Source organism: Schistocerca serialis, chromosome 9 (assembly GCF_023864345.2).
Source record: "Schistocerca serialis cubense isolate TAMUIC-IGC-003099 chromosome 9, iqSchSeri2.2, whole genome shotgun sequence".
Taxonomy (NCBI): Eukaryota; Metazoa; Arthropoda; class Insecta; order Orthoptera; family Acrididae; genus Schistocerca; species Schistocerca serialis.
Genome location: NC_064646.1, coordinates 102,557,079 through 102,629,167, shown reverse-complemented (window position 1 = coordinate 102,629,167; position 72,089 = coordinate 102,557,079). Strand labels below are relative to the sequence as shown.

General features: G+C 45.9%; 1 protein-coding gene and 1 pseudogene across 1 annotated transcript; one reads left to right on the top strand and one right to left on the bottom strand.

Annotated features, from left to right (window-relative positions):
• Window positions 1-17,096: 17,096 nt before the first annotated feature.
• LOC126419070 (cuticle protein 19) lies at window positions 17,097-48,063 on the bottom strand. Its single transcript, XM_050086151.1, has 3 exons — window positions 47,924-48,063; window positions 31,637-31,840; window positions 17,097-18,837 (listed from the first exon to the last, which is right to left on the bottom strand). The coding sequence occupies exons 1-3, from the start codon at window positions 47,939-47,941 to the stop codon at window positions 18,532-18,534; spliced, it is 528 nt and encodes a 175-aa protein (XP_049942108.1). The 5' UTR covers window positions 47,942-48,063; the 3' UTR covers window positions 17,097-18,531.
• A 4,168-nt stretch (window positions 48,064-52,231) lies between these two features.
• Window positions 52,232-52,349, top strand: LOC126420018 (5S ribosomal RNA; annotated as a pseudogene).
• The last annotated feature ends 19,740 nt before the right edge of the window (window positions 52,350-72,089 follow it).

Below are 72,089 nucleotides of genomic sequence, written 5' to 3'. Positions count from 1 at the left end.
TGCGACCATCGCTCCGTAGTCACATCAAGATCGCTTTCCGCCCGCTCTCGTAATGGCACCGGCCGTTTCTTCTCCTCTGGTTTTGGGATCAGCCACCCATTGGCTGTATCGCAACTGTCTTATGCCGACTGTTGTAATGACACCGGCGGTTACACCCACGCCACGCCTGCCTCCTGGCCTGCAGTTGTGACACATTGCTCATTATGTGCTGCTTGCAGACCTCGGGTGGACGCATCGCCCACTACTACTGCACTCCCAGCATTGGGGGCTCCCTCAACTGCCAACACAGATCTTCGCCTGTCTGTGCTACATCAACATGTATTACCCGGCAGAATTCCTAAGCTGCCTGCATTGCAAAAGGATAACCCTAAGGGTTAGTTCGCCCTTTTGGACCATCTACTGGATATCCACAGGATCTCAGACGATGACGCACATTTCATCTGCCTGGTGAGTCACCTCCACGACCATCCTGACCTAATCAGCGATCTGCTACGCTCGCCGCCCATTTCGCCCAAGTATGTGATGGTGAAAACTTTGCTTATCAAACGCTTTTCTCACCCTCTGGCTGAGACCATCCACCACATTATCCATGATGAACACCTCGACGACCGCACACTGCAGCTCGGGTGGTGCCTTTGTACATTAATTGATGACCAACTATTACCTAACACCGCACTGTGGACCTACAGCTACACCTGCTACCGCACGTCGCCGACCCTCTCGAGGTCCGCCTATGCATTGCCGATCAGGACTATGCAATCATTCGTCACTGACACTGCCTGTCATGGACGACATCACCTTTGCCTTCAGTTGGTACCGCTGCTTTCGCCGAAACTACAGGCTGCTATGCTCCACCATGCATCTGGTTCTACCGTTTCATGCTCAAACAAGTGCAAGACGTCTCTGCTCTCCCATCCTTGGCCATGCTTTCCACATGTGCTTCTCTGCTCGAAGATATTATGGCTCTCCTTTCTGATTCATCAGACGTCCACAAGCAGGTCGATGGACTACGTACTCATAACACGGAGTTACTCTCCCACATTGCTACCACCTCCTCTGAATTGGGTCATGAATGGATTGCCTTATGCTACCTCCCTGCAAAGCCACTGCTGTCAGCGCAGCCTCCCTCTCCTACTGTGTGTTTGCTCTGCTTCACTCCTGTGTCGAGCTGCACCTTTCCTGCTGCCAGTTCCTTGTGGATGCAGTTGGACCTCCAGAACACTCCCACCACTGCTTCATGGCGTCCTTAGCATTGCATGGCTGTCACGCCACACCCACCATCAATATGTCCCACAGAGGCCCCGCCCATGTCACTCCAGCCTGGCTCAGATGCTCACGTTCTCGCTTCACGGGGTCTCTCGCTTTCTGTGGCTAATGCGCCACATGCTCAGCTATCGCCAACTGCCGACGATTTGTAAACGCCGTCATGGCACACCAAGGTCAGTCAACCACCACCGCTCATGCTCCTCCTGTCGCCCCACCACGCGTGCCTCCCTTCATGGGTCTCAGCAATCAGCAACGGCACCTGCCATAGAATCCACACCACGGACGGCCTGCCTGTACGTCACAAAGCTCGACAGCTTAACGCTTCCAAATTGTTGTGAGCAAAAGAGATAGTTCAGGATTTACTGGCTTTGGGTGTGCCCCAACCATCTGACAGCAACTGCTCCTCTCTCATCCGCCTGGTACCTAAGAAAGACGGTTCGCTCCGCATGTGCGGGGACTACAGGTCCCTTAATGCTAGGACTATTACAGACAACTATCTGATTCCTCATATCCAGGATTTGACACTGTTACTGCATGACTCGAAGTTCTTTTCTGTCTTTGACTGTTTGAAGGCATATCATCAAATTCTAATGCACCCACTGGACATTCCGAAAACGGCGATCATTACGCCTTTCGGCCTTTTCAACTGCTTCATGCCCCATGGTTTAGAAAACGCTATGCACACGTGGCAACGTTTCATTGATTCGATTTTGCTACCACTTCCTTTCGCTTTTGCCTATTTGGATGACATTCTTATCTTTTCCTTGTCTATGGAGGAACACCTTGATGCAGTTCGTGTGGCTCTTGTGGCCAATGGCGTGGTTATCAATCACGACAAATCGCAGCTCTGTTCCACATCTGTTACTTTCCTTGGCCATATGGTCTCGGCCGACGGCCTCCACCCTACTGACTCACGAATAGCGAACATCCTTGTTCTGCCTCTCCCCAAGGATTAAGCACAACTGTGCCGTTTCCTAGAGATGGTGAACTTTTGTCAGCGACATACTCCTCAGGATGTCTCCGTCAAGTCGTCTCTAACCGACGATCTCTCCGGTAAAAATACAACAGGAAAGTGTTAACTGGACTGGACTAGGCCGATGCTGGACATTTTCGACAATTTGAAATCGGCCATTGTGCACCCTCGCGCACCCCGACAGTGAGGCGTGGATTTCTATCACTACCGATGCTAGCGAGTCGGCGGTAGGTGCTGTCCTCCAACAGCACACTGCAGACTCAACACAGCCACTCCGTTTCTTCTCAAAAAAGCTTACAAGGAGTCAGCGTAAATGGTCGACCTTCGACTGCAAGCTCCTCACGGCTTATGAAGCAGTCAAATATTTCAGGAGCGACATCGAAGGACGCGCTTTCACCATCTATTCAGATCATAAACCTCTCGTTGACGCGATTTGCAACTAGGCAAAAGATCTCCCACCACAGCGCTTCTGGCGCATGGACTTTATTTGCCAACATTCTTTGGATGCTTGTTACATCCACGGTGGGGAAAACATGGTTGCCGACTACCTCTCCCACATTTTGATGATCTCCGCTCCGTTGACCTGGCGTGGCTTCAGGCTGAAGATACAGACATACAATGTCTGCTCTCGGTCGACGGATCTTCGCTCATCATCAGACCTACTGCCCTGCACACGTCGTCAACTCCTATCATCTGTGACGTTCCTACTGGTTCGCCCCCCCCCCACCCCCCTTGGTGCCTTCCCCCCTTCGGCGCGGGATTTTCGATGGGTTACATAATCTTGCGAACCCCAGAACGCAGGCAACGACACGACTCGTAACCGAACATTTCGTCTGGCCGGACGTGTGGCACGATTGCTGCTCGTTATCACACGTGTGCATTCCTTGTCAACTGAGCAAGGTGAGCAGACATGTGCAACTGCCTTTAGGACAGTTCGACGTCGCCATGGGCCACCGGCACCACGTGCACGTTGACGTGGTCAGTCCTCTTCCCCCATCCGAGGGATACAAATACATCCATTCCATGATCAACTGCTTCATCCGTTGGGTTGAGGCGATACCCCTGGTGGACATTACAGCCGAGACAATCGCTCGCGCGTTCATTTCGGCGTGGTTGGCTAGATTTGGTTGCCCCCTGTCACTTTCCACGGACCAGGGCCGCCAATTCGTGTCATCGCTTTTCGCTCATCGGTGTGAGTTGTGTGAGGTGGCAAAATTTCGCATGACTGCATATCATCTGCAGGCCAATGGACTACTGGAGCGATAGCACAGAACACAAAAAAAGCTGCTCTCATGTGCCACGGCGGGCTTTGGTCTGAGGCTCTGCAGTGGGTATTGCTGGGAATCCGCTCCTCACAAAAGGAGGACCTCAATGTTTCATTGTCGGAGGTCCTGTATGGTGAACCGCTGGTCCTGTCTGCCGAATTCGTTGAGGACACTTCTCCAACGGACGCTACCGATCTGCCGGGTCTCATTGAACGAGTGCATGCTCACGTCGCCCGCCTTTACCCGCCTCTTCCTCGCGGTCACACCACGCCACTGGTGTTTATTCATAAGGACCTGAAATAATGCGATTTCGTCATGTTACGAGATGACTCTGTTCGTGTGGCTCTGCAGCCTCCGTACTCCGGCCCCCACCGCGTACTGCACCGCGGGGTCAATACATTCGTGATTCTGCTCAACGCTTAATGCCTTCTTGGTCCCTCCGGGAGCCACTTCTCGCCGCTTCCTGCCGACCTGCCTACGCCGACGCCTCGCTTCCCGCCGCCGTCACCGCGGCCCCCTTCGACTCGCCACTGCAAGCGCAGCTGTCTGATGCGCAGGACCCTGACGACGACGCGCCCGAGCCGCACACTTCGAGCGCTGACGCAGCCTGCGCCCGCCACGCTGGCACGAAGGTTTTGTTGTGGACATGTGCTAGCTCAGCCGTGCCATGCTCCGCGACGAATAAAGCAAGCAGGGAGCTAAACGTACCACAGCCCACGGAAAAGGCTAAAGCAGAAGCCTTACCATTTACAATTGCTACAAGCCCTGACACCCGATGACAAAGTCAAAAGCTTTGAATTTTCGGCGCGGTTGCAACAGCACATGGAAGAGAATGCGTTCAGTGCGAAACTTGTTTTCAGTGATGAAGCAACATTTTTTCTTAATGGTGAAGTGAACAGACACAATGTGCGAACCTGGGCGGTAGAGAATCCTCGCGCATTCGTGCAGCAAATTCGCAATTCACCAAAAGTTAACGTGTTTTGTGCAATCTCACGGTTTAAAGTTTACGGCCCCTTTTTCTTCTGCGAAAAAAGCGTTACAGGACACGTGTATCTGGACATGCTGGAAAATTGGCTCATGCCACAACTGGAGACCGACAGCGCCGACTTCATCTTTCAACAGGATGGTGCTCCACCGCACTTCCATCATGATGTTCGGCATTTCTTAAACAGGAGATTGGAAAACCGATGGATCGGTCGTGGTGGAGATCATGATCAGCAATTCATGTCATGGCCTCCACGCTCTCCCGACTTAATCCCATGCGATTTCTTTCTGTGGGGTTATGTGAAAGATTCAGTGTTTAAACCTCCTCTACCAAGAAACGTGACAGAATTGCGAGCTTGCATCAACGATGCTTTCGAACTCATTGATGGGGACATGCCGCGCCGAGTGTGGGAGGAACTTGATTATCGGCTTGATGTCTGCCGAATCACTAAAGGGGCACATATCGAACATTTGTGAATGCCTAAAAAAACTTTTTGAGTTTTTGTATGTGTGTGCAAAGCATTGTGAAAATATCTCAAATAATAAAGTTATAGTAGAGCTGTGTAATCGCTTCAATCATTTGTAATAACCCTGTACATATTGCGCTAGCAATGGAGCCTCATGCTGATATGACTTAGTTTGATTACTTCAGTTATCAGTTTGCATTGCCATGAATCAAACCGGCAGAACTATCAACTAGCAGCATTTGTGTGCTGTCTCTTAGCCGGTGGAGGACTAATGTTAGTTACGAGAACTAGCAGTTCAGTGAGAAACGCTGCTCATAATATTGCGGGTGTTGCAGGCCTCAGTAAGTTGTGCCCGTAATATTACGGGCATAGCACAGAAAGCCTTACAGCGAGCCTGCGAATTGCCAGAGAGACTAAAAAGTCTTCTTGTTAGGCAACCCGCAGAGCTGATCGGTTTTGCAGATCACTCACTACGCAGGCGTTTCACGGCTTTACATGCAGAAATAGTTCCAACGAAGTCACACAATTTCACCCGTAAAACAAATACAATTAAATTTCTCTTTGTCTGCCTTGCTTTATAAGGTTTAGAAGCCTCAATTTGTGGCTTAATTACTATGATGAAGTTGAATATATTTCAGTATACTGTTTCGGTATAGTGGATGTAGCTAAAGCTACTCATTACGAATTTTGGATTTGTCTTCATTCACAATTCTTTCCTTACAAGACGCCTCCTGCTTAGAAAATATAGTGTTATTCTTAATGCAGTCAAGACGTCGCATAATCTTCATTCACGCCTGAGTGCTCGATACTGTCATTTCGTTCTACACAACTTTCAACATTATTTGAGGTTTGCATTTTCACATGCTTCAACTATTCTATTTTCTATCGTTCTTAGCCTTAACACACGGCTTTCGTAGGAGCTCTTTTTGAATATTCTTATTCTGATTAAAAGCTGTTAGCTATACTTTGTTCTGAGATCAACTGTGACATACAATTTGTCCGTTACGTGTTAGAGCAACTTTACCTCTCCATCGCCGAAACTATGTTTAACGTTCATATCAACAGCACCATTTCCCCCTGAAACTTTTTTCGTTCATTTTCATGTTTCTTTCTCTAGCCACTTTGTGTATTTGCCTGACCAGTTAATTTCAGCGACATACACCACGTACTTCATTTCGGATACTTTACGTTATCGTTTTTGTTTCAGATATCAGAAAGTTGCGGCGTTTCGTGAGTGACCCTTCCTTTACACATCAAAGTGATTAATACCTGGACTCATTTCCTAGTTCTGTCTACTCACAGTGCTCCTTATCGGAGTTATGACTGCCACTTCTGCGAGTTTTAAGTCCATGTTTTCTTTTGACGGTATCCTGATTGCTACTGCATGTCATCTCGTACTGTGTACGTCACATGTGCAGGAAGAAATGAATTGACTCATGTGTACAGATGGCTAACAAGGTCACGGATTTTATTTAGACGAGTCAGCAAATATGAGCCATGAATGTGGTTCTCGGCCCTACTTCTGTATCAGAAGCGAAAGGAAAAATTCAGTACACTTCAGATTTAAGAGCTTGAGACTTCTACTTAGAAAACGTAGAAGATGAAATTTTCACTCTGCAGTGGAGTGTGCGCTGATATCGAACCTCATGGCAGATTAAAGTTGTGTGCGGGACCGAGACTCGAGATCGGGACCTATGCCTTTCGCGGGCAAGTGGTCTACCACCTGAGCTATCCAAGTAAAAGGCACAACCTGTCCTCACAGCTTTACTTCCGCCAGTACCTCGTATCCTACCTTCCCGTATAGTAGTAGGATGATATTCTGCCTTACGGCCGGTCTTGTCATGGGTTAAGCATCTTCCATTTTTGTCTGTCCATAGCCAGTCTTTTCATTTCTGAATATTTGTCTCCTTTGATATTGTCCAGCATTTGATACCTTCTTTTTCCTCTTCCCCTATTTCCCTCCACCATTCCTTCTATTCCTTCCTTCAATAAACAGTCCCTCCTCAAACAATGTCCAGTCCAGTTCCGTTTTCTCTTTCTGATGAATTTCAGCATGTTTCTTTTTTCTCCAGCTCTTCTTCATACTTCTTCATTCCTTACTCGGTCTTCCCATTTGACTTTTTCAATTATTCTCCATATCCACATCTCTAGTGCCTCCAATCTTCTTTCATCTTCCTTCCTCAACGTCCAGGTCTCCGCGCCATATAGTGCAACGCTCCAGATGTAACATTTGGGAAGTCTTTTCCTCAGATCTTTGTTTAGTGGTCCACAAAGTAATTTCTGTTTCCTCTTGAAACCTTCTTTTGCCATTGCAATTCTGCGTATTAAATTTGTTTGAATGGTTATAAATGTGGCTGCAAGGATATTTGAGTCTACTGCTTTATCGCGGAATCTGTCTGTCCTCTTAGCTAAAATAATACAAGTAAAAATTTTATAAAATTTAAAAGGACTTATTTCTCATCTTAGAGAAATTATTGTCCTAATTGTTCTTAGATTTTCGAAATTATAGGGCGTTTGGCATTATGGTTTATAGTTTATGAAGACCATGTATTTGCATTAGACTTATGCTTTACTTAAATGAATGTGAATATTGTTGTTGTGGTCTTCAGTCCTGAGACTGGTTTGATGCAACTCTCCATGCTGCTCTATCCTGTGCAAGCTTCCTCATCTCCCAGTACCTACCACAACCTACATCCTTTTGAATCTGCTTAGTGTATTCATCTCTTGCTCTCCCACTACGATTTTTACCTTCCACGCTGCCCTCCAATACTAAATTGGTGATCCCGTGATGCTGCAGGACATGTCCTACCGACCGATCCCTTCTTCTAGTCAAGTTATGCCACAAACTTCTCTTCTCCCCAATCCTATTCGATACCTCCTCATTAGTTATGTGATCTATCCATCTAATCTTCAGCATTCTTCTGTAGCACCACATTTCGAAAGCTTCTATTGTCTTCTTGTCCAAACTATTTATCGTCCATGTTTCACTTCCACACATGGCGACACTCCATACAAATACTTTCAGAAATGACTTCCTGACACTTAAATCTATATTCGATGTTAACAAATTTCTCTTCTTCAGAAACGCTTTCCTTGCCATTGCCAGTCTACATTTTATATCCTCTCTACTTCGACCATCATCAGTTATTTTGCTCCCCAAATAGCAAAACTCCTTTACTACTTTGTGTCTCATTTCCTAATCTAATTCCCTCAGCATCACCCGACTTAATTCGACTACGTTCCATTATCCTCGTTTTGCTTTTGTTGATGTTCATCTTATATCCTCCTTTCAAAACACTATCCATTCCGTTCAACTGCTCTTCCAAGTCCTTTGCTGTCTCTGACAGAATTACAATGTCATCAGCAAACCTCAAAGTTTTTATTACTTCTCCATGGATTTTAATACCTACTCCGAATTTTTCTTTTGTTTCCTTCACTACTTGCTCAATATAAAGATTGAATAACATCGGGGAGTGGCTACAACCCTGTCTCACTCGCTTCCCAACCACTGCTTCCCTTTCATGTCCTTCGACTCTTATAACTGCCATCTGGTTTCTGTACAAATTGTAAATAGCCTGTCGCTCCCTGTATTTTACCCCTGCCACTTTCAGAATTTGAAAGAGCGTATTCCAGTCAACATTGTCAAACGCTTTCTCTAAGTCTACAAATGCTGGAAACGTAGGTTTGCCTTTCCTTAATCTAGCTTCTAAGATAACTCGTAGGGTCAACATTGCCTCACGTGTTCCAACATTTCTACGGAATCCAAACTGATCTTCCCCGAGGTTGGCTTCTACTAGTTTTTCCATTCGTCTGTAAAGAATTCGCGTTAGTATGTTGCAGCTGTGGCTTATTAAACTGATTGTTCGGTAATGTTCACATCTGTCAACGCCTGCTTTCTTTGGGATTGGAACTATTATATTCTTCTTGAAGTCTGAGGGTATTTCGCCTGTCTCATACATCTTGCTCACCAGATGGTAGAGTTTCGTCAGGACTGACTCTCCCAAGGCCGTCAGTAGTTCTAATGGAATGTTGTCTACTCCCGGGGCCTTGTTTCGACTCATATCTTTCAGTGTTCTGTCAAACTCTTCACGCAGTATCATATCTTCCATTTCATCTTCGTCTACATCCTCTTCCATTTCCATAATATTGTCCTCAAGTACATCGCCTTGTATAGACCCTCTATATACTCCTTCCACCTTTCTGCTTTCCAATATTTGCTTAGAAGTGGGTTTCCATCTGAGCTCTTGATATTCATAAAAGTGGTTCTCTTTTCTCCAAAGGTCTCTTTAATTTTCCTGTAAGCAGTATCTATCTTACCCCTAGCGATATAAGCCTCTACAACCTTACATTTGTCCTCCAGCCATCCCTGCTTAGCCATTTTGCACTTCCTGTCAATCTCATTTTTAAGACGTTTGTATTCCTTTTTGCCTGCTTCATTTACTGCATTTTTATATGTTCTCATTTCATCACTTAAATTCAATATTTCTTCTGTTACCCAAGGAGTTCTACTAGCCCTTGTCCTTTTTAACTACTTGATCCTCTGCTGCCTTCACTACTTCATCCCTCAAAGCTACCCATTCTTCTTCTACTGTATTTCTTTCCCCCATTCCTGTCAATTGTTCCGTTATGCTCTCCCTGAAACTCTGTATAACCTCTGGTTTAGTCAGTTTATCCAGGTCCCATCTCCTTAAATTCCCACCTTTTTGCAGTTTCTTCAGTTTTAATCTACAGTTCATAACCAATAGATTGTGGTCAGAGTCCACATCTGTCCCTGAAAATGTCTTACAATTTAAAACCTGGTTCCTAAATCTCTGTCTTACCATTATATAATCTATCTGAAACCTGTCAGTATCTCCAGGGTTCTTCCATGTATACAACCTTCTTTCATGATTCTTGAACCAAGTGTTAGCTATGATTAAGTTGTGCTCTGTGCAAAATTCTACCAAGCGGCTTCCTCTTATATTTCTTACCCCCAATCCATATTCACCTACTACGTTTCCTTCTCTCCCTTTTCCTACTACCGATTTCCAGTCACCCATGACTAATAAACTTTCGTCTCCCTTCACTATCTGAATAATTTCTTTGACTTCATCATACATTTCTTCAATTTCTTCGTCATCTGCAGAGCTAGTTGGCATATAAATTTGTACTACTGTAGTAGGCGTGGGCTTCGTGTCTATCTTGGCCACAATAATGCATTCACTATGCTGTTTGTAGTAGCTCACCCGCACTCCTATTTTCCTATTCATTATTAAAGCTACTCCTACATTACCCGTATTTGATTTTGTATTTATGATCCCGTATTCGCCTGACCAAAAGTCTTGTTCCTCCTGCCACCGAACTTCACTAATTCCCACTATATCTAACTTTAACCTATCCATTTCCCTTTTTAAATTTTCTAACCTACCTGCCCGATTAAGGGATCTGACATTCCACGCACCGATCCGTAGAACGCCAGTTTTCTTTCTCCTGATAACGACGTCCTCTTGAGTAGTCCCCGCCCGGAGATCCGAATAGGGGACTATTTTACCTCCGGAATATTTTATCCAAGAGGACGCCATCATCATTTAACCATACAGTAAAGCAGGAAGTGAATATTACCCAACATATATTCGTATGTGGTATAATTTTAGAATCAAGTAAATGAGTTAAACATAAGGGTAGGCTTCCGCGGCCGTTGTCACTGTTCCAGGTTGTTGACTATATTGTCAGTATATAAAATTGTCCTACGCTTCGGCCACTATTGCGAGTGGCCTTCCTCAGGACTACGTGCTCAGCTGAGCTGAGTTGAACTGAGATCAGCCCATAGCCCTGAGGAAGGCCACTTGCAATAGTGGCCGAAACGTCGGACATTTTTTGTATTGACAATGCGGTCAACAGCCTAGAAGAATTTAATTGACAGGTAAGAGAGCTGAGTCCTAATTAAAATTATTATCCTAATAAGGCTTTTAGTTGCTATCGCTCCTCAGTTCATAGGAGGAAAATATGTGGTGAACTAGTTTCAGCTAGTTACTTGGCAGAATGAGCCCCTTACCAGTACAACATTACACCCCCTGTGTCCTGGGCATATGCGTTGATTCATTTGGGAAGGGTGTCACAAAGCCGTTATATCCTCTCCTGAGGCAGATGGTCCACAACTGCTGTAAATGGTCCTCGACGTCCTCGATATTGGCGCTGGGATGGAAATGATGTGTGAGCTGGTCCCACACGTGTCCTATCGATGACAGATCTGGGGATATGCTGGCCGTGGGAAAATCTCAGTATCGCTCAGATGCGTTCCATGTGTGGGCGAGCGTTGTCCTGTTGAAAAATGTCACCATGATACTGTCGCTTGAGAGGTAACACTTGAAGACGCAGAATGTGCGAGACGTAAGGTTGTGTCGTAGGAGTTCCTTCAATCACTATCTGGCGTGACCTAGAGTTACAGCCGATGGTTTCCCGCACCGTGAGACCAGCAGTAACACCGTTGTGCCTCTCCAAAATCTTGTAAGCATGTGACCTCTTCCCATGTCGCCCCTCACTCGCCGAAGATGGTCGAAAAGGTAGTACACGGCCGCGATTCATCGCTGAAAACTATGCGACATGGTTCGCCAGCAGTCCATGCTCTCGCTCAAGATACCACGCTAGACGCAGCCACTGTCCACTGTGTTGTGGTGTCAATTGCAGCCTACACGTGGGTGGTAATTCCCTCGTCCGGGTACGTTTTTGTCTAGGATCACCGGTGCGGAATGCAGAATGTTGCAGGTGGTCGATTAATTTCCTCGGCGCAGGAAGCGGGTTAAATGGGATAGAAGTAGATGTTGCGGCGTATTTCGTTGTCGGAAAATGGGAGTCTGCTCAAATAAACATGGGAGAAGATATTGAGAGTGATAAGTGTATAGTGATGTGCTGATATAGGTGCGGAAGCGCTCTTGGGTTGCCAGTAAGGGGTTGAGGGGGAAACCATGGGGTTCTGGAGTCGAGTATATGGAAAGTATAATTGTTATGATATAATATGTATCGCAGGAGAGCTTCTGTAAGGTTTGGAAGGTAGGAGACGAGGTACTGGCAGAAGTAAAGCTGTGAGGACGGGGCGGGAGCCGTGCTTGAGTAGCACAGTTGGTAGAGCACTTGCCCGCGAAAGGCAAAGGTCCCGAGTTCGAGTCTCGGCCAGGCACACAGTTTTAATCTGCCAGGAAGTTTCATATCAGCGCACACTCCGCTGCAGAGTGAAAATTTCATTCTACAATATGTAATTAAAAGTATCCGGACACATGGCTGAAAATGACTTAAAGTTCATGGCGCCCTCCATCGGTAATGCTGGAGTTCAGTATGGTGTTGGCCCACCCTTAGCCTTGATGACAGCTTTCACTCTCGTAGGCATACGTTCAATCAGGTACTGGAAGGTTTCTCAGGAAATAACAGCCCATTCTTCACGGAGTGCTGCACTGAGGAGAGGTATCGACGTCGGTCGGTGAGGCCTGGCACCAAGTCGGCGTTCCAAAACATCCCAAAGGTTTTCTATAGGATTCAGGTCAGGACTCTGCGCAAACCAGTTCATTACAGGGATGTTATTGTCGTGTAACCACTCCACCACACGACGTGCATTATGAACAGGTGTTCTATCATGTTGTAAGATGCAATCGCTATCCCCGAATCGCTCTTCAAGAGTGGGAAGTAAGAAGTTGCTTAAAACATTAAGGTAGGCCTTTGATGTGATAGTGCCACTCAAAGCAACAAGGGGTGCAAGCCCCTTCCATGAAAAACACGACCACACCATAACACCACCGTCTTCGAATTTTGCTGTTGGCACTACACACCCTGGCTGATGACGTTCACCGGGCATTCGCCATACCCACACCCCGCCATCGGATCGCCACATTGCGTACCGTGATTCGTCATTTCACACAACGTTTTTCCATTGTTCAATCGTCCAATGTTTACGCTTCTCACACCAAGCGAGGCGTCGTTTGACATTTACCGGCGTGGTGTGTGGCTTATGAGCAGCCGCTGGACCATGAAATCCAACTTTTCTCACCTCCCGCCTAACTGTGATAGTACTTGCAGTAGCTCTCGATGCAGTTTCGAATTCCTGTGTGATGGTCTGGATAGATGTCTGCCTATTACACATTACGACCCTCTTCAACTGTCGGCAGTCTACGTCTGTCAACAGACTAGGTCGGCCTTTACGCTTTTGTGCTGTACGTGTCCCTTCACGTTTCCACTTAACTACCACATCGGAAACAGTGGTCGTAGGGATGTTTAGGAGTGTGGAAATCTCGCGTGCAGACGTATGACACAAGTGACACCCAATCACCTGACCACGTTCGAAGTCCGCGAGTTTTGCGGAGCGCCCCATTCTGCTCTCTCACGATGTCTAATGACTGTTGAGGTCGCTGGTATGGAATACCTGGCGGTAGGTGGCAGCACAATGCACCTAATATGAAAAACGTATGTTTTTGGGGTGTCCGGATACTTTTGATCACATTGTGTATATGGAGGCGTATGGCAGATATTCCGAATCAAACAATTAAATCTTATACTTTTATTGATATTTCACTCGGTAAGTTATTCAAGCAAATTTCCGTCTCTAAGCTATTGGTTACCGTTCCAGATTTTCTAAGGTCGAAATACGTAGAATTATCTGATTCAGTGGGTGGCGGCTGATTGTTCCAGTAGAAATGAAATAAAAAAATTATGTTTATAACATGGTAATTCTGTCTAGTGGCGAGTCTCGGGGTGATAATTCAACTTAGTTTCCGTTAGGCGTCACCTCCGTTGCTTTCATAACCAGCAGAACAGATTTCCATTTTTCAGAATACCGAGAAAGAAGAAAACAAACATGTGCGCACAGTGTCAGCTACTGTACGCGTCGTAAAAATGTCATAATATTGCAATATAATGTGAAAGAGATGCTGATTAAGCTTATCCATTACGGATATCTTAGATCCCTTCACTGTTAACTGAATGGAAATACATAAAACTGCAACCAGTCACTTTTTTTGAATGGTTATTCGTTATTCCACGAACCGGTTTTCTAACTTTTTCAGGTTCACGGATTAATAAATAACCATTAAAAAAAGAGACTGGTCGTAGTTTCATGTGTGCGTCAACACATGAAAAACAAAAAAAAGTTGTGGTGTCACCGCCAGTCACCACACTTGCTAGGTGGTAGCCTTTAAATCGGCCGCGGTCCGTTAGTATACGCCGGACCCGCGTGTCGCCACTATCAGTGATCGCAGACCGAGCACCGCCACACGGCAGGTCTAGAGAGACTTCCTAGCACTCGCCCCAGTTGTACAGCCGACTTTGCTAGCGATGGTTCACTGTCTACATATGCTCTCATATGCCGAGACGACAGTTTAGCATAGCCTTCAGCTACGTCGTTTGCTACGACCCAGCAAGGCGCCATATTCAGTTATAAACACTATCTTCAAGACTGTATTCTGAACAGATAATATTGTGACTCATGTACCGTCAAGAGCGACGTTCATCATTAATGGGTTAAAGTTAAGTATCAAACTAATTACGACAACTTTCTGAATTCTCATTCTTTGTCATGTTCCAGACCTCACGTCAGTATAGTTCTTCCCTCCTCACGCCAGCCTGCGTGAGCTAAAACGCGTGCATTTCGGCCTCCGCTCGTAACACGGTGTTGGCTCTTCTACCAACACAAAAAGTTATAATTTACTGAACCGTGAATGAAACAAGTCTCCCCCATAATTTCCAGTCCAGGTGCATTGGGGCGCTTGCACCGACAGAGTGCACCAACCCTAAACTACGCACACTCCACATCCTCTCCCAACGAAATTTCAACTGTTTTCTTCTCCCAGACAAAGAAGTTCGTCCCGATATTTACCCACCCTACCAACCATAATTAGACCCTAACCATCCCACCTCATCAGGTCTCCCCTTTTTGTTTTCCTTCCCCATCTTGCCCCACCCCCTTTCCCCTTCGAATAATGGCCCTACCCACACCGCAAACTATTCTTCTCTTCCAGTCTTGCTAACTTCTCTTGATTTTCTGTCGATTATGAATTCCTCTAAAGATGGGATAATATTTGCCTTTCTATAGAATCATAAGTCTTTTTGAAGTCGAGAAATGTTACCACAGAATTTCTACCTCTTCTCATTTGCAAAATTATGTTCAGGTTCCGTATCACTTGTACACAAGGTCACCCTTTATGAAGTTCTATCTTATACACTACTGTTAATGGATCTGCCTGTTTTTTTCCAGTCAACTTAACAGGGCTTTTGAATGAATTCTGTACACAACAGGCAGCACTGAAATAGGCGTACTGCGATGTGAACTCAAGAACGTTCTGCTTAGGCCTGTTGAGGCAGCTGGCAATACTAACTACTCCTTCCCAATAGCTCAATGAAATTTGCAATTACTTTTGCACAGGAAGTTGGCCAGTATTCAGGAACACACATTTGCAATAACTTGCCAGAAACAATACAAAGATTAACTGCTAATAAAAGTTCGGTATAAGAGGAGCCTAAATACTTTATTACTGGTCAATTCATTCCATTCTATTGACGAAACTCTTGGAAGAACCGACTGTTTCTATATATTATTAATAATATCAAATCAGGTATATTATTAATAATATCGAATACTGCGAGTGTTACGCACAACCTGACTTCTGTACAACTTCAGTGTAGTAAGTGATCAGTGTAAATATGTGTTGTAACTTTTTATATGGTGACATCTGATTAAAATAACCTAAGGCTTATCATATGTACTTGAGTGATTTGAACATTACATGTTTTGTGACAAATTTGTCGTTACCTTTCAAATATAATTAAAATTTTTTGACTTATTCCACGCCATGGGAAATTGGGATCTGTGGATGGTACATTAGCATTTACTTTTTTTCTTGGTTCAAATGGCTCTGAGCACTATGGGACTTAACATCTGAGGTCATCAGTCCCCTAGAACTTAGAACTGTTTAAACCTAACTAACCTAAGGACATCACACACATCCATGCCCGAGGCAGGATTCGAACCTGCGACCGCAGCGGTCACGCGGTTCCAGACTGAAGCGCCTACAACCGCACGGCCACACCGGCCGGCTTACTTTTTTTTTTCTTTACAAACATTTATTGTGTATTCTTGTTGTACGACATGATCTACATCCAGGGGATCTCCTCCCTATGGACCTACGAAACGAAGAAAACCTCTAATCTAATGACGCCTGTAATTATTTGGCTCAGTTTCTTCTCCTTTTTGTGTTGGAGGATGAATTAACGCACGTTTCCTCTGTGCAGGTATTTGTTCTATTTCTGGAAAGTTTGATGTAAATGTATGATTTCCTTGTGTGAGATTACTGTCATTTAATGTCCGTATTTCTGCTATGATTTATTCTCCTCCGGGGGACTTGCTATTTTCAAAGAACTCATTGTTTCCTTTACTTCCTCAAGAGACAGTAATTTTGAAAACCGGTTGGATGGAGGTTTTTCAGAATCTAGTTTTTCTATCGGGGGCTCGCAGTTGAGAAGTGAGTGAAAGTACTAGGCTCAAAATTTGACTTATTTTTCGCGTTGGTTTCCGCTTAACCGTCGGCCCAGCGGAAGCACGGAGAAGGTGGACGATACTCTGATTTTGACTAAGAATTTTGTAAAAGTTTCTGGTGTTGTTCTTAATAAAGTCTTGCTCAGTTTCTTTAAGCAGGTTTACAGCATGCCTTATTTTTCCTCTTCGTATCGCCTTGGGCAAGATCGCTTGTGTTTAAAAAAATTCCTGCCTTTTTCTGGAGAGTTGTCGCTGCTGAAAGTTTTTCTTGCTTGTACCCCCTGTTGTAATGTCTGGTCACAGACAATGTTCCACCACAGGTTTTTTCTCTTTCTTGGAATTTTTCCTAATCTCATATTGGTTTCCAGGACACCTGCAAATTTCTTCCAGTTCATAGTATTACTCGTAGATTGATACAGTGTGTATTGTTGATATTCTACTCGGACATTAATAGTTTGGGCTAGTTTGTTGAAGACTGCTAGCATATTCTTATTACTTGTATGTTACCTGTTGATAAGTAACTAATAGTGATGAATTAAGACATTCCTCTTTTTATCATATCACAGTCTTTCCCAGGGTATGGAACGCTAAGGAAATTTAAGTAGGATTATGTAGGAAATGGAGATAAAAGTAAAAGTTTGAAACAGTTTTCACGTATAAAAATGTGTTTATTGGCAGGCAGAACAAGCCGATAAAAACATTTGTTCCTACAAAAGGCATCACACATAAGTATAAAAAAATAATAATGCTTGGGTGAGTAATATTTACAAAAGAGAGAGAGATGCACAGACGATTAACTACTTACAATACACTGCGTTAAGTGTAAGGGTGGTAGCAGAGAAGGGACCTGCGGACATGGCGATGTGAAATCACGGAGACGATGTGGCAGGGCCGAGACCTGCGGGTCGACGGGCGAGTGATGGGGACCACCATCCCCAGATGCGGCGGTGTTGTCACTTCTTGATGGCTGGATGGATGGATGGATGGATGGGTGTGAGACGCGGCGCGGATGGTGGTGGCGTCGATGTGTGCCGGCAGAGTTTCCCCGTGCCTTTCGTGATGTCGATGTTTATGGCAGATAAAATGATGTGTCGGTGTAAGATGGGTGACAGATAATGCGAGTACGGTAAGTCAGACAGACGGACGCTCGCTGAAGTCTCTAGACGTTCCCCCTGTCGAGAATTTTCTGGCAGATTGTAACTGTGCGGTGGAGCATGAGTCGAACCCCGAAACCTTGTCTTCCGCGGGCAATGCCGTTACCAGTTGAGGTATCCAGATGCGACTCAAGACCTGACCTCACAGCTTACAGTCTGCCAGTACCTCTCAGCCAGACTTCTCAGAGGTTTCATGTAGGTCTGCAGGTTTTCGTGGCCGTACTATCCAATGACGATGGCCCACCAATGGACACAAGAAGATCCTGAGGTTTTATGTAAGTCTGCAGGCTTTCTTGGCCGTACTGTCCACTTGACGTTGGCCCACCAGGGGTAGTCCAAGATTTTTACCCAGTAATCCCACTTCTACGGCATAAGCGTGGGAAAACTCCCCTTTAAATGAGAAGGTGACGCTGGTCTCTGACAGTATCTACGATGGGTACCACAGGATCCGGAAGACAGTTCCAGCAGAGGGGTCGAAACGTGTATTGTTTGAAGAAATATGATGCGGCCTAGCAACCCAGGCGATTTTGACTTCAGAGGTTAGCGACTCGCGATGTTCGAAGGCTGAGGAATGGTAGATGTGTCGATGTAAACGGGTACAGCTACGGCGATTGAAGAAATAGTGGCAGCGACGGGTGTAAATGGACGCGTTCAGCACTGTTCTGCGAAGAGTGGTTAGTGCGGGTGATGTTGGTGATGCACTGCTGCAGAAGTGTGTGTCGACTAGGATGTAGCAGTTTTACGTGTGGCGATGTCCCGATGGTGATGGTACATCAGCAGCCGTCCACCGACTGGAGGGTTGTGAACGGCGGCCAGCAGCGATGCGGGGGAGAGGCGGTAGGAATAGGGAGGGGAGTTGGGGGGGAGGGGAGGGCCCCGTCAGCCCGACGCCCGGCCTCGACGCGCGGCGGAGGGTGGTTCGTCATCGTCAGTGGTAGCCGTAGCCGCCGTAGCCGACGGACTTGACGATGGCGGGCGCCGCGGCCACGTACTTGGCGACGGCGGGCACGGCGACGGCGGTGGCGGGGTGCGTGCTGGGGCCGGAGCGGTGGACCACGGCGTTGAAGCCGTTGTGCGCGTCGGCCGTGTAGGTGACGGTGCGGGTGGTGCCGTCCGGCTCGAGCAGCGAGTACTCGCCGCGCACCACGTCGCCGTCCCGCTCCTCCCACTGCCGCTTCACGTCGCCGGTGTGCGGGTCGTTCACGCCGTACTCGTAAGCGTACTTGGGGTACGACTGCAACAGCCAAAGAACAGGGCACACCGTGTCAGACAGTGGGGAGTTCCACGATCGCCGATGTATACAAAAATGCTGGGAGTTTAAACATCTGCACTGAAGAGCCAAAGGAACTGGCACATCTGCCCTGCCAGCATGCAGAAGTGCCGCAGCACGACACGGCATGGACTCGACTAATATCACAAGTAGTGCTGGGGGGGGGGGGGGGAGGAGGGGAACTGACACCATGAATGCTGCAGGGCTGTACATAAATCCGTAAGAGTACGAGGGGGTGGTGATCCTTTCTGAACAGCACGTTGCTAGCCGTTCCAGATAAGCTCAATAACGTTCATTTCTGGGAAGTTTGGTGGCCAGGGCAACTGTTTAAACTAAGAAGAGTGTTCCTGAAGCCACTCTGTAGGAATTCTGGACGTGTGGTCTGTCTCATTGTCCTGCTGGAATTGCCCAGGTCCGTCGGAAAGCACAATTGACACAGCTGATCAGACAGGATGCTTAAATACGTGTCACCCATCAGAGTCGCATCTAGACGTGTCAGGGGTCCTGTATCCCTCCAACTGCACACGCCCCATACTATTACAGAGCCGCCACCAGCTTGAACAGTCCCCTGCTGACATGCAGGGTCCATGTATTCACGGTCTCCATACCCGTACACGTCCATTCGCTCGATACAATTTGAAACGAGACTCGTCCGACCAGGCAACATGTTTCCAGTCATCAACAGTCCAATGTCGGTGTTGACGGGCCCTGGTTAGGCGTAAAGCTTGTGCAGTCATCAAGGGTACATGAGTAGGCCTTCGGCTCCGAAAGCCCATATCGATGATGTTTCGTTGAACGATCGCACGCTGACACTTGATAGGTCCCGTTCTTGCAGGATCTTTTTCCAGCTGCAGCGATGTCGGAGATTTGATGTTTTACCGGCTTCCTGATATTCACGCTACACTCGTGAAATGGTCTTACGGCAAAACCCCACTTCATCGCTACCTCGGAGATGCTGTGTTCCATCGCTAGTGCGCCCCTGCCATTGTAGCAGCAGTAACCGATCTAACAACTGCGGGAGACACTTCTTGTCTTATACAGGCGTTGCCGATCGCAGCATCGTATTCCGCCTGTTTACATTCTCTGTATTTGAATACGCATGTCTCTATCAGTTTCTTTGGCGCTTCAGTGTAATACTAATTTCAGAATTCTCGCAGATGATGCACTTATCTATAAAGAAGCGGTGTCTGAAGGAAGCAACAAAAATTTCCCGTCTATTTTTGACAATATTTCAAAACAGTGAAAAGATTGGCAACTTGCATTAAATGTTTGGAAGTGTATTTGGTGTGTTATGATTACAACACCAGTGGGTCACAACTGGAATCAGTCGACTCATAAAAATACCTGTGTATAGCAATTTGTAGGGATATGAAATGAAATGAGTACATAGGCTCAATTGTCGGTAACCCAGGTGACAGTCTTCCGTTCACTTACTGGACATTGCGAAAATGCAGTCTACAAAGATGACTGCTTACAAATAGCTCGTGTGACCCATCCTAGAATATTGCTCAAGTCTGTGGGACTCGTACCCTCTAACGTATGCAGAGAAGGGCAGCACTAACGGACACAGGATTGTCTGACCCACGGTTACGGATAAGGTGAAGAAACTGAACTGGTAGAGCCTTTACGACAGACGCAAATTATCCCGTGAAAACCGGCTTATTTGTTTTGAAGTTTGCCGAGTTTTTATGTAGATACAGAACGTTGGAAGCTCCATGACACAGCTCGATGATGATGCTGTTGCGTGTAGAGAAGTCGCAACGCTAGAAAAATAATAAAACAAAATAAACAGGTAGCAGATGATTCTCTGCCGAAGCATACCTTCGGTACGCTGTGATGTGGCGGCCTATGTATTATTTAGGTTTCTTCGAAGCAGGCGTCACATTTTAAAACCACGGAGCTCTTCCGCCATGGAGGCTATCAAGAAACAGGGTACTGGGTCGGTGGGAGATAAACAAGGCTAAAGTTGCTGCATCCAGCTCCATACAGATGGCACTCAAAACTAACGGCGCTCCAGGAAGTACCACGCCTCCTCATTTACGTCGAGAGGAAGATCACAACAGAACCGGCACGCCGGATGACAGGCACACTGCCGGATGGGCAGAGAGAAGTTTTTCTGCCGACTGGTTACAATGAGTGAAAGTCGTATTTAGCTCAAAGTTCGTTACAGTCGAAGAACAATGCACGCAGAGGCGTAGGAGAAATTCACCATTTCGCTCGCTTCCTCCCAGCCAGATATTAGGAAGCAGTTTAGCTCCTTTACCGTGGAGATCTTCAACGGTTGGTATTTTTAATAAGAATTGCGTTAAATGTACAACGGTAACTTAAATCGAAAGCTACTTGAACCTAATTAGTGCTTCTTTATACTAGAATGGTTTATTTGGTCACTGAATTAGCGTGCATTTTGTAATAACTTTAGCTGCACAGGTGTTTTTCCTCTTTCTCTCTTCTTTCTCGTTAAAACTATTGAGAATGTCAAATGCTCAAGCACCAACTTGAAACGACGCAGGCAGTCTAATTTCCTTCCTCCTTACAACAGTTCGCGGCGTAAATGTACCAAACAAATACAAGACTTTTACTAAGAACTCTTAGAGATTTATCGTACTTAGGGTTCACTATCCAGTCTGAATGGTGTGAAAATTTCGGCTACAATCAATGTCCTACTATATATGTTTTTTTTGTTCACAAAAGAAATGGACGAATAGACTGTTGTACAAAAGTAGTTAAGTATTACATCAGGTTCGTTTTTCAAAAAAGAGCTGCGCTGTTCGTCGCAGGAATACATTTAGTTGGAGCAAACTAAAGTGGAAGATGCTACAAAGAAGATGTTGAGAGTTACAGGAAGAATTACTCTTAAGAGTAATCCTACCGAACAGAGAAGGAATGATAACTACAGTACGGTGTTGTTGTTGTTCTGGTCTTCAGTCCTGAGACTGGTTTGATGCAGCCCTCCATGCCACTCTATCCTGTGCAAGCCTCTTCATCTCCCAGTACCTACTGCAGCCTACATCCTTCTGAATCTGCTTAGTGTATTCATCTCTTGGTCTCCCTCTACGATTTTTACCCTCCACGCTGCCCTCCAGTGCTAAATTGGTGATCCCTTGATGCCTCAGACCATGTCCTACCAACCGATCCCTTCTTCTAGTCAAGTTGTGCCACAAACTCCTCTTCTCCCCAATTCTATTCTATACGCCCTCATTAGTTATGTGATCTACCCATCTAATCTTCAGCATTCTACTGTAGCACCACATTTCGAAAACTTCTATTCTCTTCTTTTCTAAACTATTTATCGTCCTTGTTTCACTGCCACACGTGGCTACACTCCATACAAATACTTTCAGAAACGACTTCCTGACACTTAAATCAATACTCGATGTTAACAAATTTCTCTTCTTCAGAAACGCTTTCCTTGCTATTGGCAGTCTACATTTTATATCCTCTCTACTTCGACCATCATCAGTTATTTTGCTCCCCAAATAGCAAAACTCCTTTACTGCTTTAAGTGTCTCATTTCCTCATCTAATTCCCTCAGCATCACCCGACTTAATTCGACTGTTATAAAAATAAAATCGAGCTCTGGAAGACAGGAAGACGCGATGCCGTGATCCACGCAATCTACACCAATACACACCGGTCAGGCTGCAGCTGCAGACATGGGTAGCTACTTCCCTTATAACTACATTTATATTGAAACTTACTGGCAGATTAAAATAGTGTACTGGACCGAGACTCTCAGGACCTTTTCCTTTCCTCAGACCACCTTAAGGTGTGTGGCGGACGGTACTTCTGGTTCCTCTATCCTGACCTTCAGGTCCGAGACTCGGTAAGCTCGAACTTTGTTCCGCAAACAACAGCGCGGGACTGTATCGAATGCCTTCCGGAAGTCAAGGAAGCACGGCATCAGCTTGGCGCCGTCTTTGTCTACTGCGCTACGGATCTTACGAACGGACGGAGCTAGCTGAGTTTCGCAAGATCGTTGTTTGCGAAATCCGTTCTGATTTCTTTGTCACACAGGAGATTTTTCTTTCCGAGAACATCATAATCATTTAGCATGGCAAGTATATCGCTAGTACTCCTGTGCTATGCTGGAGGTTTTATCCGTATGGCTGATACACACCACTCGGCGCAAGCAGTACACGACTTCAGACTACGAGTGGTGCCTGGGCAGCTATATTAGCGCTTCTGATTAAAACTAAGACTACGAGTGGTTCCTGGGCAGCGATATTGGCGCTTCTGATTAAAGCTCCACACACTGCTTTTCAGTCTCGCGAGTAACGTGGGTAGCGGAGTGGCTCGTTCTGTTGCACAGTGTGTGCCTTGCGCCTGCCGACTGTTGGAAAGCAGACGCGACACGCATTATGCCCTGCCCGTGGCGGAACGGCGAGCAGCGAGGAAGTGAAGTTGCGGCGGATGCCGTGGCGCACTGGGAAAGCGTGCGCACTTTGCGTTCCGCCGCGCTGTCTTCCCAACCCCCGCTCCCCTCCCCCCCCCCCCCCCCCCCCGCTGTGCCTGTCCGCCTCCCTCACTTACGTAAAATGGAGGCCGCGTCACGTCAGAACAAGAGCACCGCGATATGGGAGGCGATGACGTCAGCTGGTAAACAAGCTCACCGCGCCTACTCCCCTACGTCGAGTAAAAAAAAATCGCATCGCTATTCCTTACAAGTCCGTCAAGAGAAGCAGATGTAAAATGGAGACGCAAAAAATAGAAATGTATTGACTATTAAGAAACGCTTACGAGATTGAAGGAAAATTTCGGAAGAGAAACAGAAGTGTAAAGAGGCTAGCAGACGACGTACCCTGTCTGGTCGGATGCAAGCGAAACTCAGCTTGCCCTTTTATCTCACGATATTCTGCGAACCATGGATGATGGACAACACGTAGCTTCCATATTCCTAGATTTCCGCAAAGCGTTTGACACTGTGCCCCATTAGAGACTGTTATGAACTCGGAGCATACGGCATAAGTTTTCACGTATCTGAGTTGCTCGAAGACTTCTTAAGTAACAGAACCTGGTACGTTGTCCTGGAAGGCGAATGTTCTTCAGAGACGAGGGTTTCAGCAGGAGTACACAATGGAAGAGTGGTAGGATCGCTCTTGTTCTCTGTGTGCAAAAAAGATCGTTTGGGAAAGTGTTGCCATTGAGTGTGCGTAGGAGGGTACAGAATTTCTGTTTGGTTTAACGAATGGCAGCAGACTCTAAATGTAGAGATGAGTAGTAAAACAGAACCCACAATGTTCGAATACATCGTTGGTGGCGTCCTGCTTGACACATTCACGTCAGTTAAATGCCTAGGCGTAATGTAGCAAAGCGATGTGAAACCAAACGAACTCGTGAGGTAGGCTGTAGGTAGGGCCAATGATCGAATTTGGTTTATTGGAAGTATTCTAGGTAAGCATAGTTCATCTACGAAGAAGACCTCGACCAATTCTTGAGTACTGCTGGAGTGTTCGGGATTCCCACCAAGTCGGATTAAAGGAAGACATTGAGGAAGACACTGAACCAATTCTGAGGCGTGTTACTAGATTTGTTACCGGTAGGTTTGATCAACTCAAGAGTGTTATGGAGATGCTCCGTGAACTGAAAAGAGAACTCCTGGGGGCGGGGGAGGGGGGGGGGGGGGAGAGAAAGACGTTTTGTTTGCGAAACACTATTGAGAAAATTTAGAGAAACAGTATTTGCGGCTCACTGCAGAACGATCCTATTGCCGTCAAAGTATTATATTTCACGAATGACCGCGAAGACAAGCCGAAAGGAATTAGAGCTCGCACGGAAGCGTATAGGCAGTCGTTTACTCCCTAGCTCTCTTTACGAGTGCGAAAAGAAAGGAAAGTACTATTATTGGTAACAGGTACCCACCGCCATGCACCGTATGGTGTCTTGCGGAGTATGTATGTGTCCGTAGATGTAAGTAAGATTTAGAAGACGCGTTGAGAGAACTGGGAATCGTACTTGATACAGAACACTGCTGAAAAGGATGAACAAAGCAAAGGCAAAGGTGTTGAAGTGTGGTAGGAAAACGACGACGACTTAATCAAAACTGGGAACGACACAGTAGTCTGTTAAGAGAAAGAATCTCTACGAAGTAAGATTACATAGGATGGCTGCAGCGAGGAATATATCAGAAAAGTATCTACATTATCAGGTATTTATATGGGACTGAGGTACAACTGCCGGCCGAAGTGGCTGAGCGGTTCTAGGCGCTACAGTCTGGAACAGGGGCATGGATGTGTGTGATGTCCTTAGGTTAGTTAGGTTTAAGTTGTTCTAAGTTCTAGGGGACTGATGACTTCAGAAGTTAAGTCTCATAGTGTTCAGAGCCATTTTTCTGAGGTACAACTTCCTGACGCTGGACGTTTGCTGAACGGCATTGTATGGAAGTGTAACTTGGTCAATCGAAAATTCGGAGAGTAAGCATTGCAAACGAGTTGTTACCGAAGATCGTTTTAATGTATTACTTCTTTGCCACTAACTCTATTCGCAGCACATTTCGCAGATAATATAAGTGGACATGCTGAGGAGATCCGTGAAATGGATGTTCTATACATGGGAGATGGATTCTTTAAAGAGGATGCCACCATCATGAAGCCATACAACAAAGTTGCATGCCCTCAGGATATGTAACAGCCATTCGCAATACCAACGTAGTTTCATGGCAATGTTGGCTAATATTACAGATCAGTCGCCGAGACCAGTGCCCCTGCCCTTCTCGAGGAACCACATGTTTGTCTGGCTTCTCCACAGATTACCTGTCAATGTTGTTGCACCCGTCTGTGTCGTAGGAGCATGCAAGCCAACGCACCACAAGGACCATGGTTGATGGAAGAGCGCTGGTTCTTTGCAGCGCACAAAGTAACAACGCATGACTCCTCCACCTTACCGTACGGTCTAGTTGCCTCCGTGGTGTTTATTTCTCGTTTGCGAGCTGCTTAGGAGCAGTCACAAGTCGTATTGTTCTGAGCAGAGAGACGGGTTTGCGGTCTAGGAGCTGCGGGCGTGTGACGACTTGCTTTTGTGCTGCCTGAGGGGCGTGGCTTTGTGCTACTTTGTGTGTGTGTGTGTGTGTGTGTGTGTGTGTGTGTGTGTGTGTGACTGTCGGCCACATTCCACGCGGGTACTTAGCGAACTCTCAGAAATGGCTGCTCTCACTTCACTGTGACGCAATTCGCTCGCTGTAGCGCTCCCTTCGCGCGTCCGTTTCGACCGTCACCGACTCTCGGTTACTGGCGAGCCGCTCTAGCAAACTGGACCGAGAGAGGTGGCGCTGTGATCAACACACAGGACTCATATTCGGAAGGACGAAGGTTCAAATCCACGTCTTGCCACCCAGGTTTAGGTATTCCGCGGTTCCCGTAAATTTGCCTTTGAAACAGGACGGCTGATTTCTGTTCCCATCCTTGAAACATTCCGAGCTTGTATGTTCCGTCTCTAATGACCTCGGCGCCGACTGGACGCTAAACCGTAACCTTCGTTCCCACTTTCCTTCCAGCAAACTGGACGGACCGACCAGTGCGACGTGGTACTCGACCGTATTGCGACAGTTGCTGAGTGTCAGACTTCCAGAACCAGCTGGGATAGGGGAAATTCTGTTGAGCCAATTTAGGCAAGAGTGCTACGGTTACGTTACAGATCTGACATTGTGGTGTATTCGAATCATAAAAATCCAGGAAAAGCAGTTCCTGCTCCGCGTACAGGTCTGAAGATGATCAAGTGATGACCGAAACCTGTCACCTTGAAAAACGTGCCTTTGCGATGTAGACTGTTTTGTAATTGATTTCAGATATTCTATTTCTATCGATGGCTTCCTCCAGCAACGTTCTCAAAAATAATTACTAGGCACACTTCTGCTGGAAGCGATATGCTCTTCCGCTTCTCAGAGTTTCAAACTGACTCACCTAGTCAGCTGAAGGGGTATCTACAGTTCATTGTAACTGGGGTGTAGCTTGATTCTTTCCACATTAACAAATGATTTCTAGAGACAGAAAAAGCATATGTGTCAAAAAATCCTACGACTTATTGCGAATGGAACACTGGAGCTTTGGATTTATGGGCAGACCTTTTGGAACTAATAAATTGCATCACCTGAATTTGCTGCAGGAACCACTACACCTTCTCATAACATACATTCGTGACACGCGACGTGCCATTTAGTAAGATCATGAGAAACGTGAGACATAATAATATCGGCGCGGAAGGATGACAGGACATCTGTTAAGACATCAGGGTATAATTTCCATGATACTGGAGGAAGCTGTAGAGGAAGACAGACAGGGGAAGACAGAAAGGGGAAGGCAGAGGTTGGATTACGTCCAGCAAATAATTGAGGAAGTAGGATGCAAGCGCTACTCTAAGCTGCCACAAGAGCGGGATTAGTGGTGGGCCGCGTCAAACCAGAAAAAAAGAAAAGCGCTATGAAAGCAGAAATTATGGGGTACTCAATCGAAGCTTCTATAAGCTTTACAATTACACGTCTGAACCACTTCAGCCTTCCATTTGAACATACTAGCAAAATTTTGTGTTACAATATTCGTTTAATTACAGGGTAACTACTGAATGGATTGATCTCAAATTTGGTAAATGTAACTCTGAAAACATTTTTAGTATAAAAATAAAATAAAATTCATATCTTGTCATATAACATTAACTTGTTAGACAATGTTGTGCAATATACTGAAGTTCGCCGCGCTTGTTTCCTTGCTTGGGAGGTTTAACTGTTCAAGCCACGCCGAGTGTTGCTTCGTTCTTTCGACAGCTGCATCCTGTTATAGGCTCTTAAACTGAGCCCTGACAGGGCTACCAGCTTTGTTTTACCTGCTTGGCCACAGCAGGAGGGTGAAACAATGTCAATCGCTCCCTCCCGGGGCACCACAACCAATTGTGTGATTCGTGCGGTACTAACCGCTCAGGAACCAGAGTGCTGTTTGTTAAGTGGCAGCTGTAGCAATAATGGGGTAACGCTGGATGATCCAGTTTCCCTATACTTGAGTATTGCTCATCAGTGTGGGATCCGTACCAGGTCGGGTTGACGGAGGAGATAGAGAAGATCCAAAGAAGAGCGGCGCGTTTCGTCACTGGGTTATTTGGTAACCGTGATAGCGTTACGGAGATGTTTAACAAACTCAAGTGGCAGACTCTGCAAGAGAGGCGCTCTGCATCGCGGTGTAGCTTGCTCGCCAGGTTTCGAGAGGATGCGTTTCTGGATGAGGTATCGAATATATTGCTTCCCCCTACTTATACTTCCCGAGGAGATCACGAATGTAAAATTAGAGAGATTAGAGCGCGCACGGAGGCTTTCAGACAGTCGTTCTTCCCGCGAACCATACGCGACTGGAACAGGAAAGGGAGGTAATGACAGTGGCACGTAAGGTGCCCTCCGCCACACACCGTTGGGTGGCTTGCGGAGTATCAATGTAGATGTAGATGTAGATGTAGAAGACAGGTCTGCAGCTGTTTCGGGATGCGATGTTTACGTCTAAATTGCGAAAGGCGCCGTGTAGGGAAGTGGACAGACAGGTGGAAGGTAACTCGCGTACCGGCAACGCGTTTCTGCCCCGAATACCTGCGCTGCAGTCTCTGGCAGTGCGACGTTGCGTCACACGCGGCAGAGACACGCACTGAGGTGAGTTCCCCGTACTGTCAGGCGTGGCTCGCTCCAGCTCCATCTCCAGCGGGCGCGCGTGCGCTCCAGTGCCACAAATGGCGGGCATTCCGCACCACGGCTGCATGCCGGCGACACAAAAAAAGTCTCGCCCCGCCTGCTTTTCCTCTCTGCCAGCGGAGTACGTCGTGTGGCCACTCTCTACTTTTGGAGAGTTTTTGGAGCTGCCCCAAAGTTGGATCCTATGAAGAGTTTCACTAAAAAAATGTCTTCAAAGCCAGAACGCAAACCGTTCACCTGGTCAATGCCCGAACTCTGCTGCTTGGCCAAAACAGTCTTTACTACCAGTGCCCGAATTCTGCAACTAGAAGCCAACCTTTGATTTTCTCTTGGTAATTCCCTGCAACATGTCCGTCAACCACATTGTGGAAGTGTAGCATACTTTATTATTGAATTTTTTTTAAAGAGATAAGTTACTGTCTTAATACCCTAACTGAGAGAAGGATGATGAAAAAGTGTTTAAGCAAAATAAAGGATACAGGGTGAGTCAGCTGCCCCTACCACTGGCTTTTATGCAAACTGCTACACCTCTTAAAACAATACATGAGATTTTCATATTCTTTCTCTCGCTATGTGCAAACTATTAGTCCCACAGAAGAACAATGAATAGGACTTTTTGTAGCGGATTTAATGCAGTTAAATTGTTCACTGGGATATATTTTCAGTGGAGGCCACAGTATTTGAGATATTATAGAAAAACGAGTTTGATGGTCACTTTTGTACGTTTGTCTTGACTAGTTCGAAAACTACGGCCTCTAGCGAAAACGTGTCCCATTACAAAATTTAACTACACTAAATTTCCTACAAAAAGGTAATGTTCATTTTTCTGTGGGACTAATAGTTTGCACGTAGTGAGCGAGAGAATTCGAAATCTTGTGAGTGCTATTTGAAGGCGTTGTGGGTTGCATAAAACACAATGGTAGAGGCAGCTAAATAGCCCTGTGTAATAGTGAGGTTCAGGTACAAGCAGTTTTATTCAAAAAATATTGTTAAGCTAATGAAGAAATTTAAGCTTTGTACGAAACATACGTCAGTAAGTGCAATCAATCTATTCCACCATTTTTTCGTTGCACAATTTTGTCTTTCTTTGGCTTTTTTGCCAGTTTTTGTTACAGCCCTAGAGACGACACTGTTTAGCCGAATGTAAGAGTCTGTGGGCGCTCTTCTGAAATTCCTCATTACAAATGTAAATGTTAGGGTGAGCCAATTCAAGCAAAGAGTTAAAAACGAGAATGAGAACTCACGCACGCATTTGTCGTTCTCCCTTGTACATGAGGGGCAAGCTGCGGCATTCGCGTAGGGCGTTCATTAGACCCTTCCTCGATCTTTCCGTGTTCAACCACTGCAGTGAGTTCAGCTAGTTTGCGTAACTACTTGCTGCTATCGACATGAGGGGTGTATCGTGTTTTCGCAGTTGTTCCTCGTAAATTTCTTGCTTTCAGTTTGTCAGGAAGAAAGACGGCACGCGACACATGTCGAGCAAGCCACTGACTTTACCTTGCATCTCTCTCTCTCTCTCGTTCTCTCTCTCTCTCCCTCTCTAGTCATTCAGTCGCTTCCGAGTCTCCGTGACCCTAGGAATATGCAGGCAAGTTTCTACTGTCCTGCACTATTTCCCGAATACCCTTCACGCTGGAATCCATTACGTCCGTAATGTCAACGATTCGTCTCATCCTTTGCCGCTCTCTTCTCCTTGTGTCTTCGACTGTCCCCAGCATTGAGATCTTTTCCAGCGAAAGATACCTTTTTATTATGTGCCCAGAGTAGGTTAGTTTTTTTCAGTATCAGACCTTCCAAGGAGCAATGTGATTTTATTTGGTGTGGCACCGACCTATTCGTTCTCTTTGCAGTTCGTCGAGCTCTAAGGAGTTTCCCCCACTGCCACAGTTCGGACGAATTTATCCTACGATGTTCAGCCTGCTTCATGGTCTAGGTCCCACATCAGTACATCACAAGCGGAAACACTATAGCCCTTACCGTACGGATCTGTGTTGTTATAAGATTCGCTGATGACATTTCCATCCTCGCTGAAAGCGAAGGAGGATTATGGATTACTGGACTTTTCGAATGGAATGAACAGACTTATGGCTACAAAACATGGATTGAGAACCAACCAAAGAAAGACGTAAGTAATCAGGAGTATCAGAAAAGATATTAATTAATGCTGAGTTACACTTAACACCAAAACTGATAACCACGAAGTAGATGAAATGATAGGATTCCGCTGCAAAGGAAGCAAAGGAAGCACACAAAACAAGGACATAAAAAGCAGACTAGTATCAAATATCCGACTTGATTTTAGGACGATATTTCTGAGCACAGCGTTTTTCGGAAGTGGACTGTGAGAAAGCCGAGAAAGAGGAGAATCGAAGCGTCTGAGCTCGGGTGCTATTGAAAATTAGGTGTACTGGTAAGAAATGAGGAGGTTCTCCAAAGAATCGGCAAGGAAAGGAACATGTTGGGGAAAACTGACAAAAAGGAGCAGGATTATAGGAATAGGAACCTGTGGTATGAAATGAGAGAATAACTTCCACAGCAGAAGGGGAGGGGGGCGGAGGTGGGGGTGGGGGGTGCTGTAGGAGGTAAAACCTGCAGATTAAGCAGAGATTGCAGTAACAAATGTGTGAGGGTGTCGGATACAAGTGCTACTCTGAGATGAAGAGGTTAGAACACGAGATGAAATCATAGTGGGGAGTGTTAAACCATTCAGAAGACTGATGACACAAAAAAAGTGTTGGAATTACACTTTCCTGGAGACGTATGAGTCTCAACTTTATCTTTGATAACGATGGAAGCTGAAGTAATGAATTAAAATTTGTGCTAAAGTCGGGACTCGAACTCAGGTCTCCTGCTTATTAGGCAGATGTGCTAAACAGTACAGCACCATGGCGTGGTGGCTCAGGCAGCTGGATGGACTATCTCAGTCGAGTGGCCTCCCCAACATAAACTTCATTTCACCCCTTCAGCCCATTTCCATTCCTTAAATCATCACAAATTTTAATTCATTACTCCAGCTTCTATCGTTATCGGAAAAAGGCACGTTGTTTCGTGTGGCTAGTACCCAGCGACTGATGCACTTAGCTCCAGCATCGCGATTCTACTCACGTAGTAGTCGACGGCTGGGGCGGCGGCCTTGACGATGGCGGGGGCGGCGTAGGCGGTCTTGACGATGGCGGGAGCGGCGGCGTAGGCGGGGGCGGCGTAGGCAGCGGGAGCGGCGGCGTAGGCGGCGGGGGCGGCGGCGTAGCCGCCGTAGCCTCCCAGGTAGCCGGCGCGGCACGTCGCCACCAGCAGCGCGGCGGTCAGCAACTGCGGGCAGGCGGGGGCGGCGCGTTAAGGGGGGGTCGACAAGGTGAAAGGTGAAGCCGCCCATGTCCATTCACGGCCTGACGAATCGGCCAACACCACCACTGCTCAGCAAGTCGCTGATCCATCTGACTATGTGTGGTGGCATGCTGCGACTGCGTGGAGCACCCCACCTGCGCCCAGTCGCATGGAAGCTTTCACCGTGCCAAAACAGAAGGGAAAAAGGACAGAATGAGGGTAGCAGGTAGAGATTGGGGACAGCAGGTAGTGGTGGACCAGTGGAGTCGACGTACGCCGACCCTGGACCCGACCGTCTCAGCATCTGGGTCGGCCAACTGGTTGGCCTGTGAATGGGTGTCTTAAGGTTCGACCCCGTGCACGGGCGAAGTTTCTGTTCGGGATCGCAACAGGACAGAGCTGCATCTCGCTGTCCCACCACTGCATCAACTTCCTAGCCATGATCACTATCAAAATTGGGGTCTCTCAATTCCAGGTGCAAAAGAGAGTGCCAATGTCGCGATAGCCTAGCTAATTTTATCCTTAGGCCCGTCTGACACGAGCGATTTTCCGGTCAAGATCGGTTGCACTTTGTGGGTGCGCATGGCGTGCCTGCGTGTAAATAACAGTCAACCACGTCGCTACTGGGACAGTGACGTCAGTGATCAGTCGGCTGTGCCAAATGTGGAGTTCGAAAATGTTGAATATACTTCAGGATGCGCATGCGCAGAAACAAGGAATTGTGTGGCATTGTCTGCTGATATCGGAAGTTGACCTACTCTAGCAGAATTCAGTCCTTTTATAGTAACGGATTTTTATGCCTTTGTGTCTTCAGTTTGTTGTTTGTTTTGGTTCCGCCACACACTGCAAAGGTTGCACGAGGGCCTGATATTTTCCCTGCTAGTCTTAATCCAGAAGAGACGAAATATCTGAAAAGAAATGTATTTACTTTTCTGGGTGCCTGGCTAAAGAAAAAGCCTACTCTGTGTACACAACGAGAACGTAAAAAAAACGCATTTTAATGAAAATTATTGGAACAATGGAACTGTCAGATATATTTAACGAACAGAATAATTTTCGACATTATATAACAAGACAGAGAGTTCGTAAAGAGGCGCAGTTTATTTCCATTAAAATAGTGTTTGATGTGAATACTGGTGTCTTCCGACGTAGTAAGTATTCCACGGGGTTCAGACTTACAGCCGGCTGATGTCGATATCTCGAAAGATATTCCGGCTGGCAACTGTTCAGCTATCTTCAGAGCAGTTTTACACTGTAAACTGAGTATGGCTGAATGTTTGTCAGCCGAGATCAGCCGAGATATTGGGCCAGATGTCGACGTCATCCGGCTGCAAGACCGAAACCGCATGCCATCGTTTGATGTGTTTGTAAGTATATATTTTCTCTAGCAGATAATCAGCCCTTGACCTAGCTTTCGATATTTGTAAAAATATCTTCTTCAGCGGCTCTTGTCAATTTTGTTTAAGACAAGAGCCACTCGGCCTCATGTAATCTAGTGTACCATCAAGTGATGTAACAAGGCCCACTAATTCTGTAGAAGATTTTTTACAAATATCGGAACCTAGGTCAAGGGTTAATAAACCTTTATTTGCAACTGGTTGGCTGATTTTTCAACCTCTTCAGATTTACATAGGTGTTGTTTCGCAGCCATTTTTAAGATTTTGATACACGTTTTGAAATATTTGGACGACACGTTTCCTATTCTTTCAATTCTCGTGAATTTACCATAGGATCTTTTTCAAGAACATCCACTATGAATTTTGCTTTGGTCATTGATAAATTGTACTGTCATTGCTAATTCCTAAACTCTATTATATATTTCGGTTTTTTCGTAAACAGGGTGGTCCCTCAATGTCACTTTCGCGATTCCGGTACTAAACTGCACGCCAGACAGCTCTCGCAACACATGAAATTTTGGCGCTGACGTGTAAACGAAGATAACCAGTCGTGTCAGGCGGGAATCAGTACTGCAGTACACGTGCTTGCCACGAGTTGTCAAGTAGAGACAAGAGAGTCGTTCGTGTAAAAGAGGCTGTAGGGAGTCGAAAGCTTCCTTTGGAATGTTTTACGACGGTGGTCCTGACCTCAGTATCAGTGACGTTCGCAAATTAGTGTGAACCACACTTCCAGTCTCATCCTCGCTAACCTGTATCTCAGCCGATGCAGTGTGCATTCTCGTCACAAGCAGGAAATGAAGGAGCAGTTTATGTCAGCTACAGGAGAACGTATGGGCTGTACCTTATCCCATTCCATTCTCTTTTAATATCTACGCCGGCCGCGGTGGCCGAGCGGTTCTAGGCGCTTCAGTCCGGAACCGTGAGACTGCTACGGTCGCAGGTTCGAATCCTGCCTCGGGCATGGATGTGTGTGATGTCCTTAGGTTAGTTAGGTTTAAGTAGTTCTAAGTTATAGGGGACTGATGACCTCAGATGTTAAGTCCCATAGTGCTCAGAGACATTTTTTTTATATCTACGTAGGAAACATAGGCAGAGAATGGAAACTGGCAGGAAGCCTAGGAACGGAAATAAATGAAAGAATGCGCTTAAATGCAATCTTTTTGTCGATGATGAAGTTATTGTTCAGCAAATTGAGGATGGCTTTCGGACATACGTTTGATATCTTCAGCATTTCTGCCGAGGATATAACATGACAATCTGTTGTACAAAAGACGAAGACTATGGCTTTTAATAGTGTGCGTACGGTACGAAGAAAAGCAACTCTATCTAATAGGCGTACTAAACTAATGTCTCTCTTCCAGCACCTCGGCTGTGAGGTAAGTTACGACGTTCAAAATGGTTCAAATGGCTCTGAGCACTATGGGACTTAATATCTATGGTCATCAGTCCCCTAGAACTTAGAACTACTTAAACCTAACTAACCTAAGGACATCACACAATACCCAGTCATCACGAGGCAGAGAAAATCCTGACCCCGCTGGGAATCGAACCCGGGAACCCGGGCGTGGGAAGCGAGAACGCTACCGCACGACCACGAGCTGCGGACTAGTTACGACGTTGGTGACGATATTGATTAAAAGCCGAATATGTTACTCACCGTATGTGGAACAACCCGAAGAACGAGAAAAAGAAACAGCAACTAAAATTTATAAAGTCACGGCTGTGCGAGTTTCGTGGTTAGACAGGGGTGGCGAATATGTTTTCGGGCCGTACAGGGAAGACTGTGCGGGACTGCCTGTATATTTTTGGAGCAGAAGAGAAAATCAAAGGTAACGTTCCTCTATCTGTGAATTAAATTACTTGAAGACTAAAGAAAGATAGCCCTCGCACTGAGACAGAATGCAGAAATGAGGAATACAAGAAAGGGTGTAGATCGTTGTGGTAGAAGGGACACTGGCGAATCGAGGAAATATCGCCAATATTTTCCTTTGTGACCGGAACGGGCGAATCGTCTGCTTCATGAAGGAAGAACCAGAATGCTAAGGCAGAACGGAACGTTGCTATGAAAGTGCACCTGGTACCACTGCGCATTGGTGTGCTGGTATGAGGAAGTTGTCCAGTGCTGGATACCGCCATAATACGGTGGCTGTTAATCCGGGTCCCTGTTTCACCGCGTAATCCAGCTAGAAATCTGCATAAAACGGCGATTCCCATTCGCCGTGTTGGGCCAGACCGAGCAGAACAGCCCTGACTGTCCTGCAGGAAGTGGTCTCCTGTGCATGTTATACTCTGCTTGCCTTGCACGACCGGCGTGGCTCTTTAAAGCACCCCGACACCTAAGCTCCATCTCTTCTGTAACCCTTTGATTACCCTTAAAACATGAAAGTAATTTAACGAAAAGAATTAGTCTGGATCGCAAATGGTGTGCATTTTTTTGGCAACCTGTTTCATTTACAGGAGGACAGTCTTCAGACCAGTGTGTAACTCCATTGGTGCCGATTCGCGGGGCAGTTGTACATGCGCATCGGCTCCACGTGTCACCAGTGGTGTTACATGCTGCTCCTACTGCCAGAAAAATAAACATCATTGGTCATCTAGATTGACTGTTTTTTGTTAAATTACCATAAAAAATTGTTGTAGATTCAGTTATGACTACAAAAATTATTTTCTGGAAGAGGTAGCTGACTTATACCCAATAACATTTTTCTTGTGCGTCTTCATGTTTTCACGGCGTAATGGCTGCTCCATTAAATATCAGGCGCCCAGCCGCACAAATTGAGCTTCTTCTTCTTCTAATATTTCGAATGCATACCATTCAGCCATCTTCAGAACGAACTGAAAGCCTGACGCTCCAGCACTCGCTCCGTCCTTTTAAGCTCGCGGACCGCGCCGCTGCGTTTGCGGTCACAGATACACGGGCGCCAGAGATGTTGATCGGCGGCAAAGAAGGACAGTGCAGATGAATTATATCCGTGGCTGCGCACTCGTCATATCACTCTGAGCTGCACTGTCGAGACGTCTTTCTAAGTTTACTACAGAAAGCGCTGGATTCCGTCACTTATACAGGCAGCCGCCGATATCTTTATTAATTAAATTCGTCGCCAAGCGAATTGCAATTCCCTCTCTCACCACCGAGTCCTAAAACGATGAGGTAGACTCTAAATTTCTGGAGTCTTCGTACAACATAGAGTGACCAGTATCAGTACAGTGTTCTGTCACAGCCGATTTATTTCGCTGTAAGAGGCGGGCGCACCTGCGGTGTTCCGCACATCTTTCATGTACTGTACGAATCGTCTGTACGATGTCTGAGAGGCCACATTTACAGGGAGACCTTGTAAATCCCAGACCATCAAATCATCTTTGACTGAACCCAGAAGTGCTGCTGTCTTTGGTGGAACATTTTTCTCAAATGGTTCAAATGGCTCTGAGCACTATGGGACTTAACATCTGAGGTCATCAGTCCCCTAGAACTTAGAACTACTTAAACCTAACTAACCTAAGGACATCACACACATCCATGCGCGAGTCAGGATTCGAGCCTGCGACCGTAGCGGTCATGCGGTTCCAGACTGAAGCGCCTAGAACCGCTCGACCACACTGGCCGGTGCATTTTTCTCAAAAATTATCTTTTATAAATTGTACACCTTCATAACCGAATGGTTAGTCCTGCGGCCTTCAGTGTGGAAGGACCTGCATTCGATTTCCGATACCTCCTTGGAATTTTTCTGGAGTAGGGAGGTCTGAAACGGGTACCACTCAGCCTCGTGTGGCCAAATGAGGAGCTGCTCGAATAAGGAAACAGCGGCACCATCAGGATTCGTCCACCGGTTGTGGTAGAAGGGACACTGTCAAATCGAGGAAACATGTTGTTCCCATGTTGTAAGAGCATAGATCGCTTCTCGTACTCCGATGTAGGCAGCAGTCTTCAGGTACTGGTGGAAAGCTATGAGGAGAGACTGCGAGTCGTGTTTGGATAGTTCAGTCAAAGAGCGCTTGTCCGTGAAAGGCAAAGCTCCCGTGTTCGAATCCCAGGTCCATCACTCAGTTTCGATCTGTCAGTAAGTTTTTCCTTCTGTCCCTTTTTTCCTTTGGTAACACTCAGCTCGGCTCTGCGTGTGCAGAGAACTGTTATCCGCTGCGAAATGTGCTGGTGTTAGAGCGCCAACCAAAAGTGACGTTCAGTCGTCGTGCTAGAAAGTTGGGATGGACACGCCGGATGGCCGGCTGCCTCCGCAGTGCCTGCGTACCGGACGCGTCGGGCACGCCCGGAGGCTGCAGAAACTGTGACGTGTCGAGGCGGTTCCACGCTCCACTTGCGCCGCGCCACAGCTGAAGGACGACCGCGATGCCTGGTCGAGCATCGCCGCGGACGAAAGCCACCGCAAAACGGCGCTGGAACCGTTCGCTTTCTAGCGGCGGCGTGGACCTCCAAAGAAGGCGATATCGCTATCGACGCGGTCGTCATCGCTCCGAAGATGAGAAGAAGGAATGTTAGCCTAGTCTCGTCGAACTCGAGACCTCTAGGGGGTGAGCACTGTCTTATTTGGGAAGGGAAGTTGCAGCAGCCTGTTTGAAGACTCTACTACCTCTATACTCTACGAAGTGCGTGGTAGAGGGTGCTTCTTACTGTACCCCGATTTAGGTTTTCCGTGATTTCCCTAAATCGCTTCAGGCAAATGACAGGTTGGTTCCTTTGAAAGGGCATAGTTAATTTCCTTCCCCATGTTTTCCTAATCCGATGGGACTGATGATCTCGCTGTTTGGTCCCCTCTCCCAAATCAACCAACCAACTACTATCCGATCTAAAGTATCCGGATACCTATTAGTGGACATTAATATAGAGTTGGTCCACCCTTCGCCTTTATAACGGATTGAACTGTACTGGAGACACATTCAGTAAGGTGACTGAATGTCCGTGAAGGAATGGCAGCCCGTTCTTTCTCAAGAACCGAGACCAGAGAAAGTAGTGAAGTTTACAATCTGAGGGAAGTTGAGGTTCTAACACATTCCAGACGGGTTGCATTGGGTTCAGGTCGGGGCTCTGGGCAAAAGTGGCTCTGAGCACTATGGGACTTAACGTCAGAGATCATCAGTCGCCTAGAACTTAGAACTAATTAAACATAACTAACCTAAGGACATCATACACATCCGAGCCCGAGGCAGGATTCGAACATGCGACCGTAGCGGTCGCCCGGCTCCAGACTGTAGCGCCTAGAACCGCACGGCCGCTCCGGCCGGCGACTCTCGGCAGGTCAGTTCATTTCAGGGATGATATTGTCCACAAACGATTGCCTCACAGATGCTGCCTCATAAAAGGGTGTATTGTCATGCTGCTACGAACAGTCATGGTCTCCCAGCTGTTCCTGTACTGTACGCAGTACACAGTGCCGTAAATGTATTCATATCCTTTCACATTTATCATTTTCTTAAGCACAATATGGGGACCACATCCTAACGGCGAAAATCACTCCCATACCATAGTATCACTACCTCTACTCTTCACTGTTGGGACCACACCTTATGGCAGGTAACTTCCTCCAGGGATTTGTCAAGCCCGAGGCCTTCCATCAGACTGCCGCAGGGCACAGCTGGATTCATCACTCCCAGTCACTCGTTTCCAGCCATCTGCTGTCCATTAGCCCTGCTCGACCACTGTACCCCATTCTTTTTAGTTCAGTACCCACAGTCATGGTACTATCTGGACTGCTTGTAGTATTTTGGAGCTCAGGTGTGATTGCTTCCGCTGATTCCATGCTATTTTTTGCAACAACCGTCCGTGTCCAGCAGTACATGAGATCTCTCCGGTCTTGCCCGCAGCTCGTGGTCTATTGGCTAACGTTGTTGTCTTTGGATATGGGGACCCGGGTTCGATTCCCGGCAGCGTCGGAATTTTCTCCGCCTGGGGACTGGGCGTTTGTGTTGTCCTCATCATCTCATCATCGTTCGGGTAGTGGCGTGACTGGAAATGGAAAGATTGAAACTTGAACAGGCACTGATGACCACGATGTTGAGCGCCCCACAAACCAACATAATGATCATCATCTTCTCCGGTCTTGGTTTAGTTGTGGTTCTTTCTTTGCGTTTCCGTTTCACAGTCACATCCCCAGCAGTTGCCTTGGGCAGCTTTAAAATTGTTGAAACGTTCCTGATGGATCTATTAATGAGGTGACATCGAATGACTAGTTCACGTTCCAAGCCACTGACCTCCCTGACCGACCCATTCTTCTGCATCTCTGCTGACATCAAGGTACTGCCCGCCTCCTTTTACACGGACGCGGTCCCTCTCGTGATATCTGGCGGTCAGTTCCGCGTTACACAGGGGTGTCCTGGTACTTCGGGTAGCGTACCACGGTATTTCGCGTTCCATTCACGGAGGAGTGTAAGTGGCATAACTGCTTATTCACCTGTGAGGGAGCTATTATTTACTTTATTTTATCCGCACTATCTCTGCGGGATAGATAAGTTTGTGGGCGGAGAAGAGTCGTAGTTACTGCCCTGAAAGACATTTTCTAAGCAGGTTCTCGCAGGAGATGCGACTTCGGCATTCATCTGGAGCGTTTCCGGTAACCGCACAAATACCTAAATTTAAGAATTTTGATCTACCTCCTGCCTTATTAGTCTGTATTGTCTTGAGCATTGTGCCACCGCATAGAAGCAGCTCGGTGACTCCTGTATTCCTGACTACAGGTTTTACTACACTTGAATTGTGCCAAGTAGAGCTGTCTCCTGTTTTTGCGTCCTTTGTAAATTTTGTTTCCTAGGCATTAGCCCGAGGTGTAAGACGTATTTCTGTGCCTGATGTTTGACGCTTCGTTAGCTACTGGTAAATCTAATTTGCCTACCTTGTAGTTGAATTGTCAGCAGTGTGTCATGTCTGATTCGTAAACTGTTCAATCCCTCTACCTTCTTACACTACTTCATTTGCTGTCTTCATTTACATCTGCACCTCTACTCCATAAGTCACCTTACGGGGAGTAGTGGAGAATACTTGTGGTACCTCTATCATATCGTCTCGTCCTCTGTTCTATCCGTAAATGGTGATTGGGAAGCAAGATTGGTGGTAAACCTCGGTCTCAACTCCATTTCCTCAGATTTATCACATCATTTCGTACGTGTATGCAGGATGAACCAATATGTTGCCTGGCTTTTCCCGGAACGTACAGTCTCGGAATTTAACAGTAAACCTGTCCGTGATGCAGAACGCCTCTTTTGCAAAGCCTGCCACTGGAGTTTGATGAAAATTTCTGCGACTCTGTCGAGCTTACTAACTGAATCCGCGGAAAAACGCACCTCTGTTCTTTGGAGCTCCTCCTTCTCTTCTATTAATATCGAAACAAAGGAACTTTAATGTCCAATTCGGCCACCCTGAGTTGAAATTCTCATAAGGCCCTCGTAAAAGAGTTATGCAAATGCGGAAATCCCAGGGTTACGACCAGTGTTACACTCGTTTATGCTACACATGTTTCCAGTTATGTACCTCAACGAAAGGGTGAAGGGGACTGAGTCCTATTCTTACGGCATTACCGGGAAATTATAACGAGTGGCATTACAACTGGAGCTGTAACTGCGCCTCTGCCTGGAGCTGAAGCCAGAAACATCCAGGAAGCGAGCGGTCTCCCATTTCCCACGCCCAAGCTTCGGACTTGCGGAGCTACGATTGCTAAGGTTCCATCTCTAATGCCCCATATCTTCATTCTGGATGCTACTGAAATGTCATATTCTGAATGGACGTATCCCATTGTTGTGCTTGGGGAAATGAGTAACTCTGTTGCAGAGAGAGGAGGTTTACACTCAAGCGTACAAATACCCCCTTCGTGCTCGTGTACGCATGATATAGCGTTTGCGTGCACGAGAAAGAGAGACGGAGAGAGACAAGAGAGAGAGTTGTCAGACGTTGAAGGGCAGTGACAGAACGTGTGAGAGAAAGGCGGGGCGCGTATGAACCGGACACATCAACGCTAACTCGCGGTCGTGTCACTGGCCCGCGCGAAAAGCGTGTGAATAGCCAGACTCATGCGCTTGCATTGCTCGACTCGCCGTACGAGAACCGTAAATTTTGCTGCAGAGAGTACGTGACTCACGCGTCCAATTTCCCTGGCCGAACAGCTGCCAATTACATCAGCGTACCTCACAAATGTCCGTTTCGCATGTACGGTAAGGTCCTCTCGAAAAAAAAGAGTGGTTACTTCCTGTTTCGCGTTCGTTACTGAAGCACGGAGCTGGCGGGGCACGGATGCAGAGTTATAGGTTGTGTGATACAGGAAATAATGCGGCAGCAACGAATGCAAGACGATCATGAGCGATACGAGAATGCTGGCTTAGTCGGAGAATTTCATTGACGAAATTTTCTTAGCCGATTCGTGGCGAAGCCTCCGCCGGAAGATGACCAATAGGGAACTCGTCGAAACTTTGCGATAACCCGAGTTTCATTAAGTTGATGAATAATATTGGTACTATGTACTCTCCGCCATGCACTGTACGGTGGCTAGCAAAGTGTATATGTAGATAGTCTTTCAGTTTCATTTTCAGAATTCTTGTGTGGGCGATATAAGCTAGAAAGAAAGTAGACTGGGGGGGCGGAGGGGGGGGGGGGAGAGGAGAAATGGAAATGTCAGGTCTCTACTTTCTTCTATGAACTTCCAATATTTTACTTGCAACATGATCCACTACAGCTGTAAATTGAATTATATACAGTGCAACACAGGTGACCATTGCATGGGTCAAAATATATTTTTATTTGGCTTTCGCTACTGCACAGTTTCGCCTGTAAACCCACTTTCAAATATTTGTGTAGTGTAACCCACCGGAATGGACATACTTGGGCTAAAGTCAGTTGTGTGATTTGCTGATTGCCTGGGTTAAGCCAAGGGCAGTTTGATGAGTTAGACTCTACAACCGTTTGAATATGGCCCCACAGGCGAAACTGCACCCTAATGAAAACAAAACTGAAGGCCTGTTTTGACCTATCCAGTGTATCGTCATCTGTTAACTGTTATCGAGGTTCAGCTGTCAGATTTCGCCCAGATTAAGACAGCAGATTCGGGTACTCTACGAGAAGCGAAGTGTGCACCTCTGGCGAGACAGGCGTATTTTAATCTCCAGTTTTTTACTGAAATAACTCCAGAACAACCATTTGGGCTAGCAATCTCCCCTGCAATGCTTTCGTTACCCGTGATAAGTTTGAACTGTACAATGTGTCTCGAGGGACGCGTTTCCAGTCGGCAGCGCTTCGTCATCCTCAGCGAGCCGTCGTTTTTCCTAGATTGTTCGAGCTGCGAAGGCCGCGACAAATCCATAATCGTGCTCGGGTACCTTTCAAGCTGGCGTGGACGCTCGCCGTTACCAGTGATCTAGAACACGCGCGCCGCGACACAGAAAACTAGCTACCCAGAATTTCTGTCGCAATAACTGCGAAGCGTTCCAGGAAAAGTTCTGACACACGCGTGAGTCTTCTACAAAGATATGCGGAGAGATGGCTGCATAAACAAATGAGCTCTAATTACACGTGTTACTTCCGACACATCGAGGATATCATCGAACGAGGATATAATTAAGGTCTTGAAGGTGGAATTTGATATTCACAGTACTTCCACTACATTACGTGAAGGCAATCAGTTATCGGCTGACATTTTCCTAGTAGCCTCTTCGGACGGTGACCAAAGATAGTTTTAGTATGACACGTCAGTCTCGTGTTGCGGAGCAGCTTGAATTGCCTTCCAGTAATTAAGTTTCACATACGCTCATGTAGATAGCACAACCAAAACCGGCGGAAAGTTATGTACTTGTGATGAAACTGAACTTATAAAGGCTGTCAATACATTTCTTAAGAGAACAGTATAGGGTTGACTTTGAAAGTTGTTGACTAAGCTGCTCTATAGCAACTCGACAATACACAGGGTACTAAGCGAGTGTGAGGTGCATTTATTGGAGGTCGTTAATGAAGAAGTGAAATGCTGGATTTTTGTCGTACAAGAAAAATCGGTAGATCAATTAGACTCCTGCCGCTTTGCCTGTAGCTTCACAGGTGAATAATTTAGAAGGCCTATTGCTCTAGATGCCGATGTTTACCCTACTCTATCCTGTGCAAGCCTCTTCATTTCTGAATAATTGCTGCAACCTAGATACACTTCTATCTGCTTACTGTATTCAAGTCTGTATCCCCTCGCTGAAGATTCTACCATCGACGATCCCTTCCATTACCAAATTAACTGTTCGTTCATGCCTGAGGACATATGCTATCGACCTATCCGTTTGTGTCTTGAAAACTATCTGCTATTGAAGAAAGGGAAAAGGGACAACAGACTGCAATGCGTTTAATTCCCGTAGAGTACTTCTGAATAGTCAAAGTTAGCTAGTAGGGCATGTATATACGCTAAAACTCCCCTGCCCAGATGCTGTAAACTGAGGGTTTTGTACGGGTATGGTTCTACGGTATGTTTTTCTTTTGCTCCAGATGATGCTGGACCACAATGCTAGCCACAAGTGTCCGCAGCTCGTGGTCGTGCGGTAGCGTTCTCGCTTCCCACGCCTGGGTTCCCGGGTTCGATTCCCGGCGGGGTCAGAGATTTTCTCTGCCTCGTGATGACTGGGTGTTGTGTGATGTCCTTAGGTTAGTTAGGTTTAAGTAGTTCTAAGTTCTAGGGGACTGAAGACCTTAGCTGTTAAGTCCCATAGTGCTCAGAGCCATTTGAACCATTTCTTAGCCACAAGTAAGTAGAGCTGTCAGCAACCCGAAGGTTGATTTGAACAGTCCAGTTCTTATCTGGGCTCGACGTTTTTGGAGGTGCTATGCCCCTTCCTTCTTCTGACCTACGAACTGACTTACCAAGCTAGTTGTAGGGGAAACTAAAATTTAACGTGCGCTCTGAACGCGATGCAGTTTCTAAATTCTCGCATTAAGAAATTATTGGCAGAGGTGGAGGACAGAAAACATTCCTAGAAACGACTGGAATCTATCCCTAGACCCGCAGGAAAAACTTTGTGGCCCTCTGGTGCTGGTTGACATTATCATAAAGTTGACACCTACTTCTAGCGAGGTATTATCTTGGCCCTCGTCCTGTCGTGCGGGCTGCGTAGCGAGCGAGTTCACAAACCTTACTGGGTGGATCTTGTACACTCTGTGGCGGTCGCGAGTTATCACATGTCGTCAAGCGGGGAACCAAGCCCACTTTTGTTTTATGGGTCTTACAATACATTCATTCAGACAGTTATTAATTTGAAACTTCCTGGCAGATTAAAACTGTGTGCCCGACCGAGACTCGAACTCGGGACCTTTGCCTTTCGCGGGCAAGTGCTCTACCGTCTGAGCTACCGAAGCACGACTCACGCCCGGTACTCACAGCTTTATTTCTGCCAGTATCTCGTCTCCTACCTTCCAAACTTTACAGAAGCTCTCCTGCGAACCTTGCAGAACTAGCACTCCTGAAAGAAAGGATATAGCGGAGACATGGCTTAGCCACAGCCTGGGGGATGTTTCCAGAATGAGATTTTCACTCTGCAGCGGAGTGTGCGCTGATATGAAACTTCCTGGCAGATTAAAACTGTGTACCCGACCAAGACTCGAACTCGGGACCTTTGCCTTTCGTGGGCAAGTGCTCTACCATCTGAGCTACCGAAGCACGACTCACGCCCGCTACTCACAGCTTTACTTCTGCCAGTATCTCGTCTCCTACCTTCCAAACTTTACAGAAGCTCTCCTGCTTAATTTCTTCAATGATCTTGTGCCACTACCACACTTACTGTCCTACATGTAATACAAATTGTGTTACTCAGCAAACGCGCCTGACCTGTGTGGTCTGCTACTCACGTTTCCTAATGCACAGTACTGCACAACACTGACTGCATCCTGACGTGTGCCAAACCAGGCCCATTGCTCAGACTGGAAACAAGGAACAATGCACTCTCACATTCATACAGCAGTATATAACACAGAAAACTGATCGGAAATCAATAGGCACAGCTACATTGTTCTATAAACTGACACAAAACTGGAACGACTGAGATACACGTTTTGTCTCACGAGTTGGAACTAATGTCAGACACCAGTGAAGCCAGCGCATTTTACGACCTCCGCGGCTTTCGGTAAGATTTCCGCACAGATTATGTTGGGGTTCGTTGTTTGACCGATTCCCGTCCACGATGCACTATCCCTGGTAAAAACACTACTGTGTTAACAGGTAATGCCCCCGTATCCACATCTGTAGACTCACGTAATTGACAATGCCATTTACACTTTGATTGTATGGCGTATGTGAATGATCGCTCGTGGCACTCTGCGAGGGGGGAATCACGCCCATTCAATCGCGCCTTCTCAAAAAAGCGCCTCGCTGTGCTAAAGCAAATACTGACAGACTCAGTTGTGTTAGCCAACATTCGGAAAAGTGGCGCCTACCGTTGAAGAAGACGGAACCTCTGCATCGGAAACCTGTGAAAGATCTGCCTAACTGCTAAGCCGAGCTGCTGTCATAGCTGTAAGCTCCGAGCAGACATGCGGAAGTACAGATTGTAGGTTGGCAGATGCAAAGAACCGTATGCAAGCACACGTCTACAAATAACGTAAGCTGAATCGGGCTGTACATTTCTTACTGATATTTGCAATCGCCGCGACAAAAGTAAAAATAAACACCACTTCCTACAAGGCACTGTGGGGAGCGATCTGTGACGTTTGACATACATGTTGCCAGCCGCTATTGCGAGTGGACGAGAATCCTGATGATGATGCCGCCTCTTTATTCAAGCAGCTACTCATTTGGCCTCACGGGTCTAGTTTCCAAAGTTATTCTATTTGCCTGCCAGTTTCGGCGATTTGCTACGCCATCTTCAGGTCCCTGACCGACGTGTAAGAAACTTCCAGCTTGGTTCTGGTCAAAAGAGCGGTCAGAATACAAATACTGGTATCTTTAGACTTCTGCTTGCTGTAGAAATCACTCCATCATCTGCCGAGTGTTAGATCACTGGAAGTAGTTATAGTCATAAATTGTCTACATTGTCTATTGGCATGCGTTCGGAGCGATTTAAAGTGGACGTAGAGCGTAAAATTAATGCCATGTGAGACTGATGCTGGACAGATTAGTTTGGAAGAACCTGCAGGAAATTTAGTCCACCCATCCACCCACAAAGGAGGTAGCTTACAAAAGCTCCGTTCGTTCGATACTTGAATATTGCTAGCCAGTCTGGGATCCGACTAATAGAGAGAATCCAAAGAAGAGCAACGCGTTTCGATAGCTGTACATTTGAAACTTCCTGGCAGATTAAAACTGTGTACCGGACCGAGACTCGAAGTCGGGACCTTTGCCTTTCGCGGGCAAGTGCTCTACCGACTGAGCTACCCAAGCACGACTCACGACCCGTCCTCACAGCTTTAATTCCGCCAGTACCTCGTCTCCTACCTTCCAAACTTCACAGAAGCTCTCCTGCGAACCTTGCAGAACTAGCACTCCTGGAAGAAAGGATATTGCGGAGACATGGCCTAGCCACAGCCTGGGGGATGGTAGAGCACTTGCCCGCGAAAGGCAAAGGTCCCGAGTTCGAGTCTCGGTCCGGCACACAGTTTTAATCTGCCAGGAAGTTTCATATCATTGCACACTCCGCTGTAGAGTGAAAATTTCATTCTAGCTGTACATTTAGTTAGCGCGAAAGGGTCGCGGAGAAGCTGAGGCATCTGCAAAGGAAGACACTCCAGGGAGGTGTTCTGCATCAGGATGTGATTTTTGTGAATAGTTCAAAAAAATGGTTCAAATGGCTCTGAGCACTATGGGACTTAACATCTGAGGTCATCAGTCCCCTAGAACTTAGAACTATTTAAACCTAACTAACCTAAGGACAACACACACATCCATGCCCGAGGCAGGATTCGAACCTGCGACCGTAGCGGTCTCGCGGTTCCAGACTGTAGCGCCTAGAACCGCTCGGCCACTCTGGCTGGCTGTGAATGGTTCCGAGAGCGTATGTTCCTAGGAGAGTCAACTAGAATGTTGCTTCTTGCTACGTACTTGTCGCGGAAATACCACGAAGATAAAAGTACAGACATTCCTGAGCTGGTACGGAGGTTTACCAGCAATCGCTCTTCCCGTGAACTACCCGCGACTCAAGAAGGAAAAGGGGGCGGGGGGAGAAGTTGGGGGGGGGGGGGGGGAAGTAACAGTGGTACACAAAGTACCATTAGGGACTGAAATGTGGCTCGCGAAGTGTGGATGTAGCTAATGGCGTGTGACTAGGGCCTCCTGTCGGATAGACCGCTCGCCTGGTGCAAGTCTTTCGATTTGACGCCACTTCGGCGACTTGCGGGTCGATGAGGATGAAATGATGATGATTAGGACAACACAACACCCAGTCCCTGAGCGGAGAAAATCTCCGACCCAGCCGGGAATCGAACCCGGGCCCTTAGGATTGACAATCCCTCGAGCTGACCGCTCAGCTACCGGGGGCGGACTGGATGTAGCTGAAGACAGAATTAGTCGTTCTTCCAGACATGCGTGTCCAGCCAGAAATTTGTATTAGTAATGGAGCGATCATGTTGTCACGGGGTGAGAAGCTGGTAGTGACTGTCTGTAATCAGCTCGTTGTCGACGGGACGTTAAACACTTGTCCCCGATAGTCGGCAGGAGAGAGACACTGTGGGGCGCGGTTAGAGGCGATGCGGCGGCGAGTGGTGGCCCGCTGTTGTGTTTACCTGCGTTACGGCCCTCATGGCTGGTCTGCTCGGCTGTGGACGGTGAGAGGTGGAGAGCTGGGGTGAGCTGTGGTGCCCTGTGCGGTACCGGCCAGTGGACTGACAAGCCGACTCCGCGGTCGCGTTTATATAGCGCGCGCGCGGGCAGGCCACGCCGCGCGATGCGATGCCGTGGCTGCGCTGCTCTGGAAAGCAAGGTCGCCCCGCCGGACACTTTCACTCTCTCAGCCTCTGCTCTGTGTACGCGCGTGTGTGTGTCCGCTCTGTGTGTGTGAGTGCGAGACCGAGCGCCGCGGCGCGCCGCGACCCGTCGACGTCCGCGTCTCTCGTGCCGGCCGGACGCCGGCTGTGGACCGAGAGAGAAGAACGCGCGGCGCAACCGGAAGAGCACCGGGCCGGCACCAGGTGATACATACGGCGTGTGAGGCGGGAGTCAGCCATGCGCGATGCACTCCGCAGGCTGCTGACAGACGACTATTATCTGCAAAATTAAGGCTGCGGTCACAGTGGCACCGAAATCGCCGACCGACGTCGTCCGAAGGCGGCCGATCGTTTCAAATCAGTACGCCACTACTTGCGCGCATTGGACTCGCATTCGGGAGGACGACGGTTCAATCCCGCGTCCGGCCATCCCGATTTAGGTTTTCCGTGATTTCCTAAATCGCTCCAGGCAAATGCTGGGATGGTTCCTTTGAAAGGGCACGGCCGACTTCCTTCCCCATCCTTCCCAAATCCGATGAGACCGATGACCTCGCTGTTTGGTCTCTTCCCCCAAACAACCCAACCCAACCGTACTTGCGCGGTCACAATGTAGTCGATCTCACCACCCGAACTTGCAGACTTCGGACGGCAATCGACGACATTCAAATCAGTTTTTTTTCTCTCAGAATGGCTGGCACGACTCGAAACATGCACTGTAAGAAGCTGAAAAGTTTAGTCAAAGTACACTGAGGCGCCAAAGAAACTGGTGTAGGTTGGTTGCTTTGTGGGGGCTGAAGGGACCAGACTACAAAGGCCATCGGTCCCAAACCACTGTAGACTGGTGTATTCTAATACAGAGAGATGTAAACAGGCAGAATACGGCGCTGCGATCGGCAACCCCTATATAAGACAAGTGTCTGGAGCTGTTGTCAGATCGGTTACTGCTGCTACAGTGACAGGTTATCAAGATTTATGTGAGTTTGAACGTGAAGTTATACATTACTGGCCATTACAATTGCTACACCACGAAGATGACGTGCTACAGACGCGAAATTTAAGCAACAGGAAAAAGATGCTGTGATATGCAAATGATTAGCTTTTCAGAGCATTCACACAAGGTTGGCGCCGGTGGCGACACCTACAACGTGTTGACATGAGGAAAGTTTCCAATCGATTTCTCATACACAAACAGCAGTTGACCGGCGTTGCCTGGTGAAACGTTGCTGTGATGCCTCGCGTAAGGAGGAGAAATGCGTACCATCACGTTTCCGACTTCGGTAAAGGACGGATCGTAGCCTATTGCTATTGCGGTTTATCGTATCGCGACATTGCTGCTCGCGTTGGAAGAGATCCAATGACTGTTAGTAGAATATGGAATCGGTGGGTTCAGGACGGTAATACGTTATGCCGTGCTGGATCCCAAAGGCCTCGTATCACTAGCAGTCGACATGACAGGCATCTTATCCGCATCGCTGTAACTGATTCGTGCAGCCACGTCCCGATCCCTGAGTCAACAGATGGCGACGTTTGCAAGACAACAACCATCTACACGAACAGTTCGACGACGTTTGCAGCAGCATGGACTATCACCTCGGAGACGATGGCTGCGGTTACCCTTGACGCTGCATCACAGAGAGGAGCGCCTGCGATGGTGTACTCAACGGCGAACCTGGGTGCACGAATGGCAAAACGTCATTTTTTCGGATGAATCCCGGTTCTGTTTAGAGCATCATGATGGTCGCATCCGTGTTTGGCGACATCGCGGTGAACGCACATTGGAAGGGTGTATTCGTCATCGCCATACTGGCGTATCACCCGGCGTGATGCAATGGAGTGCCATTGGTTACACGTCTCGGTCACATCCTGTTCGCATTGACGGCACTTTGAACAGTGGACGTTACATTTCAGATGTGTTACGACCCGTGGCTCTACCCTTCATTCGATCCCTGCGAAACCCTACATTTCAGCAGGATAATGCATGACCGCATGTTGCAGGTCCTGTACGGGCCTTTCTGGATACAGTAAATGTTCGACTGCTGCCCTGGCCAGCACATTCTCCAGATCTCACCAACTGAAAACGTCTGGTCAATGGTGGCCGAGCAACTGGCTCGTCACAATACGCCAGTCACTACTCTTGATGAACTGTAGTATCGTGTTGAAGCTGCATGGGCAGCTGTACCTGTACACGTCATCCGAGCACTGTGACTCAATGCCCAGGCGTATCAAGGCCGTTATTACGGCCAGTCGTGGTTGTTCTGGGAACTGATTTCTCAGGATCTATGCACCCAAGTTGCGTGGAAATGTAATCATATGTCAATTCTAGTATAATATATTTGTCCAATGAATACCAGTTTATCATCTGCATTTCTTCTTGCTGTAGCAATTTTAATGGCCAGTAGTGTAGTTGGCGCACGAGCCATGCGACACAGCATCTCCGAGGTAGCGATGAAGTGGGGATTTTCCCGTACGAACATTTCACGTGCGTACCGTGAATATCAGGAATCCGGGAAAACATCAAATCTCCGGAAAAAGATCCTGCAAGAACAGGACGAACGATGACAGAAGAGAAGTGCAACCGTTCCGCAAATTGCTGCAGATTTTAATGCTGGGCCATCAACAGTTGTCAGCGTGCAAACCATTCAACGAAACATACTCGATATGGGCTTTCGGAGCCGAAGGCCCATTCGTTTACCCTTGATGGCTGCACGACACAAAGTTTAACGCCTCGCCTGGTTCCGTCAACACCGACATTGGACTTTTGATGACTGGAAACATATTGCCTGGTTGAGCGAGTCTCGTTTCAAATTATATCGTGCGGATGGACGTGTACGGGTATGGAGACAACCTCATGAATCCCTGAATCCTGCATGTCAACAGGGGACTGTTCAAGCTGGTGGAGGCTCTATAATGGTGTGAGTGTGTGTGCAGTTGGTTTTCTATGGGACCCCTGATACGTCTAGATGCGACTCTGATAGGTGACAGGTACGTAAGCATCCTGCCTGACCACATACATCCATTCATGTCCATTGTGTATTCGGGCGGACTTGGGCAGTTCCAGTAGGACAATGCGACCCCTCACACGCCCAGAATTGCTACAGATTTGCTCCAGGAACACTTTTCTGAGTTTAAAAACTTCCACTGGCCACCAAACTCCCCAGACACGAACACTATTAAGTATTATGGGATACCTTGCAACGTGCTGCTCAGAAGAAATCTCCACCCTCTCGTACTCGTACGGATTTACGGACACCCTTGCAGGATTCATGATGTCAGTTCCCTCCAGTACTACTTCAGACATTAGTCGAGTCCATGCCACGTCGTGTTTCGGCTTTTCTGGGTGCTCGCGGAGCCCCTACATGATACTTGGCTGGTGTACCAGTTCCTTTGGCACTTCAGCGTAGTAGTTGGTGGCGTCCTCAAGATGAAAAGTATCATATTTAGGATATGGTTCGGAACCTATGGACTGAAATCGCAGGTTTCTTGCAGGCAAAATCTTTATCGGAAATTTTAGGCGTGGATTTACAACACCAAAAAATAATTTGTTCAAGTGACAAAGATGATGTGTTTTATGATTAAAGTTACTTTGATAGATCTTTTTTGGCTTTTGGTAGGTAGATATTATTAGCTGACTAAAATTTTTTTTTACTGCTTGCTGGCATATTTATGCCGTTAGGCTTGTGACTGTGTCATGAAGTGGTATGCAAATGTGGTGTACGTGTGTGTTTCCACCTTACAGTGCTTTAAGTGTTCAGAGTATCTTATTCAAAACTTTGTGTTTGTCTTTCACACGAATGCTGAACGACAGTCATTGTAGGTTATCTGACGTACGTCAACACAACTTCAGACAAATTGAGCAAAACATATCTCGAGTGGTTGTAGAGGTGTGATGAGAGATCCCAATAAGAAATAAGATACTCACATTAAAGATGCAGTTCTGTCTCAGGTAAAACTAGAAGTCACACTCTGATGTTTGACATCTGGTGACTACTTCTTTCCAATAATTAGGCCTATATCGCGCTTTAAAAAGTATGTGAAATGTTGGATATTATTTGCGATGCCTTAAATACTAATTTAAGAGCTAATATTTTCACTCTTTCACCCCCAAATGGCAACGGCCTTGCCGCAGTGGATACACCGGTTCCCGTGAGATCACCGAAGTTAAGCGCTGTCGGGCGTGGCCGGCACTTGGATGGGTGACCATCCAGGCCGTCATGCGCTGTTGCCATTTTTCGGGGTGCACTCAGCCTCGTGATGCCAATTGAGGAGCTACTCGACCGAATAGTAGCGGCTGCGGTCAAGAATACCATCATAACGACCGGGAGAGCGGTGTGCTGACCCCATGTCCCTCCTATCCGCATCCTCCTCTGAGGATGACACGGCGGTCGGATGGTTCCGATGGGCCACTTGTGGCCTGTAGACGGAGTGGTTTTCACCCCCAAATACTTCGAGATTTTTAATTAATACTGTGCCAAATTTTGCAGCTGTGCTTTGTACAAGTGCAGTGAAAGTCACAGTAATATGGTGTATTTTCATTATTAAAAGCCGCGCTTAATCTGAAATAATACTGCCATCAGATATCTTGTTACACCTTTTCTCAAATCCACTGGGCAACTGTTTAAGAGCAGTGAAGTTACCAGTAGTAGAAACTGTTTATCTGAATATCAAAAACGGTTCAAATGGCTGTGAGCACTATGGGACTTAACATTTGAGGTCATCAGTCCCCTAGAACTTAGAACTATTTAAACCTAACCAACCTAAGGACATTACACACATCTATGCCCGTGGCAGGATTCGAACCTGCGACCGTAGCGATCACGCGGTTCGAGACTGAAGCGCCTAGAACCGCTCGGCCAAATCGGCCGGCTATCTGAATATCCCTACTGCTAGTATTGCATTAATATTCACCGTTTTTTAGAATAAAGTCAGCTGCTGTCAAAACCACAAATCTAGCTTTCATTAATTAAATCAAACTTGCATACTTACACACAAATTTAATCTATCCATTTTGTAATAGAAACCTCTACTTTCACCACGTAAATTAACCATTATGTGCTCATAACCTCATTGGCGAAACCTTTATACACCGAAGTCGCCACTGTAGCATAATAATCCATATTCTGAATAAGTTACATTCAAGAATTTTCTATAAGCATGCGTTCGGAGCGACTTAAAGTGTAAAATTAATCGCTTGTGAGACTGATGCCGGGCGTATTAGTCTGGAAGAATCTGCAGGAAATTCAGTCCACCCAACCACCCACAAAGCAGATAGCTTACAAAAGCTTCGTTCGTTCGAGACTTGAATATTGTTAGCCAGTCTGGGATCCTACTAATAGAGGAAACAAAATGGCTCTGAGCACTATGGGACTCAACTGCTGAGGTCATTAGTCCCCTAGAACTTAGAACTAGTTAAACCTAACTAACCTAAGGACATCACAAACATCCATGCCCGAGGCAGGATTCGAACCTGCGACCGTAGCGGTCTTGCGGTTCCAGACTGCAGCGCCTTTAACCGCACGGCCACTTCGGCCGGCCAATAGAGGAAACAGGGAGAATCCAAAGAAGAGCAGGGATCCTTAGTGGGCTGTATCACTGAAATCAAGTATTTTCGTAAGACACTACTTCGTAAAACTTGTCTGGTAATTCCAGTAACTGAAGATATAGTTTACAATACTCGACACGTTCTTTCCACGAAAGATACAGCTCATTCGTCAGCTTTTGAACAGCATAACCCCACACTGCAACACTCGTCTCCAAGCACAGAGGCGTCATAGTATCCATCCCACACATGGAGGCTAAAATCCAACGTACTTCATACATAGACTAAATTCTAACCCCACCTTATCTACTCGACCACTCCAAAAAATGGCAAATGAGATCGGAAGAGAGCAGATGTTTGGTTCTGACGCTGGCACAGCCGACGCTGGCTACTGGGCCCAGCGAGCCCTGTACTTGCCTAACGCTGCGTGCAACATGTTACACACACTTTCTCTGTGAATCTGAAGAAGTACTGTTCAATATTAATCTATCTTCTCCATACTCAGTGTACCAAATTCTATGGATAACACAACCATACTCTTAAAATTTCAAATCAATAATTTAGATACTTTCGAAGATATAAATTTTTCACTATAACACATAATAACCATGTGAAACTGAGTTAGGGACTGTAATGTATTCATCTGTAGTATCAACTGAAACAACAACCGAGAGGATAGGTTCATATAATTTAATTTCCTGGAATTTTCTTTAGTTTCATTGCCACAGATTTCTGACGTGATTAAAAGTACTTTGGAAAATTCTTATTTCATCGTGTTTTGGTTGTTTGAGTATTTTGGAGGGACTGAGGGAGTGAACGTTAAGTGAGACTGTGATATTTTCATTAAAACTTCGTAAATGTAAGCTTGAGATAGTTGTCGTCCAATAGAGGAATTTGTGACGTATGTCCGAGTGTGCCTGATTTTTTAAAAGCCAGACAAAAGGGGTGTCGGGTATAAAATTGGTTAGTAATTTATTTTGTGGAAATGAATTGTATTCTGTTTTCGTTAAATTTTTATTTCGGAGTTAAAAATTTCTTGTCTGAATTACTTGTGGTAATGTGATTGGGTACTGGACTCGTATTCGGGAGGACGACGGTTCAATCCCGCGTCCGGCCATCCTGATTTAGGTTTTCCGTGATTTCCCTAAATCGCTCCAGGCAAATGCCGGGATGGTTACTTTCAAAGGACACGGCCGACTTCCTTCCCCGTCCTTCCCTAATCCGATGAGACCGATGACCTTGCTGTCTGGTCTCCTTCCCGGAAACAACCAACCAACCAATGTGATTGGTTGACACTAGAAATAGTGCTCTAAATGATCTGATTGGCTCCTTAACATACTAGCCAATAGGAGTTCACCGTTTTCCCGCGCGTTTGAGTAGAGCCTTGTGCCTGAAATCTAAGAGGCTTCTGGAAGACATCTTTGTTAAACTGCCTGAGCAAATTTGTACCAAAATGAAGGAATTAGCGTGTTTGATCGGTTCTTGTGTTGCGGACGAAAAGCAACTACAGTACTGAGTATTTTGTGAAAGTTTGAGCCTTGTGAGTGGTTTATTAAAGGAGATATTTGCTTGTGAACATTTCACGTCGTCCATAAACTCCGAGTCGTTTGTTTCGTGCAGATTACGAGATTTCATGGCGTTCACTTCTTTACAAAAAGCCTATTGAACGACTGCCTGTGTTAACGCAAGTAGTTCAAATGGCTCTGAGCACTAAGGGACTCAACTTCTGAGGTCATCAGTCCCCTAGAACTTAGAACTAGGTAAACCTAACTAACCTAAGGACATCACACACATCCATGCCCGAGGCAGGATTCGAACCTGCGACCGTAGCGGTCTCGCGGTTCCAGACTGCAGCGCCTAGAACCGCACGGCCACTTCGGCCGGCAACACAAGTAGTCATGGGTCAATGACTGTTTAGGACGTTTAAAACATCGGGTCGAACTAAATATATTCTGGCTGCTTTTGGGTGTGAACTTGTTACAGAGCCAGTAACATTGCATAAGTGATGTCGGGATATTAAATACGGACTTGATAGCCAGTTTCCTTGTTTTAATGACAATAAAACAAAAGGAAATTTTTGACTTTTTTCAGACGACTCATACAAGAATCTCGGACACTCGATGGTTTAACTAACTTTCAGCTATTACGCATGGAGTTATGTGGCCTTTGCGTGGTAGGAATTTAGTCGAATTTTCGTTAACGCTGCTTTTGTCGGCTAAACCAGTATCTAACATCGCAGAATGAAGGTGCAGACAAACTGAAGCCTGTCCACCTAGGTGGACAGATCGTTTAAAGGATCGTGAGAGACTAACGCGACCCGCCGCAGTGCCACATTCAAAGTAGACTAAGTTACAGCCTAAGTGGTGTTCGGTGCAGGTGTCCAGTGCAAGTCGTTTATAAGATATCGTAGTCTCAACAGGGTAAACACCGACAGTTGTTTGTTCCTTGTTGTAGCACAAACCAACGTGAGTACACATGGGTACGTATGTGCAACTCTACATAGATGTTAGTTAGTCTCCGGAGGTATCGTGTTGTTAAATGAGACATTGCTTAGAAACACGAAGAATGGTGAATACAGCATCCCAGTGGGGTCTGACACGTAAAGAAGCAATGTACATTCAAAGCCAGTGCTCAAAATGACCACTACCAGCGTCGGTACAAGCTTGCAGTTGGCCACGCAACGATAGCTGCACACTTTCTAGCATTTCGGTGGAAATTGCAGCGCTGACAGCAGTAATATGCTGTTTCATGGCATCTCTAATTGTCTGAAAACGTTGAAGAGGTTGATGTCTATTGGGATAGCTTTCGGCCCACGCAGTGGTCGGTTGGTTGGTTGTTTCGGGGAAGGAGACCAGACAGCGAGGTCATCAGTTTTATCGGATTAGGGAAGGACGGGGAAGGAAGTCGGCCGTGCCCTTTCAAAAGAACCATCCCGGCATTTGCCTGGAGCGATTTAGGGAAATCACGGAAAACCTAAATCAGGATGGCCAGACGCGGGATTGAACCGTCGTCCTCTCGAATGCGAGTCCAGTGTCTAACCACTGCGCCACCTCGCTCGGTCCCATGCAGTGGACGAACGAACGACATAAATCCAACATTTACCATGAACCATGAGTGTGTCAAATTTTTTCACTTTCGGAAATACCATCTTCCAACCACTTGCTACTACGTCCACTAACACACGGTAAGTAACAGGACCGTCGCAGTGCAATCATAGAACAGAACATAAGGTAAACAAACAAAATGTCGTCGCCTAGCATCTAGGCAATATGAGGAAACAAACAGCTGTCGGTGTTTACAATGTCCACAATACAACAACCCGTGAACTACTTGCAGTAACTTCTTGCACCAAACACCATTGACATTCTCGTTTACGCTACTTTTACGATTTCGCTGTCGATTGACATTGTATCATTTAAAATTTCTAACTGTTGTAAAATACTGCATTTTCGTCAGCGTATCAAAATCTGTATATGGGCTACAAATAGACGGCACAACCTATAATTCAGTTCCGCGAAAACCGCATATTGATAATGCCTTCCATGTCCGAAATACTTGCGGTGCAAGTGTTAGATGGTTCATTGTGCAGAACGCGTTGCGAGCACAGAATTGGCAAACGTACGAAAGTAACTTTCGCAGGAAGTGTCAATACCAACGAACGTAGCTCGATGAAACTTGGACCATCCATAGAATTGGCTACTACAGAATAGTACAGAAGGTAACTGAAAGAAATGCGCTATGAGATGAACACAAATGACACTTAATAATTCAAAGACAATAATTAGACTCAAGTCACCGCGATTTATGATGGTCCACTGACCATCACAAAAGATGGGAAACGCTTATTAACAGGGTGCTTTCTCTCCATGGACAGCAATGCTTACTCTGCAGCGTACTCCTATGCCGGCCGTAAGATTGATTAGGAGTTCTCGTGGTAGGACGATACATTTGTCCAGCAGCGCGATTGTCAGCTCCAGTATGGACGATCTAACAGCTCTTCCACCTGCGCCGTTGAAAGCTGTCGCGCATTGTCATCAAATGGTTCAAATGCCTCTCAGCACTACCGAACTTAACATCTGAGGTCATCAGTCCCCTAGACTTAGAACTACTTAAAGCTAACTGACCTAAGGACTTCACACACATCCATGCCCGAAGCAGGATTCGAACCTGCGACCGTAGCAGCAGCGCAATTCCAGACTGAAGCGCCTAGAACCGCTCGGCCACAATGGCCGGCGCGCATTGTCATCCACAAAAGTGGAGTCAGTGCCGAATGGTTTGCTGAAACAACGCACATGGGGAAGGACTACAGTGTCGCAATAAAGTTGACCAGTGAGTGTGCCGTGTCAAAGGCTTGGAGGTCAATACGCCCCAGGCAACTTTATGCCCTCCCAGACCATAGCACCTGGACCACCAAAACGATCGACAATGTTTGTTTAAGAGAAAGTTCCGCCATTTGACTATATAGACTGTTTATTCTGTTGTACAACCATGATTTCGTATGTTTGCAGGTGGGGATATTAAGCCGCCAAATAATTATTGAAATTAATGGTGAAACCTGCACATTTATTTTGCACAATTCACTACTTGTTTCCGTCAATGACCATGATCCAGCTAAGCTTGATAATGGTCACTGACCAAAACTACTAGCGAATTGTCCAAAATAAATGCTAGCCGAAGGTTTCACCATGAATTTAATAATGATTTCGGCCTTTTGCCATTTTCAAGTACCACATCCAAATGCTCGTTTTGCTGGTCTTGTAACAGATTTAATCCTCAGCTGAATATAGTTCGAGATGTTTTTATTGGACCTGTACTTTCCTTTGAACCTGAGAAGTTCACCATTTCCAACGTATGAAGATTAAACTAATTAAGACGACTAAATACATAAGGTTTAATAAGAAGTGCAGGGCCAATAAAATCATGCCGACCTGCATTCACCTACAAGACCAGGAAAACGGTCATTTGAGTGTGATCATGATTGTACAATACAATAAACAGTGTGTACGGTCAAATGGCGGAACTTTCATTTAAACAGTATTACATGACTGTCGCTCCAAACTGTGGAAAAACTGTATTCGGCAATGTTTGTGGGTGTATCGTGTCTTCCTGCCTCTCGCCATATGAGAGTACGCCCAGAATCACTACTCGGACTGAATCTACGCTTATCCGAGAAGAGCATGCTACTCCACTCCTCGGTGGTCCAAAAGCTGCTCTTGACATCATTGCAAACGGTGTTTTCGATGTGTGGGCGCGAATGGCTGTCGGGCAACGAGACCACCCTGATGCAGTCCCGTGTCACTGTGAAGTGTGAGATTGCTTGCCTTGGAGTCCTTTTAAATGTGGTTGAAATTGCATCCGCTGTTTGTTTTGTGTTGTTTCGTTGTCACTGTAGGCTTTTACTGTGGGAAGCAAGGAGAAGATGTTGTTTGGTGGCTGGTATCCTCTGTGTATAACACGACTACACACATGTATTAAAAGGGTTTTTTATTAACAAAACACCAAGCTACTTAAGATAGTCCAGGTGTTGTGGCACAAGCTCCTCCGTAATAGTCCAAGTTAGCCTCACTGCTGGTGAAGTACACAACTCTCGTCGCTAAGTGCTGCCTGACCCTGAGCTAGAGGCCGAGCGAACTGCGACTGCGACTCCCACTGGGCTGCGACTGATGACTCGACTAGTTGAGTCACTACATGACTGACTGGCTGGGCCCTCAGGTTCGCGGCGGCGATCTAGATACTGGCGGTCGAGAGGGCGTTGTCGGCGCATTGCTTGCGAGTCTGTCATTGGCCTCTCTCCTGATAGGCGCCTCGCTAACTCCTACTAAGGATTTCCTTGCAACCTCTTGCTGCTCGGTGTGCCAGTGACAGCTTATGCCAGCACAGTTTGTCATGGATCCCTTCTCGGCTGTTGCACAATGTAGCAGTCATTTCCTGCTCTGATTTACCATGGTCGACCACCTCCTCCCCATTGGGCCTCAGTACCTGAGGTTCCGAATTCTCCTCATGGACTTGAAAAATATGCTGTGAGCAACACCAAACTCCTTGGGTATACTCTTCACACTCCGTTCTTCTGCCAGTTTCCCAATGATTCATCCCCAGGTGAAGTCATTCTCTTGGGGCAATGTTGTAATGAAGAACACCACAACAGTACAGTGTAACTGATTGACACACACACTGTCATTCCCCATTCCGTCAACTGCCCTGTGTAGTAGCTCAAAAATGGTTCAAATGGCTCTGAGCACTATGGGACTTGACAGCTGTGGTCATCAGTCCCCTAGAACTTAGAACTACTTAAACCTAACTAACCTAAGGACATCACACACATCCATGCCCGAGGCAGGATTCGAACCTGTGACCGTAGCGGTCACGCGGTTCCAAACTGAAGCGCATAGAACTGCACGGCCACACCGGCTGGCTTGTGTAGTAGCGGCCAGCCCCATTTGGCGCTATAGTCACGCTGACCTCACACCATATGACGTCCATCTTTCGGTGCACAATTGGGAGATCTGTGGCAACTTGCTCCCACACTTTCGTTCATTTCCAATCAGTAGTTAAAATGTTTTATTACTATATCTAGCTCCTCCATAAGTTCTGCAGAGCGGTGTACATGAGCGGACTAGAAAAGAATAGCGTGTCATTCTAGCGACGATAAGGATCACACATGGAAAAATCCACTGACTTTATCAATTTTGACGTGGCAATTTTACGAAAAGCCCCCTCAGTTGCTAATAACAACTTCATCAAGTCCACGAGCGGTTTCGGTCTTTACGTCAGGCTATTTTCAAGCGACGAATTTGTTTGCGTAGCCATCCTTCGCAGCAAGCACAGAAATATTCGTTTTGTAAATAAAAAACGCATTCTCTTGCTGCACTGTATTTTATTCTCCCAGACGCCTTTGCCTTTTTTCACTTTAAGGCATCGTGAGTAGGACCTATAATGATGCAGTTATGATTCACTTTTGTTCTCATGTGTATTATTCGTAGATTATAAAACGAGCGAGAAGTGAACTGTTTTGTAATTTACGAATAATACACATAAGAACAAAAGTGAATCATAACTGCACCATTATAGGTCCTACTCATGATGCCTTAAAGTGAAAAAAGGCAAACGCGTCTGGGAGAATAAAATAAAGTGCAGCAAGAGAAGGCGTTTTTTTTTACAAAACGATTATTTTCAAGAGAATGCGAAATTGCCATTGTTATTGCTTAATAAGATGGATATATAAATGTTTTATGTAATAGGGGATGAAAAACAAAGCTTAGATATGTTTAGATAAGTACAGAAAGAATGTGTAACTTACATTTTGCTGTAAAGAAGAAACTTCAAACGATAAAAAAGTAAAAAAAAACACAAATGGTTTTAAAAAAGTTATGCAACGAATGAGATTCTGAGAAAAGTGGGCGTCTCATGGTTATAAACATTGTACATTAAAAGTATCAGCATGCTTTAACTTTAAAAAATTTTATATTCTGACGTGTTCAAAATTTACCGATTGAGTGCTAAAAAAGCCTAAAAGCATTTTTTTTATTTAACACAAAGAACACTCAAAATTAAGAAGAAAAAGCATAGGAAGTGGCTGAACCTTCGCGTCTTACTTGAAGAAAGTGACGGAGTGCACAGTATCGTAGCCCTTGATACAACGAGGAAGAGACACTTTATAGATGTGCATGAAGCAATAGAAATTTACACCCACCTGAAAAATCCACGGAGGGCAACGCATACTAAGAAGCAACAGTTTTCTGGGACATCTGTCGCCCCCGTGTTGACAAATTCCCCGCACGTTCGTAGCTATATCGAGATGCTTGTAGCGGCGCTTTTGTAGGCAGTTCACCGATGCCTGCAAGCTTTCTGGCTCAAAGCACTATTGGACTTAACATCTGAAGTCATCAGTTCCCTAGACTTAAAATTACTTAAACCTAACTAACCTAAGGACATCACACATTTCCTTGCCCGAGGCAGGATTCGAACCTGCGATCGTAGCAGCAGCGTGGTTCCGGACTGAAGCGCCTAGAACCGCTTGGCCATAGCTGCCGTTCCATGTGTTTCAACTTTTGGACGATAGAGCTATATTCTTCACTTGGATGCTCCTTTCGCTGCAACTACTTTATGTTTATATTAAATTTAAAAGGTTGTTGTTAGCCTTTTACAGGTAAAGCATGCAAACTGAAACTTAGAACGTATGAGTATTAAAAATAAAACATGCGAATGCTTTTACTACATCACATTGTACAGTTTATTAATCATGACACGCTTGTTTTTATTTCAGAATATAACTGGATACATATTTTGTTAAAAATCTTCAGATTTTTACTTTTTTTCATTTGACGTTGCTTCTGTGGAACACAATGTAAGTAATATATTCTTTCTATACTTATACTCTACATATCTAACCTTTATTTTGCATCTCCTGTTATGTAAAGTATTTGTACACAAATCAAAAAAAGTTTTGCATCAACTCAGTTCCCAGAACTCCTGAAATAGGCGTTGACTGTGAATATTGTATCACAGACACAGTCCCTTTGACTGTTCATAGATGTAAACAACCATGCATGAGCAGCTCCTATTAGACGGGGGGGATCCGAAAGAAGATTAGTTCCTGTCATTCCACCAGGAAGGAGGTACACGGCTCGTGTCGTCTGCAGTTCAATCATGCCTAGACGGTCACTACCGCGGTTCGATCGCGTCCGCATTGTTACTTTGAGACAGGAAAGGCTCTCAACAAGGGAAGTGTCCTCTCGTCTCGGAGTGAACCAAAGTGACGTTGTTCGAAAATTGAGGAGATACAGAGAGACACGAACTGTCGATGACATGCCTCGGTCAGGCCACCCATGGGCTACTACTGCATTGGATGACCGATTATGGCTTGGAGGAACCTTGACAGCAGTTCCACCATGTTGAATAATTCTTTTCGTGCAGCCACAGGACGTCGTGTTACCACTCAAACTGTGCGCAATAGGCTGCATGATGCGCAACTCCACTCCCGACGTCCTTGGCCAGGTCCATCTTTGCAGCCAGGACAACATTCAGCGCGGTACAGATGGGCTCAAAAAAAAAAAAAAAAAAATGGTTCAAATGGCTCTGAGCACTATGGGACTTAACACCTATGGTCATCAGTCCCCTAGAACTTAGAGCTACTTAAACCTAACTAACCTAAGGACATCACACAACACCCAGTCGTCACGATGCAGAGAAAATCCCTGAGCCCGCCGGGAATCGAACCCGGGAACCCGGGCGCGGGAAGCGAGAACGCTACCGCACGACCACGAGCTGCGGACACAGATGGGCCCAACAACATGCCGATTGGACTGCTCAGGATTGGCATCACGTTCTCTTCACCGATGAGTGTCGCATATGCCTTCAACCAGACAATCGTTGGAGACGTGTTTGGCGGCAAACCGGTGAGGCTGAAGGCCTTAGACACACTGTCCAGAGAGTGCAGTTCCCTGCTGTTTTGGGATGGCATTATGTGGGGCCGACTTACGCCGCTGGTGGTCACGGAAGGCGCCGTAACGGCTGTACAATACGTGAATGCCATCCTGCGACGTATAGTGCAACCATATCGGCAGCGTATTGGCGAGGCATTCGTCTTCATGGACTACAATTCGCGCCCCCATCGTGCACATCTTGTGAATGACTTCCTTCAGGATAACGACATCGCTCGACTAGAGTGGTCTGCATGTTCTCCAGACATGAACCCTATCGAACATGTCTGGGATAGATTGAAAAGGGCTGTTTATGGACGACGTGACCCACCAACCACTCTGAGGGATCTACGCCGAATCGCCGTTGAGGAGTGGGACAATCTGGACCAAGAGTGCCTTGGTGAACTTGTGGATACTATGCCACGACGAAAACAGGCATGCATCAATGCAAGAGGACGTGCTACTGGGTATTAGAGGTACCGGTGTGTAGAGCAATCTGGACCACTACCTCTGAAGGTCTCGCTGTACGGTGGTACAACATGCAAAGTGTGGTTTTCAAGAGCAATAAAAAAGGACGGAAATGATGTTTATGTTTATCTCTATTCCAATTTTCTGTACAGGTTCCTTAACTCTCGGAACCGAGGTGATGCAAAACTTTTTTATGTCTGTATATCCATCTGGTTACGTATTAACAATGACAATTGAAATCCACTTGAAAATGCTTTATGTAAATGCTGAAACCGGTCGTGGACTTAACAACGTCGTTGTTAGCAACTAGAGTAGCTTCTCATTAATTGAACATGCGGTTGCGGAATCAGCAACCTCCGAATATGGAGAAACTAATAAATGGCAGACTGACAAACTGCTTGTTGGCTCCCTTCCCGGTTCCTTTGAACGACTTTTGTTTGATGATTTTTCTGACATTAGCGGAGTCCACCACTAGCAATGGAGGACGAAGCTTTGACAACGCAATCTACTCGTGCTGGCGAAACGCCAGCAAAATTATCGAACAAACGTCGGCCGAAGAACCCGAGACAGAAACCAACAGGTAGTTTGTCAACAAGTGGCCACGAAAACCTTAACAGTTTTCAAAATGGTACTGTTACGGTCCGCTAATATCTGGCGAACGACTAACGGCTGTTCGCATACTTCTGTCGTGAGCATGTACGAAAAGCTATCTTCAGGTTGTCGTCAAGTCTTCGAAGGAAGCACTTAAAATACGACTTCGTGACATCTAGTTACTGATGGCTCCAGTGTGCCAGTACCGATAAGCTGAAATGTCTATATATGAGAGGCGTACGGGAGCTGAAGATGGCATATCGAACTGCCGAAACTGGTTGCGAAAATAAAATAACTAAACTTCTCAAATCGCACAGCTGTTTGGCGAATTTTCTTTTACGAAAAATGGTTGAAGTACAGCGAAACCACGAGTAGGCGACAAGGTGTCGGACGTCCTCTCCTCATTCACAGAACGTGCAGGTCTGTGCTGCTGCGTAAGCGGCGATCTGTGGCAGATCTGACAACAGTGGAGGTGCGTGTTTTGGGAGCACACAATTCAACTCTGACTACTGAACTTGGGACTCTGCAACAGACGACCCCAACGTTTTTCCATGCTTACTCAACAACATCGTTAATTACGATTGTAGCGGATATGGGATCATCATAATTGGAGCGTGGTTCAGTGCAAACCTGTCCCCTGCTCAGATGAATCATGTTTCTTGTTAGACCACGTCGAGTACCCTGTTCGGATACGGCGTCATCTAGGCGAAAGGCTGCCCGAAGCACGCACCACGTCAGTGATGTGAAACCGGTGAAGGCAGTGCAGTTCTACTGGGGACAGTCGACTGGGCCTCCATGGGATCTTTGATAGCAGTCGAAGCACCATGGTAACTGTGGACTATGTGATCATTTTTGTGAACCACCTGTATCCGCTCATGGTTGATATCGTACCCGACGCCTACGGCATCTTTCAACAGGATAACGTTTCGTGTCATAAGGCCGGAATAGTCTACAGTGGTTTGAGGAGCGTGATAGTTAACTGACATCGATATCTGATCTTAAACCGAAGAAAAATATCTCGAATGCTATTGGGTGACAATCCAGTTTACGAGAATTTTATGACGCGTTGCATCGATGTCCGGTGCCACATATCTCTGGTAATTTACTAAAGGCTCGTCGAATCCGTGTCACTCAGAATTGATGTATAATTGCGTTCCAAAAGTGGACCAAGGAGCAATTAAGCATGTGGACAATGTTTTGGCTCATCAATGTATGGAGAGTGGTCAGAAACAGTCTGAAGAGCTTGTAAGAGTGTTGCAGGGTGAGTCGTGCTGAGAAATAGTAGTTAAGAGAAAAATCCAGTAAATTGCGTCGTTTCCGAGTTATTTAGCATTCGAGGTAGACAATCAGGCCGTTACGTGCGCAAATTCAAGCAGCTTGCCAGATGCAATTGGTGTCAGTTTTTCTCATAGTGTAGATGATTGCGCACGAGACACTTCAGCATTTGGATAGGGTTCGATCCCTACTACCGTCCCATGTCCCATTTCTGGGTGGCTCTCTTGTTCGGTTGTAGAAAGCCAAACGAGAGACACCTTTGGCAACAAGTCTTTGTGAGGTTGCTTGAATGTGGTCGCGAAACGACCTGCTCGGCTAGCTGAAATGCTAGTTTAATCGGAAATGGCGTAACGAAACGAATTTTTTTTCTTAACAATTATTTCTCATCTAAATGATGGAACCATTTTAACCACTGTGGGCTGTCAGTTTTATTCATTTAGTGCACCATGCATGTAAAGTACGTTACTAGCCAGTTTCGGCCTTGGACCGTTATCAAATGTATGATATTGATGATATGTGTGTCACATTTATAAAGTTTGTTTCATTTTATGTGGGGACGGATAGTAAATAAATATTTTAAATATTACACGCATATCACCAACATCACACATTTGTCAGTGACCTAAGGCCGAAACTGGCTAATAATGTAATTTATAACCATGGTGCACTAAATGAATAAAACTCACAGCCTAAAATGTTTCCATCATTTAGACTATATATTGAGGCTGTGGACCTGTACATGAAGAAATTAATTATTTTTTGAAAAAACTACCCTGCAACACCCTTAAATGGCCAAATGAAGTATGTAGACGTTTCTTTTTTAAATTATTATTGTTTTTCTTTTTATGCAGATATTTTATGTTGATTTTTTTCTCCGTAAGCACCATAGTACTAAGTTATACTAGCACATTTGAAATAACATTAAAACATTATGTGCTATATTCATGCCAATTCATGTCAACATTTGGCCTGTTATTGGATCTAGATAACAGACTAAAAAAACATATACATCATAACTAACAGACTAAAAAACAGACCCAAACAGACTAAAAAATAACTTTACAGGCTTTTCAGATTGTTTCTGACTTCCCTGTATGCAGGATGTCTAAAAAATATTCCATATTCATACAGAAAAGAAAAGAAACAACAATATGGGTTTGCTGGTTGGATGACAACGAGGGGTAGGTGCAGTCGCTCTAACTGGATGGGTTCCTTCCTCCATGTTCAATGGCACCCTTCATCGCATTGTGTCTCTTGAACTTAGGGCTGTAATGGATTTATGGATTTATTTACAACGTGTGATGACGACAGCACCAGGTGGTCCGCCGAGCTTAACGTCCTCGTCCGACGAACGGATCTGCAGTCACCTGCTGTTTTGGCTCAGGCGAATCGTTACGCTTAAGCGGCGCCTTAAGGTTAGGCAGCTGGGTGCAACCCGTGCGTATTTCGATAAAGTGTTGAGAGAGATGAGACGGAGTGAATAATCTCCTGTTTCGCCGAAATGCAAGTTTATTAGGTAGAGTAATTAACGGAATCTTTGGGATGGGACGGTTTTTACATACCTTGATTACTGGTGAACTGTTTGAGTGCAGCGAAAACAAGATATCCTATAAATTACACACTGGCTGTTTGTTGGAATTTCCGTAGACAAACGGAGAAAGCAAAATGGACAAGTGGGGTATCAAATCAATAAACGTGAGGTCTAGTTTAGCAGAAAAGAATTTAATTGCTTGAAAGTAATCCCAGTACTAAATAAAAACTTGATTTGTGCTTGAGGGGACATGGAAATATTTCTCGAACTGCTGCTGCTAACTATGTGAATGAAGTGCCGAAAAGTTCTCTTCAAGACATAGCAATTTTGCGCATAAAACGTTACATTGTAGTCAAATTTAACTGTCCATAAAAAATTTGGTAACCATCGGTCAAATGTTTTGTGAAATGATTTGTCTAAAAGTAAGAAATAAAACAAATTAGAGAAACTTTCGACACTCCTCTTTTGCTGTACATGATTTCGAGCGTCAGTCAAAGATGCGTCAAATGTTTCTCTAATCTGTTTTATTTCTTGCGTTTAGACAAATAATTTCGCAAAATATTTGACCAATGTTTTGGATTTTTTCACACTTTTGCTCAAGTAGCTGGCTTCATAGACATACCCTTTCCACTATTACTGACATATTCATCACGAAGGATCCCACAACTATGCTGAATTTTAGAACTTATTTTTGTTTCAAAGTTTCAGTTGCACACTTATTTTCTAATTATTAGTTCTGATCAGTATTTGGTTGTCTTCAGATCAATGTGGTTTAGTAAGCAAGCCGTCACATCCAAACGAAACCTAACGTTTTCAGTATAAATACGACGGGTTGCTTACGAAACCACATTTATCTGAAGATAATCAAATATATTGATCGAAACTAGTGAAACAAAGAGTGATTTTCAAATGTTTCTCTATCTCCCGACTGTATTTCCCCATGTTTGCGCTGAGGAGTAGTGATAACTTAACTCCTTATTCTGTGTTCCTCGACTTCTCAGAGCAACTGTTATTATATTTGAGGGATACTGTACAGAGACAGAACTGCTTCTGTTCTATCCCACGTCAAACTGTAACTAGGATATCTCTGTCAGGAATAACGGCTGGGGCCCATCTTGTGCTGTATACGAAGACAGAAATTTCTCACTGATCGGAAGTTCTTAATTTCGATCTACTACAGAATTCGAACTTCTATTCAATGCCATTGAAGTTTCAGATAGTTTCGTGGGCGCTTTATGTGTCTTCCTGTAGCTTGAGCTATAATCGCGAATTAAATGTCAGGTCAGTTCTCGTCAATTATTCTTGAAGCAGATGAGCTTCCCTTCAGCTTATCGAGCTATCTATCTGTCGATGACATGGGAATCGTTTCTTTCGCAGGGCGATTCATGTGCACCTCTAATGGTGTCGTGTACTATTCCGGAGTGCTGTATGCCCCTTGCCTAGTTTTTGTTCTGGGAGTAATCTCAATTAATGTCGTCAGTACCGACTGTGATACGATGTGACCAACCTCATGATACTCACGTCAGAGAACTTTCCTACTTGGTGGACAGCAAAATTCGACTTTACTCAGTTTGTACAGTTGGGATGTATTGAAGTTAACTAGGTTAAGAGAGCCTTCTTACTTCCTATATGGTGACGGACTCTGATTTCGGTTCAGTTATAGGGCTAATAAAGCTGGTGATGTTGCCTGAGAAGTGAAAAGAAAACATTTAATGTGATTGAAAGAAAAATCTTTCTTCTGTCTTTTGACTCTCATGGGTATGATACAAGAGTTTGGGTGGCAATAATGAAAACAAACAATTTTAAACATAGCTGTTTCTCAGCAACCGTATGTAAGTTCCAGCACAGGGTTCACACAGTCAACCGGTTGCAAATAACTGTTTGATATATGACCTAGGCTTCGACACATCTAAGGATGTCTTCATCAGAATGAAATTTTAATAAACCGCAAAGTGACATTTCGAGAAAGCAATGGTCAAAGTTTCGAGCAGGTATGGTCAAGGCAAAAATTAAAACTAAACACGTTCAGACCTTTGGCACGTATGCCTTGCTAGGAACAATATCAGCATACGTGTCAAAGACTTGAAGGTGTTTAGTTTTAATTTTTGCCTTGACCATATCTGCTCGAAACTTTGACCACTGCTTTCTCGAAATGTAACTTTGCGGTTTCTTAAAATTTCATTCTGATGACATCCTTAGAGGTGTCGAAACCTAGGTCATGTACCAAACAGTTATTTTCAATGGTTTGGCTATGTGATTTCTATACTTAAAAATTAAAAAGAAGGCGTTTTTCATTGAGAAAGGATCTTTTCAAGAAATTTGAATCATCAATTTTCTCCTGCGAATAAGAAAATATTTTGTTGGCGCCCACCTACAGACGGGGAAATGATCATCGTAATAAAATAAGAGAAATGAGAGCTCGCAGGGAAACATTTAATTTTTCGTTTTTCACGCACCCTGTTCGAGAGGGGAACTGTAGAGAAATAACCTGAAGGTGGTTCGATGAACTCTCTGGCAAGCACTTAACTGTGAACTGCAGGGTAGTCATGTAGATACAGATTACCGTTAACAGTTTGAGGTGTGGCAGTCTAGTGGTGAAGCGTGTGCATAGAAACTGAACCCTGGTCGACCCACAGCATTTACAGTTTGCTTTAGTCTAACCTACACCTCTTAACGATGCGAATATTCACCAAGAACGACGCCTTGTTCGGATTCAGACGTTAAATTGTACGCCTCCTTTCGCCAGTAGGATTATTGGATAGTTTGGCGACATGCAAGTCACTGAACTGGCGTCCAATCGAAAGAATTTCACCAGATTGTTTGGCCACACGGAATTATTATCAATATTACCATTAATGATGTCAGGTCGCACACTCCATTAGACACTTCGAAGAAGTCGGCAGTTTAGTCCTGGCGGAGTGTGGGTTCAGAAACTATTGGCTACACCACCATTTCACCCATTGGTGACCAAACAGTGGTAATGAAAACTTCTTTCTCCACTGGGATTCGAATGGGATTCCTCCATGTCGAGCGCCACCGCGCAAATGTCCGTTAGCGACCTTGGCTACGAAAGTGAATTGCTTATATGAGATAGAACAGCTCAAAAATAGAAAAATGGTCGCATTAAAATATGTCACGAAACATACTTGCTGAGATATGGGCCAGTCTGTCCTATGACCGCCATTTGTCAGTTGGCACCATAGGAGGCGACCAGTGTGCTTAGTATTCACGTACTTACTTCGGCTCTTCTACTCAAGAGAATAAAGAAGTCATGCAAGCACGTCTTGTTGCCATTGGATTTGGTCACATACACGGGACACACACTGCTGCTGTGTATATATTCCCAGTGAGACTGTCACCTACAATTGCTACCCTCTCATACCATTCATAAATTAAAGTCCCGCATCGCGGTTTCCATGTGTTTGTTTGGGCTAATGTCAGGATTTACTGTAGTGATATTAAAACGGTTTTCTCTAATAGATAGTCATTCATGAGGAAGATTTGTGTATATAATTTATCAATATATCGGGAAACTGGCTGAACTATGGCGAATTAATTTCCTGTGGAAAAACAAAGTCATTGCCGTGTAGTGGAGATAGCTGTAAGGCCAGTTGACTGCTCCATTGGGCTGGAACGAGCTACCGCTGCTGGGAGATACTGTCGACTTCCTAAACTACCTGTGATCTACATCTACATCTACATCCATACTCCGCAAGCCACCTGACGGTGTGTGGCGGAGGGTACCCTGAGTACCTCTATCGGTTCTCCCTTCTATTCCAGTCTCGTATTGTTCGTGGGCTCTAATCTCTCTGATTTTATCCTCATGGTCTCTTCGTGAGATATACGTAGGAGGGAGCAATATACTGCTTGACTCTTCGGTGAAGGTATGTTCTCGAAACTTTAACAAAAGCCCGTACCGAGCTACTGAGCGTCTCTCCTGCAGAGTCTTCCACTAGAGTTTATCTATCATCTCCGTAACGCTTTCGCGATTACTAAATGATCCTGTAACGAAGCGCGCTGCTCTCCGTTGGATCTTCTCTATCTCTTCTATCAACCCTATCTGGTACGGATCCCACACTGCTGAGCAGTATTCAAGCAGTGGGTGAACAAGCGTACTGTAACCTACTTACTTTGTTTTCGGATTGCATTTCCTTAGGATTCTTCCAGTGAATCTCAGTCTGGCATCTGCTTTACCGCCGATCAACTTTATATGATCATTCCATTTTAAATCACTCCTAATGCGTACTCCCAAATAATTTATGGCATTAACTGCTTCCAGTTGCTGACCTGCTATTCTGTAGCTAAATGATAAGGGATCTATCTTTCTATGTATTCGCAGCACATTACACTTGTCTACATTGAGATTCAATTGCCATTCCCTGCACCATGCGTCAATTCGCCGCAGATCCTCCTGCATTTCAGTACAATTTTCCATTGTTACAACCTCTCGATACACCACAGCATCATCTGCAAAGAGCCTCAGTGAACTTCCGATGTCATCCACAAGGTGATAAGGGATATATCACGCATTAACTTGTGAGAACAGATTGTTTTTGGTACAGAGTTAATTTTCAGTGGGTGTGACCGGAAATACGAGGGTTGGAACTTAAATAGTGGCAACTATTTATTCACAACAGATACAAAAGAGTTGCATGTTTGCACCTGTTACTGTCCTTCAAAGTAGACACCAGTGTTGTGTAGAACCCGTTGCCAGCGATGTGGAAAGCGTAGTATACCATTAGCAGAGCCTGTTTTGTTGATGGTGCGAATGGAGCGGTCTAAAGTTATGGTGATTCCCCTATACGACCGTGACGATGTTACCCTAACGCATTACGTTCCTCCACGGGTGACCGTCAGCGCACAGTATTACTGTCAGTTTTTGGAGTATCACCTGCGACCAGCTTTGCGAAAGAAACGGCGACACTTTCTGCGCAACCCACCCATCATTTTGCGCGCCAATGCGCGGGCGCATAAAGCGCAAGCTGTGGCTGCTCTGTTCGATCAATGGGACTGGGAAGTACTGTAACATCCACCATACTCCCCGGACTTAAGTCCTGGCGACTTTGATTTGATTCCGAAGATGAAGGAACCACTTCGTGGCATTCGCTTCAGAACTGTTCCAGACTTTCGATAGGCAGTAGACCG

Coding starts and splice junctions, on each gene's coding strand:
- LOC126419070 (XM_050086151.1), bottom strand. Junction 18,838..31,636: donor CCCCAGCCGTCGACTACTAC/GTGAGTAGAATC, acceptor TGGCTGTTGCAG/TCGTACCCCAAGTACGCTTA.